The sequence below is a fragment of the Glycine soja genome, chromosome 4, assembly GCF_004193775.1.
Source record: "Glycine soja cultivar W05 chromosome 4, ASM419377v2, whole genome shotgun sequence".
Taxonomy (NCBI): domain Eukaryota; kingdom Viridiplantae; phylum Streptophyta; class Magnoliopsida; order Fabales; family Fabaceae; genus Glycine; species Glycine soja.
The window spans coordinates 36,080,844-36,152,932 of NC_041005.1; the positions used below are offsets into that span (position 1 = coordinate 36,080,844).

The 72,089-nt window shown below is 37.6% G+C and overlaps 2 long non-coding RNA genes and 2 pseudogenes across 3 annotated transcripts; 2 read left to right on the forward strand and 2 right to left on the reverse strand.

The window, feature by feature from the left end:
- Positions 1 to 27,989: 27,989 nt before the first annotated feature.
- Positions 27,990 to 28,714, forward strand: LOC114410770 (annotated as a pseudogene).
- Positions 28,715 to 30,791: 2,077 nt separating this feature from the next.
- LOC114409629 lies at positions 30,792 to 32,781 on the forward strand (annotated as a pseudogene).
- On the reverse strand, positions 32,176 to 38,710 carry LOC114409631. Of its 2 annotated transcripts, XR_003666152.1 has the most exons (3): positions 38,244 to 38,710; positions 32,845 to 33,117; positions 32,176 to 32,732 (listed from the first exon to the last, which is right to left on the reverse strand). It is a non-coding gene; the product is annotated as an uncharacterized LOC114409631 (long non-coding RNA). The 2 variants fall into 2 exon arrangements; XR_003666151.1 differs by having other exon boundaries at positions 32,176 to 33,117; positions 38,244 to 38,707.
- A 2,932-nt stretch (positions 38,711 to 41,642) lies between these two features.
- LOC114409632 lies at positions 41,643 to 43,115 on the reverse strand. The gene is made up of 2 exons (XR_003666153.1): positions 42,936 to 43,115; positions 41,643 to 42,267 (listed from the first exon to the last, which is right to left on the reverse strand). It is a non-coding gene; the product is annotated as an uncharacterized LOC114409632 (long non-coding RNA).
- Between the last annotated feature and the right edge of the window lie 28,974 nt (positions 43,116 to 72,089).

Consider the following 72,089-nt stretch of genomic DNA (forward strand, 5'->3'; position numbering starts at 1 on the left):
GTGCATGGCATGATCTTAAAAGAAGAGTTAGTTGCTTGCACGAGGTCCAAAAGGAGTTTGGCTCAACACTTGGAAGCCACGGAGCAAAGCATGCTAGCCATCATAGGGCAATACAAGGAAGAATTGAACCAGTCCATGGCCCATGAACAAAAGCTAGTGGAGGATTTTGTACAAGTGTATGCCGAAAAAGAAGCAAGAGGGAGGGTGATTGATGCGCTGCATCAAGAAGCGACTATGTGGATGGATAGATTCGCCTTGACCTTGAATGGGAGTCAAGGCCTCCCGCGTCTATTAGCCAAAGCAAAAGCCATGGCCGAAGTGTGTACTGCCCCCGAGGAGATTCATGGGCTAATCAATTACTGTCAGCACATGAAAGATTTGACGGCCCATATAATTAGGAATCGTTAGTTTCTTTTGTAACACCTTTGTATAATCTTGGCTAGATGAAAGCTTTGTTCTTTTTATAAAATGAGAAGTTCTGAACTCATTACGTTATCTAAAAATCTTGGGGTGGATCCAAGTGCTCCGATCATTCATTTGCATACTCATGTTTTGGTGGCATACTCACCGTCGTTTATTTCTTTAGGAATTTCATCATAACTAAGAAAACACCAAGGCACCCCTATAACACTCGATCCAGAAAAATGGATAATGAAGAGGGCGTGTAGGAACAGATGAAGGCCGATCTATCGGCCTTAAAAGATCAAATGGCTTCCATCTCGGAGGTCATGTTAAAACTCCAGAAAACCATAGAGGATAAAGCCACCGCAACCGCCTCCAGTACAGTTAGGGAAGCGGAGTCGGTGCTGCAGCCCGCCTTGAATCCGGGCCTAGACAGAAACACGGCCGTGTTCAGTCGAAGGTATAGTCCGCAAGCTTATCCTTATGGCCTACCTCCGGACTTCACCCCCCGTGCCACTCCGGAAGATTTAAGCCAAGCTCCTACTTTTGAAGGGCAACTCCCACCTTATGAAGACTATCCCGGACAAGACGATGGGGAAGGAGATACCCATCTTGGCCCCCTGCTCCACCTCAAAGATCCATCCCCGCATGAACTACCCCAGCCGAACATAGTCCGCCATATCCCGGCCTCACCCGCACCCGTAAAAGAATCTGTTCCCTTTGCGGAAGATAAGGGAAAGATTGAGGCGCTTGAAGAGAGGTTAAGAGCAGTTGAGGGCCTCGGTAATTACCCATTCTCGGATTTGGCAGATTTATGTCTTGTGCCCAACATCGTCATCCCTCCCAAATTCAAAGTACCAGACTTTGATAAGTACAAAGGGATGACATGTCCAAAAGGGCATCTCTGGATGTATAGACGGAAGATAGGGGCGTATTCTGCGGACGAAAAGTTGTTGGTCCATTTCTTTCAAGACAGCTTGGCCGGGGCAGCTATAGCATGGTATACCAATCTGGAAGCTTCCCAGATCCGCTCATGGAAGGACTTGGCAACTGCCTTCATTAGGCAGTACCAGTACAATACGGACATGGCTCCCGATCGGAACCAGCTTCAGGGTATAACTAAACGAGAGCATGAGTCCATTAAGGAGTATGCCCAGAGATGGAGAGATCTCGCGGCCCAAGTCGTGCCGCCCATGACAGAAAGGGAGATGATCACAATTATGGTAGATACGTTACCCACGTTCTACTATGAAAAGCTGATAGGCTACATGCCAGCTAACTTTGCGGACCTCATCTTCGCCGGAGAAAGGATTGAATCCGGGCTACGAAAAGGCAAGTTCGAATATGCTGCCAATATGGCCCCCAACAACAACAGAAGAGCCCTAGTAGTGGGCGCGAGGAAAAAGGAAGGAGACGCCCACGCTGTCACCACCGCCCCAACATGGATGAAAGCACCCCAAAATATCCAAAGCTCATACCAGCCCAATCCCCCAAATTTTTTGATCCGAGCCGGGAATTCCCTCCCGACCCAAGTAAAAGAACCACCCGCAGCAGAAAGAGCGCCGGCCCAACGCACAGCTCCAGCCGCACCCCGGTCAGTTAATAATACAGCCCCCGGCGCGACCTATAAATATGCACAGCACCCGAAAGACAACTTCCCTCCTATTCCCATGGCATACTCCGAGTTATGGCCTTCACTATTAGAGAATCACCTTGTGGTGGCCATACCAGGGAAGGTTCTTCAGCCACCCTACCCCAAGTGGTATGATCTGAGTGCCAAGTGTGTGTATCATAGTGGAGTTCCCGGACACAATATTGACTCCTGCATCCCGTTCAAGTATAAGGTGCAGCACCTGCTTAGTGCCGGCTGGCTAGCGTTTCAAGAGGAAGGCCCGAATGTTAAAACCAACCCACTAGCTAGTCATGGAGGGGCTAGCGTGAACGCCGTCAAAGAGGATGGGCCATCACGGACAAAGAGGTTAGGAGACGTGGCTACTTCTAGACGCTTCATCTATCAATCACTGCAAGCGGCGTGCATGGTCCCTCGAGGTGGGGATGAAAGGGATGAATGTTTGTTTCACCTCGGGGAGTCGCATGACATGGAAACCTGTCCCATGGTAGAAGAATTGCTTCAGCGGCTCATGGATTGCGGGCAGCTTGAAGTGTTCATAGGAGGGAAGGAAGAACCACAAATCTGCATGCAATCGGAAGAGAAGAGGGTTCCTCTAACCCCCAAGGCCCTAGTGATATGTTTTACTAGGAAAGGGACCGGCTCCACACCCATATACCCGCGGGCGGCACCCAAGCCTACGCCATTTGCATATCAAAGTAATAAGGCCGTTCCGTGGAAGTACACTCCTCCCACGTCCAGCGAAAGAGTTGTAACCGAAGTTGACTCCCTATCAGCTAAGGTAACCAACATCACCGGCCTCAGTGGCGTAACCCGCAGTGGTCGGGTGTTCGCTTCCTCTCACCCGGCGGAATTGCCCTCGTAAGGGAAGGCGCCCATGGTCCAAGAGCCCACAGACATAGCCACCCCCTCAAAAGAAGTAGATCCTCCCGTGGCAAGAGGAGCCGAAAGGAAAGAGGGACTTCAAGGAAAAGCAGTGACTTTGGAAGAGGCCCATGAGTTCCTCCGCCTCATCCAACAAAGCGAGTTTAAGGTAGTCGAGCAACTAAATAAAACTCCAGCAAGGATCTCCTTGCTTGAACTACTCATAAACTCTGAGCCTCATCGTGCGCTGTTGATGAAGGTCCTTAACAATGCCCATGTGGCACATGATATCTTAGTAGAGGGTTTCGAAGGCATCGTTAATCATATAACCACCAACAACTACATCGCGTTTGCGGAAGAAGAGATTCCCGTTGAGGGGAGAGGACACAACAAGGCTCTACATGTGTCGGTGAGATGTATGGACCATGTTGTCGCAAAGGTACTTATCGACAATGGATCCAGTCTAAATGTAATGCCGAAGACCACTTTGGAAAAGCTTCCTTTTAGTGCGTCACATTTAAAGCCGAGCTCGATGGTGGTGCGAGCCTTTGATGGTACTCGGCGGGAGGTGATGGGGGAAATCGACATTCCCATTCAGATAGGCCCCCACACTTGCAATGTGGTGTTTCAAGTAATGGATATAAACCCCGCCTATAGCTGCCTCTTGGGAAGACCGTGGATTCATGCCCTGGGAGTGGTCCCCTCAACGCTTCACCAAAAATTGAAGTTCGCAGTAGGTGGACTTTTAGTGATAGTGTCGGGTGAAGAGGATATGTTAGTAAGCTGCCCTTCCTCCGCACTGTACGTAGAAGCGGCGGAAGAATCGTTAGAAACGGCTTTCCAATCCTTTGAGGTTGTGAGCTGCGCCTCTGTGGAACCAAGTCCGTCGCTACCTTCTCTCTCCAATGCGGCCATAATGGTGGCGCGTGTTATGCTCAGGAACAGATTCGAGCCCGGAATGGGTCTAGGCAAAGACTGCCTCGGGAATGCCGACGTGGTCAATATCAAGGGAAATCCATACAAGTATGGATTAGGGTATGAGCCCGGGATGCCGGGGAGGAGGAACGTGCCGTCAAGATTTCGGGCGGATAGGGTATGGCCCGACCGTATTAGCCAGTGTTTCACTAGCGCTGGAATGGTGTCCGAGGAGGAAGTGGCCGCAATAGAAGAGGAGTTCCCTCAAGACCCGCCAAGTTTTGTGCAACCATGCCACCCCGATTCCCAAGTGGGGAACCAGCGCGTGATAAGCCAGTCAGAAGTCTATACCGCTGATTCAATGTAATTAGAGCCTAAAGATTTCCTTTCTCTTTTGTTTTGTGAAACCTACCTTACTAAATAAACAAAGAGATCTTGTTTCATCTGTTCTTGCAGTACCACCCTTTCTCATATCATTTTGCATGTTTTTGTTTCTTTTGTCTTGTTTGGTATAGATATGAGGGTCGAGTCTTTGAGGATCCTAACAACGAGGGTTCGACAATCGATTTCGATCGAGACATAAGCCAAACGATAAATGAGGAAGAGGAAGAGGACGTCCTGTCACCAGAGTTGGAGAGGTTGGTCGCTCAGGAAGAACGTGAAATGAAGCCCCACCAAGAAGAAACCGAATTGGTAAACTTGGGGACCACGGAGGAAAAGAAGGAAGTAAAGGTAGGAACCGGCATGACCGCACTTATCCGCCAAGGCTTGATAACCCTTCTTGAAGAGTATCAAGATGTCTTTGCGTGGTCGTATCAAGACATGCCCGGTCTGGATTCCGACATTGTGCAGCATAAGTTGCCTTTGAATCCTGGGTCTTCTCCGGTTAAGCAAAAGTTACGAAGAATGAGACCCGAGATGTCCTTAAAAATTAAAGAAGAAGTAAGGAAGCAGTTTGATGCAGGTTTCTTAGCTGTGGCACAGTACCCGGAGTGGGTGGCCAACATTGTCCCAGTCCCGAAAAAGGACGGCAAGGTTCGAATGTGTGTAGACTACCGGGACTTGAACCGGGCCAGTCCAAAGGACAATTTTCCCCTCCCACACATTGACATATTGGTAGATAATACAGCCAAGTTCGCCCTTTTCTCGTTTATGGATGGTTTCTCGGGGTATAATCAAATAAAGATGGCGCCCGAAGATGTAGAGAAAACCACTTTCGTCACCCTATGGGGGACATTCTGCTATAAAGTGATGGCCTTCGGTTTGAAAAATGCTGGGGTAACCTATCAGCGTGCCATGGTGGCGTTGTTCCATGACATGATGCATAAGGAAATCGAGGTCTACGTAGATGACATGATTGCTAAGTCTCGGACTGAGGACGAACACCTTGTCAATCTGCGTAAGCTGTTTGGAAGGTTGCGAAAATACCAATTAAAACTGAACCCAACCAAGTGCACCTTTGGGGTAAAGTCGGGCAAGCTGCTAGGATTTATCGTAAGTTAGAAAGGGATAGAGATAGATCCCGAGAAAGTAAAGGCCATCCTTGAAATGCCGGAACCACGCACAGAGAAGCAGGTTTGGGGGTTTTTAGGCAGGTTGAATTATATTGCGAGATTTATCTCGCAACTCACCCCTACCTATGAGCCCATTTTTAAGCTGTTACGTAAGAACCAAGCGGTCCTATGGAACAGTGACTGCTAAGAGGCTTTCGAGAAGATCAAACAGAGTCTCGCGAATCCCCCGATACTCATGCCACCTGTAACGGGAAGACCCCTTTTCCTGTACATGACCGTGTTGGATGAGTCTATGGGGTGCGTGTTGGGTCAGCATGATGATTCTGGAAAAAAAGAGCAAGCCATCTACTATCTAAGCAAGAAATTTACCGCATGTGAGATGAATTACTCAATGTTGGAAAGGACGTGTTGTGCTCTGGTATGGGCATCACATCGGCTTAGGCAGTATATGCTCAGCCATACCACGTGGCTTATTTCAAAAATGGATCCCGTAAAATACATCTTTGAAAAACCGGCCCTCACGAGACGAATCGCCAGGTGGCAGGTACTATTGTCTGAATTTGATATCGTTTACGTCACCCAAAAGGCGGTAAAGGGAAGTGCCTTAGGAGATTATTTGGCCCAACAACCCCTCCAGGATTATCGGCCGATGCACCCCGAGTTCCCAGATGAAGATATCATGGCCCTGTTTGAAGAGAAGCGGACGCATGAAGACCTAGACAAATGGATTGTTTGCTTCGATGGGGCATCAAATGCTTTGGGCCACGGAGTAGGGGCAGTCCTCGTATCCCCGGATGATCAGTGCATTCCTTTCACGGCTAGGCTAGGTTTTGATTGTACCAACAATATGGCCGAGTACGAAGCGTGCGCCCTCGGGGTTCAGGCGGCCATTGATTTTGATGTAAAACTACTCAAGGTGTATGGAGACTCAGCTTTGGTGATACGCCAGTTAAAAGGAGAATAGGAAACTAGGGATTCGAAGTTGATACCCTATCAAAATCATATCTTGAGGTTAGCCAAGTACTTTGACGACATTTCCTTCCACCACATACCTCGGGAAGAGAATCAGATGGCTGACGCACTAGCCACCCTAGCATCCATGTTTCAACTTGCCCCACACGGAGATCTGCCATACATCGAATTCAAATCTCAAGGCAGGCCGGCATATTGTTATGCAATAGAGGAAGAGCGGGATGGGAAACCGTGGTATTTCGACATCAAGCGGTATGTCGAGAATAAGGAATACCCACCAGGGATTTCTGACAATGACAAGAGGACGTTGAGGAGATTGGCTACTGGTTTCTTTGTAAGTGGTACCATCCTGTACAAACGAAACCACGACATGACCCTCCTACGATGTGTAGATGCCAAAGAGGTGAATTTCATGATTGAGGAGATCCACGAAGGTTCCTTTGGGACACATGCCAATGGGCATGCTATGGCCAGAAAAATCCTCAGGGCCGGCTATTATTGGCTCACCATGGAAAGCGATTGCTGCGCTCATGTCAGGAAATGTCATAAATGTCAGGCATACACGGACAACGTCAATGTTCCGCCACATCCTCTGAATGTTATGTCCGCTCCTTGGCCTTTTTCTATGTGGGGAATAGATGTCATTGGGGCCATCGAACCCAAAGCGTCGAATGGGCACCGCTTCATTCTTGTGGCGATAGATTACTTCACCAAATGGGTCGAAGCAGCGTCTTATACTAATGTCACAAGGAATGTGGTAGTTAGATTCATAAAGAAGGAGTTGATTTGTCGATACGGACTCCCCAGGAAGATCATTACTGACAATGGCACCAATCTAAACAATAAGATGATGCAGGAGATGTGCGAAGACTTCAAGATCCAGCATCATAACTCTACCCCTTATCGGCCAAAGATGAATGGGGCTGTAAAGGCTGCGAATAAGAATATCAAGAAGATTGTTCAAAAGATGACGGTGTCATACAAGGATTGGCATGAGATGTTGCCTTTCGCCCTACACGGATACAGAACCTCGGTACGAACTTCTACTGGGGCAACACCGTATTCTTTGGTTTATGGGATGGAGGCAGTACTCCCATTTGAGGTAGAAGTTCCTTCTCAGAGGATAATGGTGGAGTCGGGCCTAGAAGAGTCAGAATGGGCTCAAGTACGCTACGACCAACTTAACCTTATTAAAGGTAAGCGTTTGGCCGCCATGAGCCATGGGCGTTTGTATCAACGAAGGATAAAGAACGCATTCGACAAGAAGGTACACCCGCGCAAGTTCAACGAGGGGGACCTCGTGTTGAAGAAGATGTCCCACGCTGTTAAAGATAATCGAGGCAAGTGGGCCCCAAATTATGAAGGACCTTTTGTTGTGAAAAGAGCTTTTTCTGGGGGTGCTCTGATACTCACCCACATGGATGGCGAGGAATTGCCTTCGCCCGTGAACTCCGATGTAGTTAAACGATATTACGCTTAAAGTCTGGGGCAATCGAGAGGACCGTTGCACGTTTTTATTTCTAAGTTTTCTCGTTCCTTTTGGTTTCCTCTAGGGATTCTCGTTCACTGTATTTGTCTCGTTTCTTTGAAAAGAAAAGATGGGCGGGATTTTAGTCCTCCCTTTGGTGTTTCAAACTTTGTGTTTTAGATTTGTTATAACTTGAGCCCTCTTCGCTCGGTGTATGGGGTGCCCCAAACGCTTATTTTAAAATTGGACCTAACTAGCCTTCACTAAAATAAAATCATTGCATTAGAAACATTCATACATTCATACATGCACATACATATCTTGTGATAGCAAAGAGTAGAATCGTCTCAGGCCACGGTCAGAAGTCAAGACAAATCAATGGCAGAAATCAATCAAGGTAAGACGATGACCGGTCACAATTGGCCGCGTATTTTTCTTTCCTACTTGCAGGTACATAGGGACGGATGCAAGTGGGGCTAGGGTCACGACCGACTGATCGTTGCCCCTTCCCGGCGCTAAACAAGCGGAGAACGTCGCTGCAAGGCAGCCCAGTATCCTTTGTGTTCGCAGTTTTCTTTTACTATTTGTTTGTTTTTAAATAAGTAATCAACGCCTAATTCTAACTTAAGTAAGTTCAAGTTAGGCGAGACGCTAACCCATGAAAAAAGGAGGGGACATGGTTAATGTTCCCCTCAAAAAAAAAAAAAGGGCAGGTTAGCTCGCCTGGGCGAGCAACCCCTGCACCCAAATTATAAAAAACGAGGGAGGGAAACGTTTTGGGCATCCAAAAACTTCCCCCCTCATTCAAGAAAAGAGAGAACACGAAGGCTTGCGGGTTCTTGCTCCCCTAAGCCTTTTGATCGCGTTTTGCTTTCATTTTTGGTGTTTCAATTCACTCCAACAAGAAATGGCCCCGAGGAAACTTGCCTCAAAGAGATCCAGGAAGGATAAGGCGGTCGAAGGAACTAGTTCTGCTCCCGAGTATGACAGTCACCGCTTTAGGAGCGCTGTACACCAGTAGCGCTTTGAGGCCATCAAGGGATGGTCATTTCTCCGGGAGCGACGCGTCCAGCTCAGGGACGACGAGTATACGGATTTCCAGGAAGAGATAGGTCGCCGGCGGTGGGCATCACTGGTTACCCCCATGGCCAAGTTCGATCCAGAAATAGTCCTCGAATTTTATGCCAATGCTTGGCCAACAGAGGAGGGCGTGCGGGATATGAGGTCCTGGGTGAGGGGTCAGTGGATCCCGTTCGATGCAGATGCTATCGGCCAGCTCCTGGGATATCCTTTAGTGTTGGATGAGGGCCAGGAGTGCGAGTATGGCCAGAGGAGGAACCGGTCTGATGGGTTCGATGAGGAGGCCATCGCCCAGTTGCTATGTATACCGGGGCAAGATTTTGCCCGGACTGCTGCCGAGAGACGGGTGCGGATCATGCGCACCAACATGACCACCCTGACTCAGATATGGATGACTTTGCTGCTCAGCAACGTCCTGCCCACCGATCATAATTCCGACCTCCCCCTGCCGAAGTGTCAACTGGTGTACGCCATCCTGACGCGGATGAGCATCCATGTGACTCAGTTAATTGCTGATGCCATCTATATTTTTGCAGGTATGGTGCCTACCAGGCACCCTCTGGACCCAGATAAGTCCAACAGGGCCCTGGGATTTCCCGCCTTGATCACAGGACTCTGCCAGTCGTTCGGCGTCCCTGTCACACCTAGCAAGGTGATTCGGCCGCCCATCACCCGAGCTTTTATCGAGAAGTACTGCACGCAGAGACAGGTCCAAGGTGACGCACCACAGGCCGCGGACGCGCCGCCACCTCATCAGGCTGGTCCAGCCGGATTGTTTGATACAGAGCAGTATTTGCGGCATTTGGTTCGCCAGCAGGCGGCCAACCATCGGGCACATGTACAGACTCATGATTGTCTGTATCAAATGAGTCTCAGCCTGTAGAGTCAGGGCTTTACTTCTTTTCCATGCCCTACTCTGGACCAGTTCAGGGCAGAGGTCGCATGGCCTGGAGATTGGCCTGAGGCCCAGGCAGGAGAGGCACCAGCAGGGGCACCAGCAGAGGCTCCCGATGAGGCAGAGGAGGCCCGCGAGGACGAAGAGATGACCAATTTACTTGATTTCTTAGGAGGGAGCGGAGCCGCATGATTGGGAGATTCTTTGATCCATATTTCTTTTTGTTTCCATATTTTCTTGGTATATATCATCTTACTTTTGTTTGACTAAGGGACTAACGTTTGTTTCATGTTTTGACTTTTGTTTTGTACATACATATCGTTTGAGTTTGTTACGTCGGTACTTGTTTCATTGTTGTCGATAGTGTTTGTTGAAATTCCGGAACCGTGTAGAGTTTTTCATTTAGGAACGTCGTTCTAAAAAAATAAAATGAACCAAAAATCCTAATAAAAAGAAAGAAGCGCTGTGAATAAAAGTCATGTTCGTAAAGGAAAGAAAAAGGTTTTTATTTATGCATGTATGTAAAAGGAGAATGTGTATAGAAGGATTCTTGTGTGTAAATGATGCGTGGAAAGGAATTCTTGTGTGTATGAGCAACGAGTGTATATGAAGAAACTTTTTGTGCGAACTATAAGTGTGTGTTGGGAAAAATGAAAAAATCTTTGAATGTAAGTAGGGTTTGTATATAGACCGTGTGACATAAAATTCTAGTGCGTGTACAGAAACAGTTTGTCGTGTATAAAAATGTAGATGTACAAAGAAAGACTTTCCTCATAAAGGACCATAGGTGTATAGTTTTAATGAACATATAAAACAAAAAGAAAAAGAAAGAAAGACCGCGAAGGTCGACATGTCATAGTTGAGAAGTATAAATCATTCGTAAAGAGCAAACGCATCTTCTGGAAACAAGGGACCGATGCTAAGAGTTTATTTTCCGGAATGAACCGAGATAAGGATTGATGAATGCATTGAACTGATGAAAGAACATAATTTGGAAACGTTGGGTTTGTCTGTGTAAATTCCCGACCGTAGTGTCACGACGCCATAAAAGGGATGCTTGAGTGCCCACCTGGCTGTAGCCATGACTAATTTTGCACGTTATTTTCAAATCATCATGGTCACGCGTGCCTTATGGAATAATGTGGAAGTTCGGCCCGAGACCGACACCTTGTCACCCAGATTTGTTTCGCCCCAGATATCAAGATTGGGTTCCCACGATAAAAGACCCCATTGAAACACAACCTCGGACTTTTTTTGAACCTTGGCCTGTAAAAGAGGGATCCTCATTCTTTCCCCCGAAGCAAAGGACAGTGAAATCTCCTCAAGGAAGAGCGAATGGAATGTTAAAACTCGATTTCCCAAAGAAAGGGATGGGGAAGGAAAAGTGAAGAGAAAGAGAAGGAAGAAATGGAAAGAAAGAAAGAAAAAAAGGAAAAATGAAAATAAAGAAAAGAACAAAAGAAAGGAAAGGAAGGATTCCCGATCAAAGATCGAAAGGAAGCGAAAAGGGAAAAGAAGCAACTCTCGATCAACAAAAGAAAGAGGATAGAAAGTCTCCAAAGCCAGATTGCCACTCAGAATCATTCTTGACTGGCAATATCCCACCCCACATGAACAAAGAGGAAAAGACCGAAACACCCAGCTCCCTCTCCAAAAACGCCGACCTCGAGAAAATCCTATTGGTCCGTGATTGTATGTTTGATCTATGATTCGATAGGAAGTTGCGTGCAAAATAGAGTCATGGTGCAGTTAATGGTTTGGGAATAGGTTAAGACACTTGCCTTGTGAGTTTTATACACCATGAGTGATTTATTTTCAGCTTAGCCCGATGTTTCCCCTGCGTGTTCATTTGGAGGCTAGAAGTTGACGTCCTACTCTTCATTCTTGGTTACAAGGAAGATTACCCTTGGCACAAGTATCTTGTTTCTCTAAGATGTGGTGCTCTCGCGAATGATTTATTTTTCTTTGCAAAAAGCATGTTATCCTTTTACGTGGAAAAACCCAGTGGACCGTTCGGTCCCGCCAACATCCTTTTCCGGAGCCACATGAATGAATTGCGTTGTCATTCATGTGTCCTCCATTTTCGAGTCTGGAGCTGTGTTCCATGATCGCCTAAGAGAGGACCCTCAAGGCAATCCTCCATTCTCATCCTTTTCCAGAGCCACATGAATGAATTGTGTTGTCATTCATGTGTCCTCCATTTTCGAGTCTGGAGCTGTGTTCCATGATTGCCTAAGAGAGGACCCTCAAGGCAATCCTCCATTCTCGTCCTTTTCCGGAGCCACATGAATGTTATTGCTTAGGGCTGTTCATGTGTCCTCCACTTTTGAGTTTGGAGCTGTGTTTCATGATTGCCTAAGAGAGGACCCTCAAGGCAATCCTCCATTCTCATCCTTTTCCGAAGCCACATGAATGAATTGCGTTGTCATTCATGTGTCCTCCATTTTCGAGTCTGGAGCTGTGTTCCATGATTGCCTAAGAGAGGACCCTCAAGGCAATCCTCCATTCTCGTCCTTTTCCGGAGCCACATGAATGTTATTGCTTAGGGCTGTTCATGTGTCCTCCACTTTTGAGTTTGGAGCTGTGTTTCATGATTGCCTAAGAGAGGACCCTCAAGGCAATCCTCCATTCTCTTCCTTTTTCGGAGCCACATCAATGAATTGCGTTGTCATTCATGTGTCCTCCATTTTCGAGTTTGGAGCTGTGTTTCATGATTGCCTAAGAGAGGACCCTTAAGGCAATCCTCCATTCTCATCCTTTTCCGGAGCCACATGAATGAATTGCGTTGTCATTCATGTGTCCTCCATTTTCGAGTCTGGAGTTGTGTTCCATGATTGCCTAAGAGAGGACCCTCAAGGCAATCCTCCATTCTCGTCCTTTTCCGGAGCCACATGAATGTTATTGCTTAGGGCTGTTCATGTGTCCTCCACTTTTGAGTTTAGAGTTGTGTTTCATGATTGCCTAAGAGAGGACCCTCAAGGCAATCCTCCATTGTCATCCTTTTTCAGAGCCACATGAATGAATTGCTTTGTCATTCGTGTGTCCTCCATTTTCGAGTCTGGAGCTGTGTTCCATGATCGCCTAAGAGAGGACCCTCAAGGCAATCCTCCATTCTCATCCTTTTCCGGAGCCACATGAATGAATTGCGTTGTCATTCATGTGTCCTCCATTTTCGAGTCTGGAGCTGTGTTCCATGATCGCCTAAGAGAGGACCCTCAAGGCAATCCTCCATTCTCATCCTTTTCCGGAGCCACATGAATGAATTGCGTTGTCATTCATGTGTCCTCCATTTTCGAGTCTGGAGCTGTGTTCCATGATTGCCTAAGAGAGGACCCTCAAGGCAATCCTCCATTCTCGTCCTTTTCCGGAGCCACATGAATGTTATTGCTTAGGGCTGTTCATGTGTCCTCCACTTTCGAGTCTGGAGCTGTGTTCCATGATTGCCTAAGAGAGGACCCTCAAGGCAATCCTCCATTCTTGTCCTTTTCCGGAGCCACATGAATGTTATTGCTTAGGGCTGTTCATGTGTCCTCCATTTTTGAGCTTGGAGCTGTGTTTCATGATTGCCTAAGAGAGGACCCTCAAGGAAATCCTCCATTCTCATCCTTTTCCGAAGCCACATGAATGAATTGTGTTGTCATTCATGTGTCCTCCATTTTCGAGTCTGGAGCTGTGTTCCATGATTGCCTAAGAGAGGACCCTCAAGGCAATCCTCCATTCTCGTCCTTTTTCGGAGCCACATGAATGTTCTTGCTTAGGGCTGTTCGTGTGTCCTCCACTTTCGAGTTTGGAGCTGAGTTTCATGATTGCCTAAGAGCGGACCCTCAAGGCAATCCTCCATACTCCGCCTTTGTTCGGAGCACCATGAATGTCATTGCCTAGCGCTGTTCATGTGTCTCCATTATCATGTGCGAAGCTTCTGGGGACTGGGAGACACGTTATTTTGTTGTTTTCCAGATTGGTTCCATCGCCAAGTATGTGTATATGTGTATATCTGTATTACATTCGTTGTTCTGGTTGTTGTTCGTATTTTGTTTTGTGCAGAAGAAAAAAAAGAAGAAGTAGAGATGAGAGTCATCATCGCGAAAAGGGCAGGACGGACGAAATCAGTGTCCTATCTTTTCTTTCCTCTTATCTCCGATGAGAGGTAAGTAAAGAGGGGCAACTGTCATACCCTAATTTCGTCCGGGGATTATTACTTGATGACATGCAACCTTTGGTTAGCCGCTTTGAGATACTTGGCGTCCTTTGTCGCACAATGAATGAAGTCCTGAGACGTCTCAGAAATCGAAAGGAAGCAGGCTTACGTGATTCGTGAAATTCCGTAATATGGCGGAAATCGAAAAGAGGTGTTTTTGCGCAATCCGTAAGTTTCCGTAACTTCTTCGAAAGCTAAAAAAGAGTAAATACATAAGTCGTAAGGGTTCGTAACCTTGCGGAAGAAAAAATAAGTATCGTTACAAAATTCGTAAAGTTTGGTAACGTTACCGAAAAAGAATTACAAAAAAATAGAAAAGGGGAGTGCATTTAGTAAAAAGGGGGTGCAAATAGCAATCTGGCCCAATTGGGCCTTCCAGAAGGTTCCTCCAGAAGGTTGTTGCTTCTGGAGGAAGCAACCTTGCTCGCCTGGGCAAGCTGAGCTCGCCTGGGCGAGCTGGGCGGCAAGCTTCTCCCCTATTTTGCTATAAATAGGGGAAGAAGTGAAGAAGAAAAGGGTTCAGCCCCTTAGGCACTTCTCTCTCTTTCGAATTTGCTGAGGAAAATTAGTTCCGTGAAGAAAATCCAAGCCGAGGCGCTTCCGTAACGTTTCCGTGGGTAATCACGCGAAGATTCTCGACCGTTCTTCAAGATTCATCGTTCGTTCTTCGTTTTCTTCAGTCTTCAACGGGTAAGTACCTCAAACCGAGCTTTTCAATTCATTCTATGTACCCGTGGTGGTCCACATTTTGTTTCGTGTATTTTATTCTCGTTTCCATTTACTTTTTATACCCCCTTTTGACGTGCTTAAGCCATTTATTTAAGTCATTTCTCGCTTAATCTAAAAATAAAATAAATTTCCACCGATCGTTTGAATTGTATCATCCGTTAATTTTGGTTAAAAGGAATTCCGACCGTTCGGTCGTGCCGTAACCACGTTGGAAGTCAAAAAAGAGGTAAAATAATAATATAATAATCAAAAAAATGTCTTTTAGTAAAATAAAGCGAAAGATCAAATCGGACGTTTTCTCTTTGGGATTTCTCATTCTTAATTGAATTGACTAAATAACTAAAGTGAAACTAAGGCTAAAATCAACTCGCCTAGTCAAGCTCGTCCACAAAAATAGGTTTTTTTGAAAGTTTATCATTTCAGTTTCTTACTAAGTAAAATGGATCATTTTTAAAGGTCCAACGCCTTTAAATGATCGCTCTTCAAGTAAAAAGAATCACTTGATTCACGCATAAGTAAGAACTACGTAGGTCTGATTTCCTCTCCAAAGGAGGATACGTAGGAGCAAAAGCCCGCTTTTGTCGACCTCAAAAAATAAAAAGAAATAAAAGGTAACATGACACAATTCCACAATTCTAAAAAATAGGTTGTTGTCCTTTGAGACAAACGTGAGAGGTGCTAATACCTTCCTCAAACGTAAATACAACTCCCGAACTTAGAATTTTCATTTTTGACCGGTTTCCTTCGGTTTTTCCGATGCTTTTCACAAATAAACGTTGGTGGCGACTCCGCGCACCTTTCCTCCTTTGGAAAGCGCACCCGTGAGCCTCGCCCTCGCTCACCCGTGAAGGGCACGTTGCGACACAGCCAATAAGAATATCAAGAAGATTATCCAGAAGATGACCGTGTCATGCAAGGATTGGCACGAGATGCTCCCCTTCGCGCTACACGGTTACTGAACCTCAGTGTGCACATCAACCGGGGCAACGCCGTTCTCATAGGTATACGAAATGGAGGTTGTGCAACCGTTTGAGGTGGAAGTCCTGTCATTAAGAATCTTGGCAGAGTCCGGATTAAAGGAGTCGGAGTGGGCCCAAGCACGTTTCGATCAGTTTAATCTCATAGAAGGCAAGTGTCTGGCCGCCATGAGCCACGGGCGTTTATATCAGAAACGAGTGAAGAACGCTTTTGACAAGAAGGTACGCTCGCGCAAGTTCAGCTAAGGGGACCTGGTACTGAAGAAAGTCTCCCAAGCCCTGAAAGACAATATGAAGTGGGCCCCGAACTACAAAGGGCCTTTCGTCGTAAAAAGGGCTTTCTCCGGAGGGGCCCTTGTGCTCGCCAACATGGATGACGAGGAACCACCTTCACCCGTGAACTCTGACGTTGTCAAGCGATACTACGCTTAATATAGAAGCAAGCTTCATGATTGAATCAAGATTGAGTCATGAATCAAGATTGATTCATGATGATGAATCAAGATTGATTCAAGGTGTTTTGATGATAACAAAGATGATGACAAAAAGCCCAAGAGAATGATTTCAAGATTGAGTCAAGAACAATTCAAGAATCAAGAGAAATTTGATTTCAAGATTCAAGAATCAAGTTTCAAGAATCAAGAATAATCAAGATCAAGATTCAAGACTCAAGATTCAAGAATCAAGAAATGACTCAATCAAGACAAGTACTAAAAAGTTTTTCAAAACATTGAGTAGCACATGAAGTTTTCACAAAAGCTTTTACCAAAGAGTTTTTACTCTCTGGTAATCGATTACCAGTTTACTGTAATCGATTACCAGTAGCAAAATTTGTTTTCAAAAGCTTTCAAACTGAATTTACAACGTTCCAATTAATTTCAAAATGGTGTAATCGATTACAAGATTTTGGTAATCGATTACCAGTGCATCTGAATGTTGGAATTCAAATTCAATTGTGAAGAGTCACATCCTTTCAAAAAAATGCTTTGTGTAATCGATTACAATGATTTGGTAATCGATTACCAGTGATAAGTTTTGAATAAAAATCAAAAGATGTAACTCTTTCAATGGTTTTCAAGTTTTTCTAAAGGTTATAACTCTTCTAATGGTTTTCTTGACCAGACATGAAGAGTCTATAAAAGCAAGACCTTAACTTGCATTTTGAGAACAATTATTACAATCCTTTACAACCTTTGAATCTCTTTAAATATCTTCTTGAATTTCTTCTTCTTCTTCCTTTGTCAAAAGCTTTCTAAAGTTTTCTAGTTTTCCAAACCATGAAAACAAAAGTGTGCTATTCATCTTTTTCATTCCCTTCTCCCTTTTCCAAAAAGAATTCGCCAAGGACTAACCGCCTTAATTCTTTTTTTGTCTCTCTTCTCCCTTTTCCAAAAGAACGAAGGACTAACCACCTGAATTCTTTTGTGTCTCCCTTCTCCCTTGTCAAACAATTCAAAATGACACAATCTGAGAATTCTTTTGATTCTTCCCTTTCCCATAAACAAAAGATTTCAATGGACTAACCGCCTGAGAATTCTTTTGTTTCCCCCTTCGTAAAGTTTCGAAGGACTAACCGCCTGAGAACTTTGTCTTAACACATTGGAGGGTACATCCATTGTGGTACAAGTAGAGGGTACATCTACTTGGGTTGTTGTGACTGAGAACAAGAGAGGGTACATCTCTAGTGGATCAGTTCTAGTGGAAGGTACATCCACTAGGTTATTCAAAGAGAACAAGGGAGGGTACATCCCTTGTGGATCTTTGCTTGTAAAGGATTTTGCAAGGTTGAAAAGAAATCTCAAGGACCGCAGGTCGCTTGGGGACTGGATGTAGGCGCGGGTTGTTGCCGAACCAGTATTAAACTCTTGTTTTTGTCTTCTTTTTCCCTACACTCTTTAATTTCCGTTGTGCACTTTAATTATCGATTTTACTTTTGGTTAAGTTTTTATTTCTATTCTCTACTTTCTTAACATTATAGTAAAAGCCTAATTGAATCTAGTAACATTAAGAAGGATAGTTTTTTAATTAGTAAAGGTTCATTAATAATTAATTCAACCCCACCCCTTCTGAATTATTCCGAGGCCACTTGATCCAACATCAGGACGCGGGCGCACCGTCGCCACCTCAGCAGGCCGATTCGGCTGGGCCACTGGGTGTGGACCGGTATCTACAGCATTTGGTTCACCAGCAGGCGGCCAACCACCGTGGACAGGTGCAGATACATGAGTGTCTCTACCAGTTCAGCCTCTGTCAGCAGGGGGCAGGGTTCCGCCCCTTTTGTATGCCCTACCCCGAAGTAGTTTGGGGCTGAGGTCGCATAGGCTGGAGACTGGCCCGATGCCCAGGCAGGGGAGGAGCCTGCAGGATCCTTCAGTGAGGCGGATGAATCCTGTATGGATGAGGATATGACTGACCTACTCGGTTTCTTGGGAGGGAGCAGAGCCACATGACCAAGGTCGCCACACTCTCTTGTGATTTACCTCACTGCTTTCAGTTATTGTTTTTGTTGTCATCTAACATTACTGCTTTCAGTCATTGTTTTTGTTTCCGATATGATCTGGCATTACGACTCTCAGTTATTTTGTCACTGTTTTTTTATTGCGACTTACCATTGCATTCTTCTCCGTTTGCTTTGTGATTTGACATAGGTAGGTCGTGTGTGCCCTCATCCGCACGACCTTTTCGAAAAAGAAAATAAATAAATTATAATAACTTAATAGATGAAAAATAAATAAAAATAAAATTGGTTAGCTAAAAAGCCAACATGCTTTTGAAAAGAAAATAACTTCCATCTTTTCTTTGAACAAAAATTCACCAATCAAAACGAAGGGTTTTTTGTTGGAAAATGTGTATACACCTGAAGGGTGAATGCTGTGAAAATTTTCCCGAACGCCCCAAATGGACTCGGGCGAATGCGTGAATTGATAAAAGAACATGTTTTGGGAGCACTGGGTTGACTAAAATAGAAAAAATAAATCCTAAGCCCTAGTGTCACATGACCATAAAAACTTAATGCTTGAGTGTCCACATGGGTGCATGCATGACCAGTTTTGCGTAAAATTTCCTAATCATCAGTGTTGCATGTGTATCATGGAAATAATGTGGGGCATCTCCTTTTTCCCTGAATCGTTGGCCAAACCAACATCCTGACATATATCATGTCCAGCCGTTCTACAAGCCTTGAGCCAAAATCCCAACTTACCATAAACCCTACCCTTGGAAGAAAACAAAAAAAGAGAAGAAAGTTCTCGATCAAAGATCGGAAGAAAGCAAAAGAAGAAAATTCTCAATCAAATATTGGGGGAAAGCAAAAAAAGAAAGAAAATTCCCGATCAAAGATCAGAAGAAAACAAAAGAAATATACAGAAAGGTCCTTGGATCCGACAATATTTGAACAATACAGAATTGTCACCCCCGAATAAGGAAAGAAAGGAAACCACGACCCGAAGTGGTCCTCTCCCTTTGATTGGCAACCAAAATCCTGTGCACTAGCGACTTTCTCGCCCCGCCCTAAACAAAAACAGAAAAGGAAAAGGCCCAAACACTCAGAGCCAAATTCCTCACCAAAACACCATTCCCGAAAAAGTCCTATTGATCCATGATCACGCACGTAATCTTTGATTTGATAGGAAATGATCCGCAAAATTAAGTCATGACATATCTATGGTTCGGAATTAGGATAAAACACTTATCTGTGTGAGATTGATACACTTTGAGTGATTTTCTTCTATTCTGTTGGGCCTAGTGTTTCCTCTAAATGGTCATTTAGGAATGAACGCTAACATCTGAAATCTCATTTATGGTTATGAGAAAATTTCATCAGCATACTCTCCTTCCCCAATAGACACATTGTTTTTCATCAAAAATCATATGTTGCTCTGATCAGTTGGAGATTTTGTTTCTTTACTAAAGCATGTTCGCATTTTAGTGAAAGAACATCGAGACTATTTAGTCTCACAAAAGAAAGAACTACATAGGTCTGAGTTCCTCATCACAAATGAAGGATATGTAAGAGCAAAAGCCTCGCTTTTGTCGACCACCCCACCTTTTGCTATCATGACCCAAGAGTCTGGTAGCATGTGGAGACACCTTCCGATTATCCGCACCTCGTCATTCGGAGACCCCAAGTTCAATTGACAAGCAGAGCCCAATGTGGTCATCTGCACCCTTTCTGGAGATGTCAGCACCTCCCGGTAGAGACTATTTTAGTCTCGCACATCACAAAAGAAAGAACTACGTAGATCTGAGTTCCTCATCACAAATGGAGGATATGTAGGAGCAACAGCCTCACTTTTGTCGACCACCCCACCTTTTGCTATCGTGGCCTGTGAGTCGGATGACATTCGGAGATACATAAGTGATTATCCGCACAAATGATTTCTGTTAATCCTAACCCGTGAAGTTAGGTGGCAGATGGAGATACCCAAGTGGTTATCTGTATAAACACTTTTTCGCTATCCGTCAGACTCAGAGTCCGGTAGCATGTAGAGACTAACGTCGTCTTCTGCACCCTTTGTCAATCAGGGGCAAACGAACCCGTTGACACGCAGAGACTTACGTCGTCTTCTGCGCCTTCTATCATCCTGACCCGTGAAGTCAGGTGGCGTGCGGAGATACCCAAGCGGTTATCCGTATAAATGGTTTCTGTCATCCTGACCCGTGAAGTCAGGTGACGTACGGAGATACCCAAGCGGTTATTCATACAAATGGTTTCTGTCATCCTGACCCATGAAGTCAGGTGACGTACGGATATACCCAAGCAGTTATCCATACAAACGGTTTCTGTCATCCTGACCTGTGAAGTCAGGTGACGTGCGAAGATACCCAAGCGGTTATCCGTACAAACAGTTTTTGTCATCCTGACCCGTGAAGTCAGGTGACATGCGGGGGTACCGTATGGTTATCCGCACCTTTCGTCAACCATGGGCAAATGAGCCCGTTGACGCGCAGAGACTAACGTCGTCTTATGCACCTTTTTGTCATCCTGACCCATGAAGTCAGGTGACATGCGGGGGTACCATATGGTTATCCGCACCTTTCATCAACCAGGGGAAAACGAGCCCGTTGACGCACAGAGACTAACGTTGTCATCTGCACCTTTTGTCATCCAGAGACAGCGAGTCAGGTGGCAGGCGAAGATACCTTATGGTCATCCGCACTTTTCATCAACTGAGGCGAACGAGTTCGACGGTATCAGGATGATGTTGGTCGTCAGATTCTGATTATTCTCAAAATATTTGCAGGTTTTTACTCTCATTGTGCGGAGACATTCAAGCCCGACGACGCACAAGATTCTTCTCTGCTGGGCGGGGGGCGATCAAGTTCGATGGCGTGGGGAAATGTCGTGGTTGTCCCACTTTATCGCTTTCAACACACTGAAGTTTTGTCGATGCTTCTAATGCCTTTTCTTTCTTTCTGAATGACAGGTTCCAATGGTTGGGATATTGACCGATCAAATGATGTTCCGCTCGAACGAAATTAGTGTCTTATCTTTACTTCGCTTTTATCTCCAATAAAAGATAAGTAAAAAGGAGCAACTCTCATACCCTAATTTCGTCCGGGGACCATTGTTTGGTGGCATGCAACCTTCGCTTGACCGCCTCAAGGTACTTAACACCCATCGTTAGGTAATCCGTAAAGTTACGCAACATTTCGGAAGTCAAAAAGAAGCATTGTTGCACAATCCGTAAAGTTCCACAATATTCCGAAAGGAAAATGGGTGTCGTTACGTAATCTGTAAAAAGTTATGTAACGTTTCGGAAAGGAATCAGCAAAAAAACACAAAAGGGGATGTATTTAGTAAAAAGGGGGTGCAAATAGCAACTAAGCCCACTTGGCCTTCCAGGGGGTTCCAACAGAAGGCGGTGCCTTCTGGTGGAAGCAACCCTGCTCGCCTGGGCGAGCTGGGCGGCAACCACCTCCCTCTTTTCTCCTATAAATAGGGGAAAGAGGGCAGTGTAAATTGTTCAGCCCTTTTGGTATTTGAGGATTCTCTCAAAATCAGTGAGGAAAATTATTTCCGTGAAAAAAATCCAAGCCGAGGTGCTTCCGTAACACTTCCGTGACGTTTCCGTGAGCGATTTCGTGAAGATTCTTCACCGTTCTTCTTCGTTCTTCGTTCGTTCTTCGTCGTTCTTCGGTCTTCAACCGATAAGTTCCTGAAATCGAATCTTTCAATTCATTATATGAACCCTTAGTGGTCCCCACTTGTTTCGCGTACTTTTATTTTCATTTCGTTTGTTTTCTGTACCCCTTTTTTAACGTGCTTTAACCGTTTATTTAAGTCGTTTTCTCACCTAATAAATAATAAAATGAATTTCAACCGATCATTTGAGTTGTAATATCGTTTAATTACTGCTAAAATAAAATCCAACCGATCGTTCACGCTGTAATCTCGGTCAAACCAAAAAAAGGCAAAATAATAATAAAATAATCAAAATATCTTTGAATAAAATAATCAAAAAAAATCAATCAGACGTTTTTCTTTGAAAGTTTCGTTGAATGAATTGACTAAATAACCAAAGTGAAATTAAAGCTAAAATCAACTCAGAAATCAAGCTTTGTCCGCAAAAATCACTAAAAAACCGTTTTAAGGTCCAACGCCTTAAACGGTCCTCTTTGCTTTTATCGGTTAACATGGACCGTTCAAAAGCATAAAATCAACCCATAACTTTACCGCTTTTGCAAGAACTACGTAGGTCTAATTTTCTCATCGCAATTGAGGATACGTAGGAGCAAAAGCCCCGCTTTTGTCGACCACCCCAAGAGATCGTTAATGATCCAATGCCTTAACGTTCCTTTCCTTTCAAAAACCAAGAGATCGTTAATGGTCCAACGCCTTAACGTTTCTCTCCTTTCAAAAGAATCAAAAGATCGTTTAATGGTCCAATGCCTTAAACGACTTTTGTGCGGTTAAAATCTATCTCGCGGGAAACACCCTTGTCGACCACAAAAAGATAAAAAATACAAAAAAAAACATAAAAAGCATAAAAACACAAAAAGACATAAAAGAAGGGAAAATAAAACATTTTGAAGTCATATTTGCACACTTGATTAAAGGTTGTCGTCCCTTGTGATGGACGCGTGGGGTGCTAATACCTTCCTCGCGCGTAAAAACAACTCCCGAACCTTTCACACTTAAAGTTCGTAGACCACACTTTCCGGTTTTTCTGACGTTTTCCTCAAATAAATGTTGGTGGTGACTCCACTCATTTTCCTCCCTTGGAAGACTCACCCGTGAGCCCCGCGTCGCCCTCCCGCCGAAGGGTAGGTTGCGACATTAGGGTTTCATTATTTTTTGGGTTTTGTATTTAGGGTTCCATAGTGTAGGGAGGGTATCCCATAAGGTTAGGGTACCCTAGTAATGTAGGATTTTTCAACCCTTGCATTTTAGGGCACCTAGACTAGTTTTTGTGTTAGGGGTAGTTTTGTAATTTCACATGCATTAAGTGCACTATTTTATGTGTGTGATGGGAGGGAAATTTAATTGAATTGGGAGAAGCCCAATCCAATTAAATTTCGGACCAGCCTAAGGGGAAGGTGAGCATTTGCTTGCTACACCTCATTGCCACATCATATAATCACACTTTTTGCATGCCCTTCATGCTTTACATGCCTCATGACACCTAAGCACACTTAGTGGAGAATCTTGGATTTGATCTTGGAGTAGTGGGTTGAACCATAGCTGAAATTCACTAATCTTCAATGACTCCATAGCTGAAATTCTTTTTACACAAAGTCACGGGATGCAAACAGTAGTGTGCAAAATAGTGGGGTCAATGTTGATGGTCATTCAGGTCACTTTTTTAGTTTTTCTGATAAAAATCTGATTCAAGTGTCCATGCCTTACTATGGAGTCATTGAAGATATTTGGGAGCTTGATTACTATGAATTTAAAGTGCATGTTTTCAAGTGTTTATGGGTTAATGGAAATACTAGAGTACATAAAGACAAAATGGGATTTACTTTGGTAGACCTTCAAAAGGTTGCTTACAACGATGATCCATTCATCATGGCAGTGCAAGCTAGACAGGTGTTTTATGTCCAAGATCCATGACTCAAGATGGTCAGTGGTTCTACAAGGGAGAACAACTTGTATCGATGACCTGATTGATGGTTCAACACTTGATGTCAACGAGATGTCGGCTTTCTGTGAACAAATGCCTTTCATAAATGGGGAAGATCAGGAGGATGATGTACATTCAAATCGTAATGATCATGATGAAGGTTTATGGGAGAATATTCGTATGTAACTGCATATTAACAAGGTAATGTATATAACATATTTCATAATTGTAACACATTTTTGTATTTTGATATTTTCAAGTTAATGCTTATATGTTGTTTATATAAAAGATTATGTCCTAACTCAATTTTTTGGACTTACGCAGACTCATGGCAACACCCAAAAGGTCCCCTCCACATCCTTCAGAGGCTATGTCTAGGAAGACTAGACAATCGTCCAGGCTGAGAAGGTTGATTGTCCGAAGTTTGGATCAGCCACAGCCAATGATTAACGTCAATCCTACCACTGGGAGAGGATCAGGCCCCCATAAAGAAAAGTTCCATAGTTATTTAGGGGTTCTAGCGCGAGAAAAAATTCCTATTCTCCACTCCAATTGGAATGATGTACCAGAATCTTTAAAGAACCTAGTATAGGATGACATTTTGGTAAGTGCGTATTTAAGTTGACGTTTGTATTCAATTTTATTTAAATAATTTCAAAATATTATTATTCATTAACTGTTACATAACAATTTCGATTTGGAGGGAAATTTTGACATCCTTGAAGGTGACAATGCTAAAAAGAAGGTGATGTCAACGGTCGCTACTAGATGGAGGAAATTTAAGTCCTCCTTAACGACAGAATATGTTTATGTTGACAATGACGATCAACAGAAAGATGATCCTTTTGTTAAGTATGTTATTGATGCAGCAACATGGGCAGAATTTGCTAAAAGCCACCAAACCCCTAACTGGCAGGTATATTTAAGTACTTTTCAAGTAAAAAATTGAAATTCTTATCATTTATTTATTTACTAATTTTGTCAAAAAATTTCTTGGTTATTTGTAAGGGAATGCAAAAAAGGGCCTAGGAAATTCAAAAATACAATGACTGCCCCCACTTACTGTCTCGTAGGGGTTATGAACTGCTAGAAAAAAAACTAATGGACTAGAAAAAGAAGACACGAGAACACCAAGCATAGTTTAGTGAAAATTTATCACTAAGTGTTGACCCACCATCCCCCGTTTGAAGACATGTGAAGTGGAAGATGGCCCACACAAAGCGATATGGGCAGATGACCTCTACAACAGCCCAAGAAATATCAGACAACATTGTGAGTAATTACCTCTATGTTTCACAGTCCGACTTAGTATATTGTATAATAAGAACCTGCATTATGTTTAATGTCATGCTGTGTTTTTAACATGACTCTTTAGAAGAACAAACGACACAGGGAAGCTTTGTTCCACATGGTCATCATGACATTGAACATGGCTATTGGTCGGCCAAAGCATCCAGGTCGTGTACGTGTGGCGGGGAAAGGTGTAACAATCAGCCAGTATTTTGGACAAGCATCTCGTGACTCAAACAGCTCTTCTACATCAATCAGTCAACAACAATTGGCTCAAATCATCGGTAGAGGAAGAAAACAAAAAATTATAGGAAGTGTGGAGGAGGAAGGTAGAAGAGGAAAACAAATGTAGTTTGGAAATAACTAAACAAGAGTTGAAGCAAGCAATAAAATTAGAGTTATCCCAAATTTCATCACAACACTCACCTCCACTTGAGGCACCTGATATACAAGTGTTAGCTGCACGTGTGAGCACCAAGGGGAGCTATGCTAAAGCAGACACAATTCCATCAGGTAAAGAGCCTTCTGATGTTCACGCGGATACTATGGGCTTATACGTAGTTGGTGACCAGTGTACTGAACTAGTGGCATTGGGAAAAGTGTATGATAGTGCATCCACCATACACAATGTCCCTTATGCAGATGATGTGGTTAGGGTGAGTGTCGGTGACGCTCAAGTCCCTTTTCCGACATCAGAGATTCAATTTGTGAAGCAGGCCATTGGCACATTCGTAGGGTGGCCGACACATCTTGTGAAACCTGTATCTAATGAGGTATATTATTTTCCCTCTAAGTATTAATTGCACTCACATTTTTAAATAAAATTATCGTAATTGATATTTTCATTAAACATGTAGGATTCACCAAAGCGTCTATCGAAAAGGGTTACATCTGTTGGAATGGACAATGCAGTGGCTGTAGTTGATCCATTAGGAAAATTGGTTAAGAACATGTTTGATGTTTACCAAAAGCCAATTGATTTGCCATTTGATGGGGCGAAATTTGGGATACCTAATCTCAAAGATGGCTTTTTCATCACACACGCAGATGTAACCGAGATAATTTTAAGTAACAAATGTTTGAACATATCCATACTATAGTTGTGGATGATGTAAGTTAATTTGGTTTAGTAGCTATTCAAATTATATATTAACTGATAATTAATGTTGGTTACAATATACCATTAACAAAATTGCCCTCAAATGTTTGAAATAGGTTTATGAATAATTGGAGCACAAGCTTAGGTTATGGATCACTATATGGTTTCCTTGAACCTTAGTCTATACACAACGCAAAGGACAAACGTCAAAAATGTCAACAATACATTCAAAAATGGGTCAAGGAATCACAATGGCAAGTGTACCTAGGAGCTTATTTGAATTAGTAAGTGAATTTGATGTTGAAAAATGTTCAAAAATTTGCATTATAATTGTGTAACTAATGTTTTTCGTCTTCAGGGCACATTAGCAACTTGTTGTTCTATGTCCACAGGACAATATTGTTGTTTGGTTATGTTCTTTGCGTAAAAAGCCTGATGTTAACATCAAGGCTGCAGTTAACAGGTTACTTTCTAAATTTAATTAAATTCGAATAATGTATACCAATTGTAGTGGTAAAACACAATGATTTTTATATTATATACATTAATGGTATTTTGAAACTAGTGCAATAAAGACAATTACCAGTAGTTTGGAAGGAAAGGCAGATCAAGCTGTACCTCGGTGGATTGAACCAAAGGTATGTCATTATTTCTTCAAAAGTGCTCTCGTGTTACTGCCATGTAATACTTTCATAGTTGTAGCTTTAGTAAATATATTTCATATTGCATTTATAGTCATGTTCAAACCGGAGGCTATGAGTGTGGATATTATGTCATGCATTGGATGTGGTGCATAGTGAGCGACAGTCTGAAGAATGAATGGAATAGGGTATGTTTGCTATAACAGGTTTTAATTGTTACTTTTGTATCAAAGTCTAATTCAATGTTTTATGTACGTCAGTATTTTCATATTTTCAATTTTGCAGTGATTTTGTGATGGAACACCATTAAACAAAGAGGTCATGACAACACTTCGCAACAAATGGGTAGCATATTTTCTCCTATTTAAAAATAAGGAATTTAGAAAAATGTAGATGGCATAGGAACATTTTTGTTTGACACAACACATTTACATTGTTTACATTATAAACAATTATGGTCAGTTGACGTTTAATTCAGTTGTGTGGATATATATTTTTATCAATATTTGGTTACCCTCCATTTTTGTCCGATGACCCAATAAGCTCATGCAGAAATGTACCTTCCTTAATTGGGTGAAACGCTTTTGATAAAAATAATAGTAATTTGTTGGATTTCTTTGTACAAATCATTTAACATTTGCAGATGAGGCGAATGAAATAAAGGTAACTTGGTCATTTATTTAATTTAGAAGTTGTCAAGATTGTTATGCAGTGAAATCATCTTTGAAAGCTGAAGATGGAATTCTGTATCCCCTTGACACATGCAAATCTCATTTCCATAATGAGACTACTGTTGTGGTCTGCAGATTTGTATGTGAATCCCAATTTGATGTTTTCTTGGCCTTCATTCCAATGTTTCACATCTACGGACTTCTGTTCTTTGGATTAGGATTGTTGTGTGTTTGTGTTACAACAATTTCGATGCAGAAATATGACTTACCAGCAGTGCCACCAATGATCCTTGCACTAGTAAAACATGCAAGGAAAGCTAGGTGTGACTTGTCCAGCCTAAGAAGGGTGGGGTTAGGTGCTGCACCTTTGAGCAAGGAAGTGGCACAAGAGTTTAGAAGGATGTTTCCATGGATTGAACTGAGGCAAGGTTATGGCCTAACAGAAAGTAGTGGTGGAGCAACATTTTTTGCCTCAGATAAAGATACTAATGCTCATACAGATTCATGTGGGAAGCTAATTCCAACTATTTGTGCAAAAGTTGTAGATATTGAAACGGGGAAGCCTTTGCCTCCTCAAAAAGAGGGTGAATTATGGTTCAAAAGTCCTACCATTATGAAAGGATATCTAGGAAATTTGGAGGCAACAAGTGCAACAATTGATTCAGAAGGTTGGTTGAGGACTGGTGATCTTGGTTACATAGATGAGAATGGATTTGTTTATATAGTCGAACGTATAAAGGAGCTAATCAAGTACAATGGTTATCAGGTACTCAAAGTCATAGCAGTTCAGTTTTCAATTGGAATATCAGTAAACTGCTCTAGTTATATATATCAAGGTATCAAATTACTTGTGTCAGGTGACTCCTGCAGAACTGGAATCTGTGGTGCTAAGTCACCTCCTTATAGTTGATGCAGCAGTTACCGTGTGTTACCCTATCACATTTTCACTTTCATTTTTCATTATTTCTATGACTTTCTCATGGCGTAACAAAGATATGTTTGCAGGGTTGAAGATGAAGAAACTGGACAGATACCAATGGCATATGTGGTGAGAGCAACTGGTTCTGAACTCTCAGAAAACCAAGTCATTCAATTTGTTGCAGGCTAGGTAGCTCTCTTTCCTAAGCTCATTTTAACTATTTTTTATTTAACTTGAAGTAAAATGGAGAATTTTCAGGTGGCTCCATATAACAAAGTGAGAAAGGTGAGTTTCATTGACACTATTCCAAAGTCAGCTGCTGGCAAGATATTGCAGAAGGATCTTGTTTCTCAAAGCAAATATCAACTTGTCTCCAAGTTATGACTAACATGTATAAATGGTGGTATTAGTATTCCAAGTTATGACTCAATGTCCTAATTTTTGGGTAGCAAATGTTACTGAGGTTCTTTGTGAGCTACAACTTACTATAAAGAAAGTGAAGGTATCTACTACACCTCATGGCAAAGTCATAGATCTATTTTTGATCACAGAGACCTGGTTTATATTTTATATTTGCTTTCCTGTAATTGTTAGTTAATTTCTGTTGAACCTTGTTCATCTATTCATTAAGACTTCTACATCTTGTAAAAAAAGTTCGTCAACATCATCCATTCAGAATTTCATGCTCCTGTTCACAATTTCAAAATCGTCTCCCTTATCCCCCAATTGACTACTTCATTTATGAGTCCTTCTTTGTCTTCCACCCATTTTGACTCGTTGACCATTGAGTGGCTTTTCTCTGTTTTGTCTGTGTTCTCTGTTATAGTATCTTATGGCTTCTTTCTATTATAATTTTATTTTGTTGGCTGTTAGAACTATATTATTTTGTTCTATTATAATATATTTTTCTAATGTTAATTGTTATTATTTTAGAAGTAATATGCTATTTATAGTTTTCTTATATTATTTTTATAATAGCTAAACTTTACCCAAGTTAAGTTTGTGAGTCAAATTTACATAAACTTGACTTTGACAACCTTGGTCTTTACGATTAAATCTGTCTACTCATTTATAAAATAAAGGTGAGACGAATGTCCAGTCAATAATATTGAATTTTTGAGTGATGGGTTGACATCTAGACGTGAGAATTTATTACATGATAGAAATCAAATAAATTCTTCAATAATAACTCAATTAATTTCTTCATGTATATGTCTCCAGATAGGCTGTCAGTAACGTAAAAGTAATCCCTGTGGCCCAGCCATGGCTGCACCGTTTTTCTCAACGCCCTTTCAGCCTTATGTTTATCAGGTACTTGCATCAATTCTCACCCTTAACAGCAATTTTTTTTTCTTCCTTTTTTGAGCTTGTCTTGGCTCGAATCAATTGCTTTCTGTTAATCTTGATTTTAGAATATGTTAAATGCATTGATGGCTTCTCAGCTAGGATTGTATTTTGTGAAATTGAAGTACTCCAGAAGATCAATTTGTGTTTCTTTTAAATATTGCTAAGTTTTTGCAATTGAAGAAAAAGAGCTTTCTAGAGTTTTCAAAAATCTAATAAAATATGATTATGGTGATTAAAAATCCCCACAATGTTAAAATTAACTATTTTATATCAAATTATTGAATGATCATTTTGGATAATATTACAAACTAAAAGGATCAAAATGAGAATTTTAAAATATAAAGGATAAAAATAAAAATTATTAAAAACATAAGACACCAAAAGGATATTTTAGCATAAATTATTAAAATGATCTCTCAGTTTATTACAATTAATGTTTTAGTTCCAAAAAAAGTTATTGTCATATTTATCTTAGTGTAATTATTTTATTTATTATTACATTCAGGAAAAGAATGAAAATATAGTGTGAATACTCTTAATATGAAAAATTCTCTATGTTTTGTTATTAACAAAATTAGAAAAAGATATCTAATAGCCGGATCAAACTGGACCAGGCAAGCTGGGCTAGAGCTTGATTATGTGCTTCATCAAATCAAGCTAAAAAGGCTCACATTTAATTTGAGAGCTCAAGATCGACAAGTTGCTTCTTAACTAGATTACAAGTGTAAAATAATAATAATAATATAAATTATGTAAATATAATATTTTATTAATTATTTAGTTTAATGGTCTAAATTATTAGAGAGGGATTAAAAACACAACAAAAAAATTGAAAAAAATTCTATTGAAAAAAAAATGAGAAACTAAAATTAGTCACCTTATTATTTATGATTTTTTTATTTGAACATTATATGGGTTCTATGTGAATTTAATGAGATAAATTTCACATCTTGAATCAATTAAAAAAAAGCTCAAAATCATATTCCAAAATTGAAAATGATCACTATTTTGAAATGACAACATTAATTCAATTTTGAGAATTAAAGGAGAATCAATCTTAAAAAAATGACTAAAACAAATTTTAATAACAAGATGAAGGACCAAAATATACACATTAGCGTTTGTTTTCCTATTTTATTTTTGTATTGTAGAGAACGAGACTACAAATGAAAGACATTCGAATGGTACAAGTTATTTGATTTCCATAAATCTATCCAAACTTGCAACAGACTATGAACATTTTTGCCAGAAAATTCGACTTTCCTGCGTCTTCTTGCCCTGAAGCTGGGCCCCGGAGACTTTCCTTTCTTTGGCTCTTTCACGTTCTAATAATGACAAGGAGGGTTGAGGACATTGCAAAAGAAGGAACCAAAACAACTTCAGTTTCATCTATACATAATATCACTTTCTGCTTCAACTATACATTAATATTACTAAGTTAGTTCAACATTGTTGGTAATCATGTTGAGCACTAACACAATAGCTATCCTTGTGATCTTAATTTCCCTCTTCTACTCACCATCCAAGGATGCCTCCACCAGAATACTCCACAGGCTCTTTTTCCCTTCATCATTGACAGGCCCTCAGTCCCTTGCATTTGACTCCATCGGTGGAGGGCCTTACACTGGTGTTTCTGATGGAAGAATTCTAAAATATGAAGAAACGTATTCTGGTTTCGTCAAATTTGCTTACACATTGCAAAACAGGTATGTATCTGTCTGCTATCATCAACACGGGTGATGAGTCTGTCTTTTGTTTCTTTTTATGTAACCAAAACCATTGTTGGTGCAGGAACAAGACAATCTGTGATGGCATTTCTGACTTCTCAACACTTCAAGAAACATGTGGGAGGCCTTTAGGATTGAGTTTCTACTATCAGACAGGTGAACTGTTCATAGCTGATGCTTATTTGGGGCCTGTGAAAGTACCTTACTATGGAGGTACTGCAACCCAACTTGTTGCTGATGCACAGGGAAATCCTTTTTGGATTTCTTTCCAGGGTAGATCTAGACCCTGAAACCGGAAGCGTTTATTTTACAGAAGCTAGCTCTAGCTTCAAGCTCAGGTAATCCATTCTCACGGTTTCACTTTTTCATGTGGTTGCATAGCTAGCTTGTGATGTAAGCATTGCAAATGTGGACAAAGTCAGTTTGTTTGTACTTTGTAGCTCAACTATCATGGCTTAATCTTCAAGATGGGTTCTAAACTTCTGGTGATGTCGATCATTTGTTTGATCCTTTACCAAAGAAAAACATGAGTAATGCTAACCCTATTATATCTAGTGTAGGCTAAGTCTGTTTGGGTAAACATTTGCAAAAAAATTTTAATGAAATTCATTTTGAAATTAAGAGATTTATGTATAGATGTTTTCTTCTAAAAGCAACTTATTAGTAAAATTTGGTATATAATTTTGGATTATAAAGCTAGTTCAAGTTGCTTCATGTCAAAGTCAATTTTAAACTCAAAATCAATTCTTTAACGTGAGACAAAACATTTGATTTTGTATCTAAAATCATATTAGTCGATACTTCAACATGATTTTGAATAATCCAATGTGAATCCAAATATGCACTAATTATAATTGTGGCATTTGAATTTTGCAGGGATCTCCATGAACTGCTAAAAAACACAGATTATTCTGGAAACCTATACAAATATGATCCAACCACCGACCAAACCTCATTGTTGCTCAGCAATCTTGCTGTGGCAGTAAGTGACAATGGTTCATTTGTCCTTGTTAGTGAGTTGAATTCCCACAGAATTCGCAGATTCTGGCTTGCCGGACCTAAAGCAAATATTTCAGTATTGTTGCAAATTCCAGGAAGACCAGAGAACATCAAGAGGAATTCCAAAAATGAGTTTTGGGTGGCAATGAACTATCCTTTTGGGTCACCTCTACCCCCAAAACCTCCTGTTTTGCCTCTAGGACTCAGAGTCAACGAGGATGGTTAAAAGTTTTAGAGGCTGTGCCTCTTGTCGATGAGTTTGGTACTGAATCCGTCAGTGAAATTCAAGAGTTCAATGGGACACTCTATGCTTCGTCCCTGCATGTTTCCTATGCCAACATTTTCAAAGTCTAGTTTTTAACTCACTGCTGCATTTGTACGGTTTTAAAGAATATAAGAGACATTTTAAAATAAATAAAAATTTTATTGATCCTTACATACCATAACATCAGCAAACCTCATTGTCTTCTAATCTTTTGCAGCATTTTTTGAGGTATTGTTGAAGATTGAATCCATAACATTAAAGGTGAAACCACGGGAATGGGAGGCACATCAAATATCTCCATTAGCATTTCAGTGCATTCCTGCCCTCACCTCTTTCTGCTTTCTTCTCTCTAAAATAAATAAAGATCAATTCCTAACTTGAATATAAACTCGACGATCTGTTTGCTGCTACACTCCATGACCATAAGTATCCTGGATTTGAATTCTCACCTGTTTTAGAATGACAGGATATTGTTTTAAGGTCCAGTAAATAAATTTAAAAAACAAATTGCCTTTCTCTTTTTAACAAAAGCAATTATATTACTCAACAAGGGTAGATCCATATCCATTATATCACTTTCATCACACGAAGACATGAGAAGCAAAAGCTATTTGTGCTTCATAAAACAATAGTACTTAGGCTGCATCAGAAGATTTAGTTCCTCAAAATTAAGCATCCAATCCATTACAACTTTTGGCTATGTTACTGTTCAACTAATATTTCCTATTTTTTCTTAGATACCCTTTGTCAAACTTTGTGGGGTGATACCCTTTACCAAAGAGGGAGTCCTTTGATAAGGCATCTTGCCAAGCTTTGTGGGGTGATACTGACCTTGCTTGGGAATGGCAGTCTGCTGTGAATGTTGCTGTGAATGTTGCTGGGGGGTTGTTGTGTGTTTGGAATAACAATAATTTCCAGGTTGACCTTAGAGTCTCTGAAAAGGGCTTCATTATGCTGGGTGGGGTTTGGTTGCCTGATATGCAAAGGGTAGTTGTGGTCAATATTTATGCTCCCTATGATATCGTGGGTAAAAGGCGGCTGTGGCAGGACTTGAGTAGAAGGAAGATGCAATCCTAAGACCTGTGTTGGTGTCTTGTTGGGGATTTTAACTGTATCAGGCATCCCTCAGAAAGAATGGGGAGCAATTGTGGCAATTCAGAGTCCAACATTATATCTGAATTCAATGATTGGCTTGCTGTTATGGAGGTTGATGATATTCCTTGTGCGGGTAAGCTGTTCACCTGGGTTAGGCCTAATGGTTCTTGTAAAAGCAAACTGGATAGAGTTGTAGTCTCTGATGGTTGGCTCTCTAAGTGGCCAGACAGCTCTCAATATAACCTTGAAAGGAACTATTCTGATCATTGCCCTATCATCATGAAATCTAAGAGCATTGATTGGGGCCCTAAGCCTTTTAAGGTTTTTGATGGTTGACTAAATAACAAGGACTATCACAAGGTGGAGAAGGAATGCTGGACTGAGAATCAGCCTTTCAGGTGGGGGGGGGCTTTGCTTTAAAATGCAAGCTAAAGGCTCTCAAACAAAGGCTGAAAAGTTGGAGTAAAGACAATGTAGGTGACCTGTGTCTTAAGGTTAACCAGCTTCAGCAGAAGTTGAATGATCTGGAGAATTCCATGCCTCATCAACCTTCTGACCAGCAAGTCCTACAGCTGAAGAAAACTCAAGCTGATCTATGGGAAAAGGCTAATTTGCATGAATCTTTTGTCAGACAGAAATCTAGAAGTAAATGGATTAAGGAGGGGGATAGTAACAGCTCTTATTTCCATAAAATTATCAACTTCAGCAGGAGGAGAAACACCTTGAGGGGGCTGAAGATGGATGGTACTTGGGTAGAAAATCCTGACTTGATCAAGGCTGAAGTTCTGCAGCATTTTCAGAATAGATTCAATGAACCTCATCTGAATAGACCCAACTTGGATGGAGTTCATTTTAATGTTCTGTCTCCTACCCAGAGGAAGATGATGGTCCAGCCTTTTAATGAAGAAGAGATAAGGTGTGCTGTGTGGAACTGTGGAAGCGACAAAAGCCCGGGTTCAGATGGGTTTAACTTCAAATTTATTAAACACTTTTGGAAGGAGCTAAAACCTGATTTTCTAACGCTTATTGCAGAATTCTATGTGAATGCTACATTTCCTAAGGGCGGTAATTCTTCTTTCATTGCTCTCATCCCTAAGCTTAAGGACCCTCAGTCTATTAGTGACTTTAGACCTATTTCCCTCATAGGATGCGTCTACAAAGTCATTGATAAATTGCTAGCTAATAGGCTGAGAAAGGTCTTAACTCACCTCATTGATGAAAGGCAGTCAGCCTTTGTAAAAGATAGACAGCTGCAGCATGGTGTTTTGGTTGCTAATGAGGTAGAGGAGGAGGCAAGGAGGTCCAAGAGGTCATGTATGGTCTTTAAAGTAGACTTTGAAAAGGCCTATGATTCTGTGTCATGGCATTTCCATTTCTACATGATGAGAAGAATGGGTTTTCATGAACGATGGATTAGCTGGATCAAGGGATGCATCACCTCAGCTTCTGTGTCAATCCTTGTGAATGGAAGCCCAACCTCTGAGTTTAAGCCTCAAAGAGGCCTGAGACAAGGGAATCCCTTGACCCCGCTTTTATTTGACTTGGTTGCTGAAGGGCTGACAAGTTTGATGAGGGAAGCAACTAGCAAAAACTGCTTCCAAAGCTTTCTGGTGGGGAAGAATAAAGTGCCTGTGAACATTCTCCAATATGCAGATGACACTATTTTTTTTGGAGAAGCTTCTATGGACAATGTGAAAACTGTGAAGGCCATGCTTAGATGTTTCGAGATGGCTTATGGCCTGCGAATCAACTTTGCTAAAAGCCAATTTGGAGCTATAGGGAAATCTGAGGATTGGTGCCTCTCTGCTGCTGCCTTCTTAAACTGTGCTCTGCTCAACTTCCCATTCTGCTACTTAGGGATTCCAATTGGAGCTAATTCGAGAAGAACGGTGGTGTGGGAACCCATTATCAGAAAATTCGAGGCTAGGCTCAACAAATGGAAACAGAGAAGCATTTCTATGGCTGGCAGAATTACCCTAATTAATGCTGTCCTAACAGCACTGCCTATGTTTTATTTGTCTTTTTTCAGGGCCCCTACAGCAGTGATTAATAGGCTAACTGCAATTCAAAGGAAATTTCTCTGGGGTGGCAGCAGTGAAGGGAAGAAGATAGCATGGATAGCTTAGAGTAAAGTGTGTGCCTCTAGAGCTATGGGAGGCTTGGGAATTAAAGACATTAAAGCACTTAACAATGCTCTCCTAATTAAATGGAAATGGCTGATGTTTCACCAATCAGACCAGCTTTGGAGCAGGATCCTAATTTCAAAGTACAAGGGATGGAGAGGTTTGGACCAGAGGCCTTCAAAGAAATACTTCTCTCAATGGTGGTCTGACTTAAGGTATGTTAATCAGCACCCGGACATGGAGGATGTCTCCAAGCAGTTCTCTTGGAAGGTGGGTAGGGGAGACCAAACTCTTTTCTGGGAAGACCCTTGGGTTGACGGCGGGGTACCTCTTAAAGAGCAATTTCCAGAATTATACCAAATCTCTTCCCAAAGATTACACATTGTGGAAGACATGGGTTATTTTTCTGAAAATGGGTGGGAATGGACTTTCTCTTGGAGACGAAACTTGTTCAACAGTGAGATGGGGGTAGCTTCAACTTTTATAGATCATATTGCAGCTATCAGAATACGTGGCAATCTGAAGGACACCTGGCTGTGGGGAGCTGAACCTAATGGGATATTCTCTACCAAATCTGCCTATAACCTTATTAAAGCTGAGCAGTTCTCTGAAGCTCAAGGTTCGGGTTTTCATCAGCTTTGGGACCTTAAAGTCCCTCCTACAACTCTATCTTTTGCTTGGAGACTGCTTTGGGATAGACTCCCTACTAAGGATAATCTATCTAGGAGACAAATTCAGCTTGACAATGACCTGTGTCCACTCTGTCAAAATCAACCTGAAACTGCCTCCCATTTGTTCTTCACTTGCGACAAAGTGTTGCCTCTGTGGTGGGAATTCTTTACTTGGGTCAAGGAAGATAGAGTTCTCCACTATAGCCCGATGGATAACTTTCTTCAGCACTCATCTACAGCTGGAGGAAACGATATCAATAGAAGATGGAAGATATGGTGGTTGGCTGCTACAAAGTCAATTTGGAAATCCAGGAATGACTTGGTGTTTCACAATCATTCGTTTGACATCTCTAAGTTGGTGGACAATTCTATTTTCCTAACTTGGACTTGGCTCAAGGGGTGGGAAAAGGATTTCAGTGTTCTTTTTCACCAATGGTCCTCAACAATGTCTTTAGCCTTTGCTTAAGTTTTGCTTTGTAGGGTTGGGATTGAGATGTTTCTCATGTGGGGCTCATGTCTTTTGTATCTTATCAGGAGATCTTTCTCCTGTGTTAGTTGTAGTACCCCTGGTACTCTTATCTATTAATATATTATATTTATTTTTGGCGGTTCAAAAAAAAAAATTCAGCAGCATATTTTGACTTTAATCCTATTGTTTCATGTTGTACAAAATAGATAGAAGTTTCAGAGGCTGTATATAAGATTTGCATATTTTGACTTCAATCCTATCAAGGCCTGTTTTTGAGTAATTTTAGGCTTTTTAGAACAGGGACAAAATAGATGGAAGTTTCAGAGGCTGTATCTAAGATTTGCACAATTAACCATTCCGCTAATTACACATTACACACAATCCATTCTTTACAATTACTATTTTGAACCCATCAAGATAAAAAAAAAAATTGCTACAATTCATAGGAATATCAGATTGGGGTGAGACCACTTAGATTATAAAGCTGAGGCTTAACTCTCTAATGGTTTTAACATGCCAAGTCAGGTTCAAAATAGAGCGCTTATATAGCAATTATGAAAACAGGTTCAATTCTAGGCAAATTTCAATATATGACTTATCATATTGCGTTCTAACTTTCTCATTTCAAATGTATAACCTCTAATAATCCAAGATAAAACTGACCTCACTTAAAACAGGTTATAATTAGAGTATAAGACATGTAATTCATACAATTGCAAATCCTTAACTCAGATCCACGATCCATGAAAAATCCCAAGTAGCTTTCATCTCAAACATAACATTTAAGCATAATTTCACATCCTTGACATATCTAACTTCAATTTAATCACTTAAATAAAACCATTTAGATCATCAATAGATTCACAAGTCAGATCTGAATAAAGAGAATTAAAGCATATACAACATTGATCATTACGATACACATACAATCACACATATCAAGGTAATTAAGGTGTTCCTTAAGCAATTACACTAATTGCTTTTGAGTTGGTGTTCACCGATTCATGAAAGATTCACACTAATCTCTCAATGACGTTAGGTACACATATAAGCACAAAAACAATACTCAAGGCATTTGTCAAAGAAAATCCCAAAACACTAAACTACGAATCTCATATCGACTCGTCGGCATCGAACCCCAAAAGAAGTTAGGAGTAGAGAACCCCTAACTCTCTCCTAATGTCGATGTCTATGCTATCCCTCACTCCCCCCCTTACCTATGCGTAGTGCCCTTCATCTTCCAAGTGGTGTAACTTTTCCCTCGGTTGTCCGATTGATGCGTATGACCTCGATGTTACAATGTAGAGAAGGAATTCTGAAACGATGAAGTCTTACCGATTAAGCTCTAGTTTTGGCCTTAGAGGCTCAAATTGTTGACATGCAATGGGTGTGGGAGCAAGAATTTGTGCTCTAATGTACTTAGAGGGCTGGACCTTGGCTTTTTACCCATGTGTGGAGAAAGGTTTTATTTTTGGTGGGTGGAAAAACCTCGATTGTGACCTAGGGAGCTTGTGAGAGGTGAGGATGGCTTCATGAGGTTGCTAGCTTGCAGGCTTGAGAAGAAAATAAAGAGCAAGTGATAGCTTTTGTTGATAGCTAGTCTCGGTTGCAGGGAATGTGGCGGTGGCAGGTGGTGTTAGTGGAGGGATAAGTAGACATGGCAAGAAAACCCGTACCCGTGGGTACCCGCCCGAATCCGTCTCGACTTTGACGGGTAATACCCGAGTTGACCGGGTATGGGTTCGGGTTCGGGTTTTCCCCGATAACCAAAAATCGGGTATGGGATTACTATACCCGTCCCGACCCCGAACCCGAACCCGTCCCGCCACTTAAAATCTTTAGAATTTTTGCATAATTTAATTAAAAGACATATAATTTTTATTATTAGTTAATTTTATTTTAGAATTTTTACATAATTTAATATTATTTTCTTAACTATTTATGTAGACACACGCGTTATAATAAATTTATTGATATATTAGTTAAAAATAAATGTTTAACAATCAATTTATTTTTTTCTAAAATTAAATTTTTAATATATTTTTTACAATTTTTTTTAATGGTGTGTGGAACGAGGTTGAGGATACCCGATACCCGACGGGTACAGGGATGAGACAATAAACTCAAACCCGTCGGGTATCGGGTACGGGTATGAGAACTCATATGTTGAGGAGTCGAGGTAAGGGATTGGGAAGACAATACCCGTATCCGACCCGCCCCATTGTCATGTCTAGGGATAAGGTTGATTCAATCAAAGTTTTGGAGGAAGAAAATAGAAAAAAAAATGACAGACAAATACCATTTAATCTGTTGGTGATAAAAGGTGGTTTTATAAAAACAAAAATAAATTTAAGATCGGATTATATTTATTTGATACACTATTGTCAATATTAGTATCGTAGGCTATGGATCCCACTCTAATGGAATGGGACTATAACCATACTTCCATGGTCTAGGTTCAAGGACAATCAAGAGGGATGGCTTAGGCTATATGAAGATATACACATAGACTAACAAGTATAATCAACAAAATAGAAGGGATATACGTTCAATGAATAAAGCTATGAGAATAGCAATTTAAATTGTTATGAATAGCTAATAGAAATTGACTTGGGAATTAAATTAAGGAAAATGTAATTTATATTGTTATAACAATCTTGAAGATATTGAAATTTAATTTGAAATGAATATAAAGATATAGATATAATTCTTTGATATATTGAGATGGTACAGGTATCTCAATTTGATTATTTTAGGATAACTTATGAAATAGAAATTTTGTTCCTTGACCCCTTTAGTTGTAGATGAGCATCAAATTATTTCTTATCGTATATATCAATGATTATAAAATCACTCATTTTGAGCATGTGTTATCAAGATTTTGACTACTTTATGATCTTGTATATATATAAACTTATAAGTTAACTCCTAAAAAAGATATTATATTTTAAATTTTGAGGAAACATTAAATATAAGTAAAATAATGACATCTAAAATAATAATTATTTTAAAATTTAAAACATTGATGGAACACTAATGTTTTTAATGGAAAACGAAAGAAATAATCAAAATGAAATTTTTAAAAATATAAAAAATTAAAATGAAACTTTTGAAACTTAATGTTATCAAAATGAAATTTTCAAAAACATAAAATATCAAAATAAAATTTTTAAAACTTATCAAAAAAAATTAAAACATAATGGACAAAAAATTACCTTTAACCTTCTAGAAATCAAAGGATCCAAGAATCTTAGAAACCGGAAGGAAAGTGTCTGCTTATTGGGATAAAAGGGATCTACAAATGCAAATTGGTTGTTGTATAGATTCTTATGAAAAGATTGCAGCAAGTGATTCCAGCATCAATAGTTTCTTACTTTCTTCTATGTCCCTCCCTTTTCTACACCGAGCTAATCAAATCAATGATTTTTTTTTTACAACACCGAAATTCAAAATTTAGGAAGTGAGAAAAGAATAAACTTTCTCATATGAATAGAGAGGAACTCCTTTTACAAAAAGAAAAGGGGAAGAAGCTTGAGCATAAATGAAAATAAATAAATAAATATGATAGAAGAAAGCTAAGACAAGTTGATGAGGCAGTAGACAACAATGTTTAGAAAGAGATATGAGAAAGACATTGTGATAGGTATTAATTATCAATGGGATCTGCAAATAAGAGAAGGAAACAGAGATAAGGGTGAGAGCACAAATGAAATGAGAGCAAATGCTCTACCAAGCTAGAGAGAGGTTCTTTGAGCTCCAAGTTCTATTGCAAATCTATCATATCCCCACAACCCAAACCCCAATTCCAATATAATAGAATCACTCCTCAATTTCTCTCTCCTCTAACTAACTTCCACTACCCCTCCACAAAACAGACACAAAACATCAGGTCTTATCTGGTTTGGGCCTTCAAGAATACATCTTGAAGGGCCTATCCCACTTTGTGACTAATTTCCTATACATTGCAGTCATTATGACAACAGTCTACAAAGGATTAACTACAGTAAAAACCTCGTTATTTGAAGAATTAAAACTAGTGTTGTGACACCTCTATATTTAAATTCAGCTGGCTTTCTCGTTAATTTACTTAACTTACCTAGCTCGAAAGAGAAATGAACAAAAGAAAGATAGGAGATTTGAATGTTGTCATATAAACATATCAGACAACAAAATAGCTTTATGATAGGTTGTGTTCCTTTCCTAATAAAATATCACATCTATCATGTGAGGATAACTAAAAACTCATTCATAGTCCATTCCTCCAAAAATGATATGAATTATGTATTAATATGTTTAATATATCCTAGAAAGCAAACATGTATCATATTGTTTGCTTATAAACTACAAATAAGAGAAGGCCAACAAATAAGTCCCGACTTCGCCATAACTTAAACAAATTAGAGAAGGCCACTTAGGTACTTACAGGGTTTTTGTAAGCTAGCACCATCTCCAAGGCTCCAACATAAAATCCAGTAAGCATAGTCATTGCAATTTTGGATTATCTTTTGAAACGTGTATAAAATATCAACAACTTCCGAGACAATGGCCTTACAATAATTTCCAATGTTTAATCTACTACTACAAAAAAAAAAATAAGAATAAGAATTAATACACAATTTGCAGTAAAAGTCCTCCACCATATTCATTATTTCGTACTTGAGTTGAAACAAAATAAAGACAAGGATTACATCTATATGAAATATTAAACCACCAAATTATGACATGATTAATTGAAGATAGTTCATCATTTTGTTCTGTAAATCCTCTGCTTCCATCTGTTCTGCATCTTCAGTCATCCTGGTAATAACATATTCTGATATTCTGAGGCAGTTGTCACAATCTCTCTCAGAAATAATAACAACCTATTTGATTATCCATCCGTTGATACGCTTCAATATATTTTACCAATTTACATAATAATTTTGGCCAGAAAACAATTGTTTACTTTCCCCTACTTTCGTAGTAAATGTAAATGCAGGATGATGCCAATTTTCTTCGTATAGAACTCCAGAGTGTTTAGTAGACACCCACAAACATTTCTTAAAGATCGTGCACGAGAATCCCTTTGGCTTTTTTTTGCAATCTCACAGCCTTGTAGGGGGATTTTGTAGTTCATCACAGTTAAATAAATGCTTTTGTTGAATTCAAAAATCAAATAATTGCCCAAATAGCATTGTTGTGTGGCACAATCAACTAGTCTATATACGCATAAATTCAACATTGCAACAAAAGCAGCAATCCCTGCAATACAATACCAATAAACATGTATCTATAAAACAACTCAATGTCAAGTTATGGTCAAGTGCTAAAATGGCCATGAAAGTAGAACAGAAGAGTGCATCATAAAGTAATCGAAGGTTAACAAGACTAACTATGCATTTTCGTATAGTTAACAGGCAACGAATGAACGAAAACCAAGGTGAGGCTTGCACGCAAGCATTCTCCCTTGACCCATTCCGTTGGTTGCCACAACCACACGGAAACCATTGAACTTGCCAATTATCCATAAACACGGCAAAATAAGTGCAGTAATTGTATGCAGAAGCATATCTTTCAAGAGAGTGAACTCAATGATGAAATTAAATTTGTTTATAAAAATGAGATTTATTTATTGATTAAAACCCAACAAACAGTAAAAGAAAAAGGGTAACCTAACAACCCAATTTCAAGAATTTTTTTCATGTCCAAGAAGGCCACTACATATTAATTTGTTAGAAATCAAATTATTGGATACTAGAGCAACCGACTATACAGATCCATACATTATCATCACGAATCAAATCGTTCTGCATACAATGAATAAAGGATTAAGAAGCGACTTTTTTTCCCTTTAAACCTAATTATTATTATTAAAAATATACACATATATAGGTGAAATTTAAAGAACGAAATTTGGTGAGGCGAAGGACCTTCGTGCCCCGGCGGAAAAGAGCAGTGGTGAGATAGCCAGAAAAAGAGGTGTGAGTATCTACGCCTCCGAGGCTTGAGATCTCATAGTATCTCTCTCAGAGGCGAAGACACTCGCACCGATTTCACTGGCTTGAGAATGCCAGCACCGGGGGCGGGAGGACCAGAGAACCCTAATTGCGAAGTGAAGGTCGGGGTAATGAGAAGATTTATAGAACTTCAAGGTGTCATAATTTATTTTATTTAATTTAAATCAGATCTCGTGTAGGTAATTTAAAAGAATCTTTTGTAAGTTTTATATGAGGTTTGCTTTGATCTAATTGAGCCCCTAAAATTTAATTCATTTAAATTTTTATATGAAAGAATAATTATCAATTTATCATAATTGATTTATTTAATATATTCTATTACTATCTATTATCTGTTTGATATATATATAAGTCTTCCACCATCGCTACTCATATAACACATGTCAAACTTTCATTAAAAAAATTTCCTCCTTTATTCTTTTGTATCCTAATCATTCATTTTCCTTTTCCAAATAACAAATTTAATTGCTTATATGTTTTCATTAAAATAGAAGATTTATTACTTATGTTTTCTTAAAAAAAACTTAAATTAAAATATATTAAAATTACTTCAAATATAAAATAAGATGTTTATTAAGTGTCAAATAAAAAAAATATTTATAACATTTGTTAATATATTTTTCTGGATAAGGTTTTTAAGTCAATTTTATTTTGTGCTTAAAACTAAAAAAATTATATCCGTTGGTGGGAACACATGCATTATCACACATACATATTTGTATTTCTATTAGGTTGTCGTGTTTTATCATGCTAATTAATTTAATATGTTTGTACTCTTTCAATGAAAAAAGTATTCATATTAACTATACTATATACTTCCTGTTATGTTGTCGTCTCTATTTCTATTTCGCTATTATATTATTTTGTGTTAAAGTTAAAATATTTATCCATTTTATCTTTTTATCTAAACTTATTAATCTAAAATAATTGATTAGGTCATTATTTTAGATTGAAAAAATATATGAGAATTGAATAATTATAATCAGTTTGATTTGAATTTGAAATAAAACGAATCATAATATAATAATTTTGATGAGATAAGACATTAGCTCTATAGATAAAAACTTGCTAAAATTTATAGATAAAAACAAAAAAAAACTTTTTCGAGTTGTACATAGGTTGAGTTTAATCTTATACTTGAAAATTTATACAAATAGAAAAAAAAAAACACATAAAAGAATTTTTTGATTTCAAAACTTATAAAGAATGACTTATTTATAGTAAAATATTATTCTTTCTCCTTAAAACTCAATTAACATATCAATTCTATTCTATTTTGTTCTTGTGTACAAGTGATGAGATATGAGTTAATATCTCTAATTCGAATATTTGTGTTCAAAAAGTATTGTTAAAACCCAATTAACAATAATAGTTGCATTGACAAAACTTGTATAAAACATTCGGTATTATCATCGCATCTTATCATTAGAAATTGAAAATTAGAATAATTTGATTACTTATAGTCCAAATTTATTGGATGGAAAATATTTTTGGATAACTTAATTGTAAGTTAACTTAAAATGGAATAAATGAGATAAGAATTTAGAATTAGTAAATAGAAAAGAGAAGTGGTAGTGTGAGTGTTAGGATAGATAGGACCCATAATTCAAAAAAATATTTTTTTTATTTTTTTAAAATGGTCAGTTTTTAAAATATTTATTGTTAATTGGTATAATTTTAAAATTAAAAAATGGATAGTTTTCAAAAATATTTAACATGGACTACATATCGATAAAAAAAAATATTTGTTACATGCCTCTTTTAAAGGCATAAAATGAGGCAAAAACAATTGTGTGCACCAAAATTGAAAAATACTTGTGTATATTGTTATATAGATAGGTTGTGGATATAAATTGTAGTTTATAAATTATAGATTATACATGTTCTCTCATAGGAAAAAAATAGTTTATAACTTAAGAACAAATGAGTTAGGAATTGGTGATTATAAAAGAAAAGGAATAGTTTGTGTTAGAAAAGGTTGGATCCATAAATAAAAATTTGGTTGATTTTTTTTTAAAAAAAAGTTAGTGTTTACCAACATTTTAAATAATTAGTTTATAATTAATATTATAATCTACAAATTCAAAAAATGGATAGCTAGTTTAAAAAATATATTAGTTACTTGGCCAGATAATTAAGTATTTAGGAATAAAATATAGATTTAAAAAAGCTTGGTAAAAGTAGAAAAATGAGGCAAAGATGTATGTGGTGAAATGTGTACCTCTATGGGTTATAGATTTTGTTTTACTTTATTAAATTAAGATACACAATTAAATTTTATTGCATATGAAAGCAGAAAAACATTCACCTTAAATAAATCAAGAAATATAAGTGGTTCTGTCACTTTCTAAATTATTATATAAGTTATACTCGAATTAAGATAAGTAACAATTGATTTAACGTGAATACATAACAATATTTTGCATGCTTTAATAAAAATTATCAAATTAGTAACAATAAAAGACTGATCAGAACCGTACGCGAATCAAATAAACATTAAAATGCAGTATCTAGAAAGTGATTCTAGGTCGTCTCCCAGTGAACAATGATCAAACAAACATTCATAACATATAATAATAAAACAATAATGAAATGAAAGGGTTTATTCATTTTTTGTAATTTAAACAGCAAGCAAACTTGAATTAAAAAAATAACAGAACTAAAACATGTTGTTTCCCCTTGATTCAAAAGCAAGTCTTTTATCCTAGGTTACGAGAATTTATACCTAATCAGTTCAACCACTTAATCCAACCCGAAATTAATTTACTAAGTGAAAATTAATACAAGACTGTCATTATGTGATTAAGCAACACATATACCAATTAATCTCTCTCACATGTCCATTAAGCATGAACGTTAGTTAAGCACAGAGACAATTAATCAAGCATTAAGCATGCATGGATTAATATCAGCAACAAATACAAAATAATTGGTGAAGGGGAAAAACTGATCAGAATTTAATATTAATAACAAAACCTCAAAGAGAGCTATGCTTAATCCTCAAGAGAAAACAATACTAGAGATTCAGTCTTCCATTAACAGTAGAAACGAAAACAAAAACAGAAATACAAACGGAAACCGAAAATGAAATTGCAATTGGAAATGAAATGCAGAAACGAATAGGAATTAGAAGACAAAATTGAAAACAAAACTAGAATTAAAAGCAGAAAACGAAACTAGAATTTGAAGCAGAAAACGAAAATGGAGTTGCTACATGAACAGTACCACGCGCGTGAACAGTAACACCAAAAACTGAAAATGAAACCCTACAATCTACCCCTCGTGAACAGTAACCGAAACCCCTTAAAACTCTAGCAGTTGGGCTCACTAAAGGTCACTAGGCCCCAAAACTTACAAATCTGATTTTTGAGTCCAATAAGGTCTGGTGGCCCAATTACAAAAATACAGCCCAAAAACGAAATAAAATAAAACTAGACAACAAATAAAAATGTTTGTTCTCTTCAAGTCCAAGCCAGTTCAGCCCAATTTCGGATCCAAGCCCAATTGCTTATAATTCTCTTAAAATTAAATTAAAACACAGAATTAGTCAAGTAGGCCCAAATGATAAAACTGTATAATTAATTTGACAATTAAGACTAATCAGTAATTAAAATGGTGACAGAAAGGGGTAAGAAATAAGAGAAAATAATGACACATCAAAGACATTAATAATTATAAACATACATAATTTGGACATTTGTCTCTATCATGGCTCATAAAAAAATGTTCCAACTCCAAGGTTAATTTCTAATTGGGAAAAAAGAGTTAGAAAGATTGAATTTGATAAACTAATGGAATTAATAAAATAGTGTAGAAACACATACAAGTATATACATGAAACACAAAAATATAATAGATTAGATAAGTTCAAAAAAATCAATAGCACAATACAAAGAGATAGGAGGCAATAAATTAATAAAAAAAATATATAAAAGTTGTGCTTCACTGAATAAAAATCACTTCTCAAATACTAAAAAAGATCATCTGTTGTGTCTCCTCTTGAATCCTGAAACACAAAAAATTTGGATTTTGACATAACATACAATGAATTAGATAAGTTAAAAAAATTAAAATTAAAAATTGGATTTTATGAGTCATTGAAGTACCATACAATGAATTAGATATGTAAAAAAAATTATATTACTTAAACATGAAAATGTGATCAGTTTTTTTTAATTAAAGCAACATTAATATTAATTAAAAAATTCACATATAGCTTAGATAAATAGAAACTATTTGTTAATGTGATTAAGCATTGACAAATTGACATGAAATTAGGGTATTGCATTATTCCTTCTCATTCATTGATTAACCCATAGACGGAGGAGAAAGGAAACAAATTAAGAGATAGAAGCCTTGCTTCATTGGTTGCAAATTGTTATTCAAGACAACACAACATTTCCTTTCAAGTGCTGAAACACAAACAGAAAAATTGGATTTTTTGAGCCATTGATTATTGAAATAATTAAAATAATTTTGAAATTGGTCTTGACAAATGTTGAGGATGAAAAATAACTGAACTAAAAATCAAAGGGATAGAAGCCAAGAATTCAAAAAAAAGAAATTGGTTTAGCTTGAAAAATTAGAAACCAGAGGTTATTTTTTTCAACTAGGGAAACACAATCAGGTGCAACATGAAACACAAACACACAATAAATTAGACAGATTCAAAAAATTATAAAAAAAAATGAGTGTGGAAAGGTTTTTTTGGGTAGATAAAAAGCCTTGGTGGAAATGGCTGAGGTTATTTTTTTAAGTGTTGAAACACAAATAGGTTCAATATATAGTTCCAAATGTTGAAACACAAACAAAAAAAAATTAATTTTTGTAAACCATTGAAGCAACATACAATATATTAAATAAGTTTAAAAATTTCAAAATGAACTTGACAAATATTGACGATGATACATGCAGAAGAAGAGAAACTTAAAAAGAAGAGCGAGGGAGGGAAAACCAAAGTTGAATATAAAATAGGAAAGACAAAGAATTAAAGTTTCCCATCAACATTTATCATTCAATATCCAAAATTTTAAAAATATACATTGAACCAATAGAGAGGCATCATTTTTTATGCATTGTAATTGAAAAGTTCATCAATATTCTCCTCCCTCCCCCCAAATCCTTTTCCCCAATTTGTCTCCCATTTATCGGTTAATCTTCCCTGTAAAACCCAAGTAAAAATTGTTAAGTAGTAAATTCATATAATTAAATACTCAACAAAAAAAAAATAGATGAAGTGCTTTTAACAATGCTAGTCTCCAACTCCATAGAAAGATGTTTGAACATGTTTGTGTCTTCGACTCCAACTTCAATGTTACTTCAATGACTTGCAAAACCCAAGTAAAGATTTGAAAGTATATATTGAACCTGTTTATATCTTCAACTCCATAGATGAAATTATTTTTGGCTAGGCCTAATGAAATAGTTAAAACAATATTAGTTATAAGTGAATGAAATTAAAAATAGAAAGATGTGTAAGAGTGAGTTGGGATGAAAACCTACAAAATTCACTAATACATAGATTGAGTGAGAAGGACTCTAACGTGGGAGAAGAATGATATGCAAATCCAGAAAGTTGTAGCAACAGTTAAAATTTTTAAAATTGAAACGCTTATGCCAACCCTTGTCCAAATTTCTTTAAAATCCTTTTCATAACTAACTCTTTCCCTTCTATCAGTGAGCCCTAAATAATAAGCATTGACTAGTTAGAAACTCAAAGAATTTTTTTAAGAGAAATAGAAGTTCTAGATATCAATTTTCTTTATCATTTATAGACTGGTCCAAATCCACCATCTCCAAGCAAAACCGCTGATGAAAAGTTTCCAGTGGCATTAGCTAAGATTGACACATTTAAAGTTGACAAATCAATGTCTTCCTTCCTCAATATATTTTTGTAAGGCTTGTTGTAACTTTGTTTCTTGCATCCCCTGATTGGTTGGAAATAATAGTGTGTAGACATGGACGTACTCATAAGTAACTGTTGAAAAAATGTACACCAACATTAGGTTACTGGAGAGAATGTTTAATAACCGATAAATAACATTTGTTTTAGTCTTTTAAAATCCTTGCTTGAGAGAATGCTATAGAAAAAAATCTAGTGATTGTTTTGTAACTAATGAAATGAATTTGTTTTAAGAAATTAGAGTGTATAGCAAGTGGTGAAAATGAAAAGAGTATGCCATTATGCCATGTAACTGAAAAGGCTGAAATTGATATATTATTCCTCTTACACATTGATTCTTCTAATTCAAAAACCAGAGACCCCTCCCCACATCTTACGTTCTCATGATCCTTTGAAAGAAGAGAATTAGAATCTCTTGGCTAATGTTGTAGTACCCAATTTTTTTTTTCAAAATTTCCGCAACTTTTTCTTTGACACAAAGTGTGAAAGACACAAGAAACAAGAACAAGAACGTGACAAGAACAAGAACAAGAACGCAAATAATAGAACACAAGACACAAACAAGAACGAAACAAGATGTAAACAAAAACGCAAATAACAGAACAAGGACAAAACACGAACCTAGACAAATTGCAAAGAAAAATAATAGGATAGGATAGAACCTGTATCAAGAGCTGAAGCTCTGATACCAGATGATGGGAACCTTACGGGGCGGATCGTTTGATACAGGTTACGGAGATTTGGATGACGCCACTTCCGGTGAAGGAAGATAAGTCAGGGTAGATGCCACAAGGATTACCTTGATAAGTCTGATAATTGGTTCAACAAGGAACCTAGAGAGAAACTCTCACTCAATTTTATAAAAATGCCAAAAGTTTTTTTTATTGAAAATAAAAACCAATAGTTATAGTGTATCTGAACTAAAAGATAAAAATAGACATGGGCCTTCTAAACAGTTTGGGCCAAAATTATAATAAATAAAAATTATAACTAAAAACATATTTAACTTGGGCCTTTAAATTAGTTTGGGCCTTCAGCAACAATTAATAGTCTTGATAGTGTCTCTGCCTCTGGGCCTTCATCCTTCTCCACTTGGGCCTTCATCCTTCTCCACTTAGGCCTTCGTCCTTCTCCACTTGGGCCTTTAGCCTGTATTTGGCCAGTTTCAGGATTCTCATCACTTAAGGAAGTCAAGTCCAGTCTCTATTCAAGAGAGCTTCGACATAAAGCTTTTGGAAATGGTGATGAAATCTCTGCCTCTAGATTATCAGTAAACAATTCTACAAAAGGGTAGAAAAAGAAGAAAGGCAAAGTATTAAAGAAGGGAAGAATTGATTCAAATGATATTTCTAATTACTGCAAAGAACCTAGCCACTGGAAGAAAGATTGTCCCAAGAAAACCAAGAAAGACTCTACTGCAGTCGTTGTTCAAAGTGATTCCTCATCAGAAGGTGATTTGGTACTCTGGGTTGTTGATCAACAACAACATCATTTTGAACAATGGGTATTGAAACTTAGAATGTTCTGATGGGTAACACAACTCCTTACAAGACAATTGGGTTAAGTTCTATACAAATTAGAATGCATGATGAAATCTTTAGAACCATAACCAATGTTTGTCATGTTCTAGAGCTTAAGAAGAATATATTCTCAACGGGAGCCACAAATTCAAAAGGTTTTACTTGTTGTGTTGAATGTGGAGTGATGCAAATCAAAGGGAAAGGTGAGTCTGTTGTAATGTAGGGAACTAAGCAAGGAAATATGTATGTCCAACAAGGCTCCACTGTGACAGGCTTAGTTTCAATTGTTTCACAAGTTGGGAGTCCTACGTCCAATGATAATTCTTATGGCATATGCATCTGGGCCACATGAGTGAAAAGGGACTGGAACTTTGAGTAAGCAAGGGCTACTTGGAAATCATAAGGTGAAACCTCTTCAATTTCATGAGCATTGTGTCTATGGGAAGCAACACAAGACGAAATTCCCAAAGGTAGTGCACACTACAAAGGCCACATTGGACTGCGTCCATTATGATTGCTGGGGGCCTTCAAAAGTTCCACCCCTGGAAGGAGCAAGGTACTTCTCTTTATCATTGATGATTACTCAAGGATGACATGTGTATTCATGATGAAGCAAAAATCTTAAGCCTTCAAATGTTTTAAGCATTGGACGACACTCATGCAAAATCAAAAAGGAAAGAAAGTTAAGCATTTAAGGATTGACAATGGCTTGGAATTATGTTATGAAGAATTCAATGAATTCTATAAGAAAGCATTGCTAGACAACATATTGTTTGACGTACTCCTTAGCAAAATAGAGTAATTGAAATAATGAATAGGACCTTATTGGAAAGGGCCAAATGTATGCTATCAAACTCAGGGCTAAATATAAGTATTTGGGCTAAGGCAGTCATCACAACATGCTACTTGGTGAATCGCTCGTTGTCCATTGCCATAGATTTCAAGACCCCTTTTAAGGTATGGTCTAACAAACTAGTTAATTACTCAATGCTGAAAGTGTTTAAATGTCCAACATACTATCATGTAAACGAAGGAAAGCTAGAGCCCAGAGTGAGTCAGAACCTTATGAGGAAGCCTAAGACTACTGCTCTTAGGAAGTCTCAAAGGCAAATTAAAGCACCTAAAAGATATGGCTTTGATGATATCATCTCCTATGCACTCTAGGTAGCAGAAGAATTGACTCATTTGAACCAACCACCTATCATGAAGCAATTACTTGTTTTGAAGCTGATAAATAGACAATGGCTATGAATGAGGAAATGGAATCCCTTTAGAAAAATCATACTTGGGATTTGGTTGAGTTACCTGTAGGAAAAAGAGTTATTGGATGAAAATGGATCCTCAAGAAGAAATATGGGTTATCAAGCACTAAAGTCATCAAGTATATAGCATGGCTTGTAGCTAAAGGCTACAATCAAAATAAAAGTGTGGACTACAATGAGATTTTCTCTCTAGTCGTCAAACACACGCCCATTCATGTTTTACTAGCTCTTGTTGCAACTATTGACATGGAACTAGAGCAACTTGATATGAAAACAACTTTTCTACATAGAAAGTTGGAAGAAGAAATTCTAGGAAACAACTAGAAGGTTTTGAGGCACAAGGAAAGGAAAATGTTGTTTGTAGGTTGAAAAGGTCTCTCTTTGCACTAAAGCAATCTCCAAGACAATGGTACAAGATATTTGATCAGTTCATCATCTCTCATGGGTATAACAAAAGTCCATATGATTCATGTGGTTATCATAGTAAGGTGGAGGATGGTGCATACATTTATATGCTTCTCTATGTGGACGACATGCTCATAGCATCTCAAGACAAGTATGAAATTTAGAAATTGAAGTCACTACTAATAGTGAATTTGAGATGAAAGATATGGGAGCAGTTGAAAAGATTTTGGGCATGGAAATAAGGAGGGATCATGCTTAGAATAAGTTTTTCTTATGTCAGAAGGAATACATTCACAAAGTGTTGAATTGGTTTGGGATGGCAACAATGAAACCAATATGTACTCCTTTTTCATCATCCATTCATCTCTTTGAACTCAATACTACTCAATCAGAATTAAAAAAGAAATACATGTCTCATGTTCCTTATGCTAGTGCAGTTAGAAGTCTAATGTAAGCCATTGTATGCACAAGACCAATCTAGCACAAGCTACCAATGTAGTGAGTATGTATATAGGTAAACTCGGGAAGGAACATTGACAAGCAATTAAACAAATATTTATGTACCTTAAGGGTACAACTGATATTGGACTCATCTACCAAGGTGACACATCTTGTGCACTTGTTGGTTATTCAGATTATGTTGCAAATTTGGATGCAAGGCAATTTGTGACAGGTTATGCTTTCACAATTGGAAATTCCCTTGTTAGTTGGAAAGCTACACTTCATCTCATAGTTTCTTTGTCAATAACATAGGCATAATATATGGTTCAAGCAGAAGCAACAAAGGAAGGAATCTAGTTAAAGGGTCTTATGAGTAATCTTGGGTTTCCACAGGATAAAGCTGTCATTTTCTGCGATAGTCTGAGTACAATCTGCTAAGCCAAGGATCAAGTCCATCATGAAAGGACTAAGCACATTGACGTCTAATATTACTTCATTCATACTGAAAAGAGAATTGATGTCCAAAAAGTTGATATAAGAGAAAACCTAGTTGATATGTTCATGAAGCCTGCTCCTAGAACCAAATTTATGCATTGTCTGAATCTACTAAAGGTAGATTGCTAGAAATAACTTTGTATATATGTTTTAGAATTGTTCCTAAACCAAGGTGGGGGTTGTTGGATGAAAGAGGTGACTGGACAACACTGAGAAAGGTGACTAGACGACGTTGTCTGTATCATCCAGTCTAGTCCACTATGCTAGAATTTGTCTTCTATCCAGTGGAGCATCCAATTTTGTCTAACAATGTATTGTTAAGTTTGTTTAGTTAGTTGTTAGATGGTTTAGATAACAAGTTCTGTTTGTAACCATTTGATGTTATTTTTGTTTCAATCTGTTACACTCCAATATAAGGGAGTTAGTTAGGAGGGTTAAGTGTGATGAGGGTGCAAAACCCACACATTGTAATTTCATTGTTCTGATGTTCAATAACAACAATACTCTTTCTCTTCACATGTTACCTACTTTTTGTTTTCTTCTTCCCTAATTTGAATTTTGGTTTTTCAGTCTTAAACCAAACATAGTGTTTAGATCTTGTCTTGTATATCAACATATTGTTTTTGAAAAAATGTACCTCTACCAAAAAAAATATTTTGTACCACAAAAAAAAGTTTGTTTTTGAAAAAAAATTGGCACAGTTCTATTGCTTACTTGTGTAACAACAAACATGTGTTTAATTAATGACGATGATGACATTTCTTTATTTTTTCAACTAAAACCAAAAAAAAGTTTTCCATTAATGAAGAAAGAAAATAGAGAGAGAGAGAGAGAGGGAAGAGAGTGAAACACAATGAGGGTTGAAGGTATGGTGTGAGAAGGGGTGAATGGGAACAAAAGACTAAGAACATGAATGGGAGGTTGACACCATTCTTGTTTTGGCACTTCCCGGACACACCTAAAGAACCAAATCTCTAGCCTATTTTCAAGCGATTGGGTATATTATAGGAGATTGTGATTGTTGACAAAAGATACAAGGGAGGTTATATAGGTATTGGTTAGTTCGTATCTTAGATGTTCAAAATGAAAGACTTTTGGAAAGCCAGCTTGATAGGACTTACATTGGCAATATGAAGATGTTCCTAAATCTTTCCAAGTTCACTAAGGAAGATTCTAGAAGACAAAGAAGCATAAGTTGAGTAACAAAAGGTAATCCCCAACAATGGGTGCAAGCAGAAAATGAACAATATATGCAACAGTTGATTAATACACAACACAAAAGAACAATCAAAAGATGGTAGATAAAATCCAAGGAAACAACAAACAAGGGGAATGAGCATGGAAAGGACATGATATAGTAGTTGTGGAAAATGGAAGAGATTGGGTATTGAATAGCTTTGTTGGAAGGCTAAAAGATCTTCAGAAGTTTGATAAATTGTGTAATGCATATGCTCTTATAGGTTCTACCATGGTGAAGATGAAATATATAGGGGAAAATATGGTGCTCATTAGAGGGTTGTCTGAAGAAAAATTGGTGGAAATGACCAATCATAGAAGTGGAACACAAATATGTTGGCCTTTTTTCATACGATTTAGAAGTGGAATGCAAATATCTCCCTAGCTATAGGCTTTATTGGGTAAAAATATATGGGGTACCTTCAAATGTTTACGGGAGGGGGTGTTTTTAAAATTTAGTATATCCTTTTGGGACATTCGTGGGGCACGATGAAGACTCTACCAATATGAAACGACTATAATTTGGGAGGGTGCTAATGAAACTCACTTCACCACACATGATCTCTTATACCAATCAAGTGAGGATTAATGGCAAAATTTGTAAGGTGAGGTGCAGTGAAGAACATATACCACTATCACCAATTAGTGTAGATGCGAGATTTGGGAGAAGCATTCAAAAAAAGGGATCGCCTCCTCGATGGCAAGCGATGTAAGGCATGAAATCCATTCTTTTATCTCGAAATGTATGCAGGAAGTGGATGGTGGGTGGTGTGACACCCTCTACACCGACATACATATAAACAAATAAAATATATAAAAATATTGATCAACAAATTCACATGGGTAAAAGGTTCACATTCACTTTACTATTACCAAATAAGACTTATTAAAAACATATTCGACTCAAAACAAGGCTGTCAAAGTTTACAAAAAATGTTTTGTTAAATTAGTGAGGTAAAATAAAATAAAATAACATCATGCAATTAAAATAAAAACTCATCCCCAATGTCACATCCTATCAAAGTGTTGTGTCCCAACGTCCTCTGACACGAGGTTCTTTAAAGTCATCCACCTAGTCATCTGGTCCCACGAACACAAGGTTCGAGATCATCACAGGATCCAAACACAAATAGCACACAAGGAGTGAGTTATCACAAAAAAATAACAAAACAAATAAACAAGACGTAATCAAAACAAATTATGGAAATATTTATAACATAAGTCAACTTAATACAACCCACGTCACTTCACCACTTTATCTTTAAAATTCATTTTTCAATCACTAATCACATTACACATGAATCACACACTCGAGCCAAGACGCAATAACACTCATCAATTTCATAATAAACAATTAGCAAGCGTTATGCAACACTTATACTAAGACTCAAGCCTACATGCAATATGGTACCATGTCAGTGAAAAACCACCCTGGGGCGCTTAGGAGTACATAACAAGACACACCACACAATGGGTATGTCAAGTCACTCTCACTAAGTAAAATCATAAGGTGACCAACCAGGGTCTCTCCGTTTTGCGAGAATGCTCCAATCATATGGGATCAACATAGGCTTAAAGGAGCACTCAAATCGAGTGTCTTTACCCCCAAGGCCTAGACTCCAAAGAATCCGTTAGGGCCTCACCTTCTTGATTCAGGTCCAACCCCTAAAAATTTTTTTGCAAGCAAGCACTGCTCATGAATTATACAATACCCATGATCTCACACTTGTGTTTCAAACATGTTTAACACATTGTGCTACAATTTAACACTGGTTCCTAACTAGGAACCTACACTTTCTCTTTAACACTGCACATAAACACTTTTCTCAATATAAACATTGGTCGGGTTATTGTATAATTTACAGCTCATAACACAATTATTGTCACATCAAGTATTAAACACACACTTATTCACAACCAAATATCATGCCCACAATTTACCATCTCATAATGTCACAATCCACCATCACAGATTTACATGTATCTCATAAATTAACACATGTTCAACTTTATATTTATACTCGATTTCAACAATAATATTATAAGCAGACACTGTTCATGAATTATACAACACCCATGATCTCACACTCGTGTTTCAAACATGTTTAATGTTGGACATTTTAGTGTAATTGATCTCTTTATTATGTTAAAATAAGAGTGCACGCTTGTTTTAATGTAATAACGAGATGTTCGGTTTAGGCAAATTTTGGAAATTACATGGAAGTGACTTTCAGGAAAAGACAGTTTTTAAAAAAGATAAAACTTCCATCAACCGCCAAAAACCACCTGTTCATCAACCGCCAAAAACCACATGTTCTTTGATCATAAATAATCATTCTGGTTCAGAAAGCATAACGAGTGACAAAACATACAAGACCAAAACAAAACTCTTGAATTATAATCTTCCGATTTTATCCGATTGAACAATTTTGGTTGAATGGGGAAATTTGATTCAATCTGAAAGTGTTATACACGACTTCAGATTTATCCAGTATTATCTCGATTTTCAAATTAACCAACAAAAGATTGAATCAAATCTTTTGAGATGACGAACGATAGTTCGAAGATGACAAGCAAGTTTGCGAAGTTGGACAAGTTTGAAGGGCAGGATTTCAGAAGATGTCAGAAGAAGATGCACTTTCTCTTGACAACATTGAATGTGGTGTATGTGCTGAGTACACCGATGTCGGTGTATATGGAAGACGAAACTCTGGATCAAACAAGGAAGCGTTCGAAATGGGAGAACGACAATTACATTTGTCGTGGACACATTCTGAACGGTATGTCTGACTCTCTCTTTGATATTTATCAAAATGTTGAGTCTGCTAAGGAATTATGGGACTCTCTTGAATCCAAGTATATGGCAGAAGATGCCTCAAGTAACAAATTCTTAGTTAGTAATTTCTTTAATTACAAAATGATTGATTCGAGGCCTGTTATGGAACAATATAATGAACTGCTGCGGATTTTGGGTCAGTTTACTCAACATGATTTGAAAATGGATGAATCCATTGCAGTTTCATCTATAATTGATAAACTGCCTTCTTCTTGGAAAGACTTCAAGCATACCTTGAAACATAAGAAGGAAGAGTTGACTCTGGTTCAACTCGGTAGTCATTTCATGATTGAGGAGTCGCTGAGGGCTCAGGAAATTGACAAAGTCAATGATAAAAACGTAGCAGGTTCCTCTTCCGTTAATATGGTAGAGGAAAGTGGAATAGTTAAGCAAAATTACAATGCTAAAGGTAACAAACGAAAATTTCAAGGAAATAAGAACAAAGGTCCAAACAAATAGACAAAATTGTCATGTTGGAAGTGTGGGAAACCTGGTCATTTAAAGAGGGATAGTCGGGTGTTCAAAGGAAAGAACAAGGCTGGTCCAAGTGGGTCTAATGATCCTGAAAAGCAACAAGGTCAGATTGTAGTGAATAATTTTAATTCGAATACGAATTCAAATTATGTATCACTAATATCTGATGCATTCTATGTGCAGGATGATGACGTTGCTTGGTGGTTTGATTCGGGAGCAATAGGCCATGTGTGCAAACATCGTCGTTGGTTCAAGGAATTTAGACCAATCGATGATGGCTCTATTGTGAAGATGGGCAATGTTGCAACTAAACCAATCCTTGGATTAGGTTGTGTGAATTTAGTTTTTACTTCCGGAAAAAGTTTGTATTTGGATAATGTCTTATTTGTACCTGGTATTCGTAAGAACTTATTGTCTGGTATGGTTTTAAATAATTGTGGTTTCAAGCAAGTACATGAAAGTGACAAGTACATCTTGTCAAGACATGGTTCGTTTGTTGGATTTGGTTATCATTGTAATGGAATGTTTAAATTAAACATTGATGTTCCTTTTGTTCATGAATTTGTTTGTATGGCCTCGTGTAGTTCTATAACTAATATGACAAAATCAGAAATTTGGCATGCTAGATTAGGACATGTTCATTACAGAAGATTAAAAGATATGTCAAAAACAAGTATGATTCCTCCTTTTGATATGAACATTGAAAAATGCAAAACTTGCATGTTGACCAAGATCACTAGGAAACCTTTTAAGGATGTTAAAAGTGAGACTAAAGTCTTAGACCTTATTCATAGTGATTTGTGTGATTTGCATGCTACTCCATCATTAAGTCATAAAAAATATCTTGTTACTTTTATTTATGATGCATCAATGTATTGTTATGTATATTTATTAAATACAAAAGATGAAGCTCTTGATAAATTTAAAATTTATAAGAAAGAGGTAGAACTTCATCAAAATGGGCTAATCAAAACTCTTCGTACGGATAGGGGAGGTGAGTATTATGATCCAGTTTATTTTCAATCTACTGGAATAATACATCAAACTACAGCTCCCTATACACCACAACAGAATGGTGTAACCGAAAGGAAGAATAGAACCTTGAAAGAAATGGTGAATTCCATGTTATCCTATTCGGGTTTAAGTGAAGGATTTTAGGGTGAGGCTATGTTGACAGCCTGTTACTTGTTGAACCGAATTCCTAACAAAAGGAATAAGGTTACCCCATATGAACTTTGGCACAAAAAGACACCAAATTTGAGTTATCTCAAAATTTGGGGATGTAGGGCTGTAGTCAGGCTTACAGAACCTAAAAGGAAAACCATAGGTGAAAGAGGTATAGATTGCATATTTATTGGATATGCTGAACATTCTAAAGCATATAGATTCTATGTGCTAGAATCTAATGATTCTGTTGCTGTGAACTCGGTTATAGAGTCACGGGATGCTATCTTTGATGAACAAAGGTTTACATCTATACCTAGGCCAAAGGACATGAATTCCATGTCAAAAGTCTCAGTTAATATTGAGGATATACCTTTAACTAGTACTGAAACTATAAAGAGTACGAGAGTAAGAAAGGCTAAGTCATTTGGTGATGACTTTCAACTCTATTTGGTTGAAGGGTCAAGGAATGATATTGAATTTCAATATCAATATTGCCTTAATGTTGAGGAAGACCCAAAGACTTTTAGTGAAGCAATGGCTTCAAGGGATGTTGTATTCTGGAAAGAAGCAATCCAAAGTGAGATGGATTCCATCATGCAAAATAATACCTGGAAATTGGTTGACTTACCTCCTGGATGTAAGCCATTAGGATGTAAGATGATCTTTAGGAGAAAGATGAAAGTGGATGGTACTGTTGACAAGTACAAAGCCAGATTGGTTATCCAAGGCTTTAGGCAAAAGGAGGGTATTGATTTTTTCGATACATATGCTCCTGTTGCTAGGATATCCACTATTAGACTGTTGTTAGCACTTGTTGCTATCCATAATCTGGTGATTCACCAAATGGATGTGAAAACTGCATTCTTAAATGGTGAATTGGATGAAGAGATATACATGAAACAACCTGAAGGGTTTGTTATGCCTGGAAATGAAAATAAGGTGTGTAAACTGATGAAATCTCTTTATGGCTTGAAACAAGCGCCTAAACAATGGCATCAAAAATTTGATGAGGTTGTGTTGTCTAGTGGTTTTGTTCTAAACCAAGCAGATAAATGTCTATACAGCAAGTTTGATACTCATGGCAAAGGAGTTATCATTTGTCTGTATGTAGACGACATGTTGATCTTTGGTACCGACCAAGATCAAGTTGATGAAACTAAGACATTTTTGTCTTCTAAGTTTGATATGAAAGATATGGGGGAGGCAGATGTGATCTTAGGAATAAAGATCAAACGTGGAAACAATGGCATTTCCATCTCTCAATCACATTATATTGAGAAGATATTGGAGAAATTTAATTTTAAAGATTGTTCTCCGGTAAGTACTCCCATTGATCCTAACCTGAAGCTATTACCTAATAAAGGTGTAGCAGTGTCTCAACTTGAATACTCAAGGGCGATAGGATCACTCATGTATGCAATGATTAGTACTAGGCCTGATATAGCTTATGTTGTTGCTAAACTTAGTAGGTTTACAAGTAATCCCAGTTCTCATCATTGGCAAGCTATGAATAGAGTATTCAAGTACTTAAAGGGAACCATTGACTATGGTTTGACATATACTGGATTTCCTTCGGTTATTGAAGGTTACTCTGATGCAAGTTGGATAACTAATATGGAACATTATTCATCCACAAGTGGTTGGGTATTCCTCCTTGGAGGAGGTGCTATCTCTTGGGCATCCAAGAAACAGACCTGCATTACAAATTCAACAATGGAATTTGAATTTGTAGCTTTAGCAGCAGCTGGTAAAGAAGCTGAGTGGCTAAGAAATCTGATCTATGAGATTCCATTGTGGCCTAAAACTATAACTCCCATGTCTATCAGGTGCGATAGTCAGGCAACTTTGGCTAAGGCATATAGTCAAGTGTATAATGGGAAGTCTAGACACTTGGGTGTTAGACACAACATGGTTCGGGAGTTAATCATGCATGGTGTGATATTAGTGGAGTTTGTGAGAACTCAGCATAATTTGGCCGATTATTTAACCAAAGGGTTAAGTAGAGATCTCGTGAAAAGGTCGGCTGTGGGATTAGGATTAAAGTCCATCTGAAATCTCTTATGTTAAGATACCCAATTCCCATCTAATATGACATTAGGTGCTGAATTCAATGTGGAAAGCTTAACATGTAGAGATTGGAACACATCATCGAAAGCATCCCAAAAGGTATGTGTTCAGTTCTGTAAGTTAAGGAGGTTGAAGTATAACTTCTCAATGGTTCTTTTGAAAAATTGCATTTGCAGGTGCAAGAAAGAAAAGGACTACCTATATAAGCATGAAGTTTAGCCGCTTCAAGAAGCTGGGACTTGGCTTTGATATGCTTATGAAGGATAGGGACACAGGCTAGTAAACTAGTGTCCAGCAAGAGTAATGTTATAAACTATTGTGCAGATTATCTTCATGTATTCATTATGAATAGAAAGGGTTCAATCCTTAGTGACACCCTGATATTCGAATATTTGAAACGTGTAATTTGTTAAGATGAAATTCAATCGTCACGATATTTCATCTATGCAGTAGTTTGTGGTATGTTATGACTTTGGTGATTTGATCGGTAATTACACTAAAATGGGGGAGGTTTGTTGGACATTTTAGTGTAATTGATCTCTTTATTATGTTAAAATAAGAGTGCACGCTTGTTTTAATGTAATAATGAGATGTTCGGTTTAGGCAAATTTTGGAAATTACATGGAAGTGACTTTCAGGAAAAGGCAGTTTTTAAAAAAGATAAAACTTCCATCAACCGCCAAAAACCACCTGTTCATCAACCGCCAAAAACCACATGTTCTTTGATCATAAATAATCATTCTGGTTCAGAAAGCATAACGGGCGACAAAACATACAAGACCAAAACAAAACTATTATAATCTTCTGATTTTATCTGATTGAACAATTTTGGTTGAACCCTGAAATTTGATTCAATCTGAAAGTGTTATACACGACTTCAGATTTATCCAGTATTATCTCGATTTTCAACTTTAACCAACATTTAACACATTACGTTACAATTTAACACTGGTTCCTAACTAGGAAACCTACATTTTCCCTTTAACATTGCACATCAACATTTTTCTCAAGATAAACATTGGTTTGGTTATTGTATGATTCACAGCTCACAACACAGGTAATGTCACATCAAGTGTTAACCACACACTTATTCACAACTAAAACTCATGTTCTCAACATCTCATGTTTACGTGTATCTCTCAATTTAACACATTCAATTTTGCACTTATACTCAATCTCCATAACAATATTATAATCTCAAAGTAATATATTATTCTATAATTCATCATATATTCAATTTATCCCTTATATACAATTTCAATCATAATTTCATAATCCCAATATAACTATTTATTACGCTAATCTTATTCAAAACACAAACATAATTTCTCAATCCACAGGGAGTAAAACCCCTCAAACAATTTCACATAATCATACAAGAAGAATTTCAATACAATAGACATCCCAAAATAAATCTCAATTTGATCCTTTAAGAACCCCTACACATGTTCATTCTAACCCCAATTGCAATAAACTCATCTCTTACCTCTAAGTAGGCTCACATGTATATTCTAAAAGCGATAGCGGCATCTCAAAAAGTTTCCTAAGATTCCTCAAGCTTTTCCTCTCATTGTTCTGATAGGATTTCCAAGCGTTAGAGAGAGGAGAAGGGATTGAAGCCTCCATTTCACTGTCTACGTGTGATGAGTATTTCTCCCTCCGAAGATATTATTTTGCAAATCTCAACGGTGAAAATGTGAAAAAATGAATTTCAAACCACATGTCCAAATTTCACGAGAATCCAACGGTTAACGAGTTCAGGATTGTAGTTTTACTGAGACAGTTTTGGGTTTCTACGGGAAAAGAAAAAGCTACTATCCAAAAGGAATTTCTCTCAGCTTGACATGTTTTGGTAATTGTCAACGGTGAGAATTTTTGGAAATGAGTTCCAAACCTGGTGCTCAAATTTCATGACGATCCAACGGTGAATGAGTCCGAGATCGTCGTTTTGGTAAGATAGGTTTGGTGGTATGCGGAAAAAAAAGATTTTGGGAGGAGGAGAAGGGAAAACGAAATTGAGAGGAAGAGGAGGCATAGGAAGTATCGTCAGTCTGAAAACTGACCTAAGATGCCTCTATTTATAGTTAGGATACTCAAACCTATTATTTACTCTATTTTTATTTGTTTATTATTTTATAAACAAATACTCTATTTTATTTCCTATCAAATAAATAAATAAAATATCATTTTTATTTTCCTTCAAAATGATTATTTTAATAAAGTTATTTCTCCTTATTTATTTATAAAAATTTCAATATTTTTCTAAAACTCTTTATTTATAAATATAAGGTGTTTTAATTTATATACGAAAAAATGGGATGTTGCAAGGGAAGCTTGAGCAATATGGTGAAGGGGACTGTGAGGCAGTCAAAGATGCTTCTGTCAACAATTTTTCCAGTGACTTTTTACATTGCCATAAAGAAGCACATCAAGTTGTAGTGTAAAAAAAAGTTGAGGTCGTACTGCAATAAGGTGGTGTAGGCGAGACACTTATATATAAATCCATAAATTTGGACAAAGACCAGGAAGTAGTTGATACCACGCAACTACCAAATTCATGTAACGAGTTTGGTAAAGTTAGGATGAAGCCGTTGGGAGTAAGAGCTATAACATTGACAAGGGATTGGAAGATGAGGTGAGAGGGGGAGAGTGTCTCGTGAGGGGAACTGGATGGAAGAACAAGGATTTTGAAACAGGGGTAGATCTCTTGAAAGTGGATGAAGACATGTGTAAAGTCCACAATGCAAGAATAAAGAAGGGGGTAGGCAAAAAATCTTTTTTGAGAAACACTGAGTTGGTGGTTACTTTTGGGTTATGGGGTGGGCCTAATAAAAAAAGTGGGTTGAAAGAGTGTAATTAAGAACTCTTGGGTCACAATTTATAAGTCAATGAAGGAACAAAGGACTTTGGTTTAGATGGATTGCTTTCAAAGGAAGCCTTTCAAGATGGGTCTGTTGTGGAGATAATAAGAAGAAAAGACAATGATGAAGAGCTATTTGGGGGGAAGAAAATGAGACCTTTAAATAAACAAAGGCAACAAGCTACAATATTAGATGAAAATCGATTTGCTCCTCTAATTTTATCCTCCCAAAGCAATGTGTAGGCTCGTCAATGGATGCTGAAATAGAAAAGGTGTTGGAATGCCAAGGACCAAGTGATGGAATTTTAATTCAAGATGCTCAGACCTAGGCAGACACAAGACAACAAGAATTGAGAAGAGATCCAAGTTTTTGTTTTTTGGTAATTTTTCTAGCCTAAATCCTCAAGAGATGAAAAAGGATAGCTTAGACCTAGGTAAGCAAAAGACAACAAGAATTGATAAGAGATCTTTGATATTTTTGGTAATTTTTTGGGCCTAAATTCTCAGGAGATGAAGAGTGCCAACAATGTTTGGGTACATACTATGTAGGATACAACAAAGGAAGTGTGGAATCTGGGAACAAAAAAGGTAATGTCTTTTTCGAGACAAAAGGAGATTATGGAGTAGAAAATTATAGTTTTGGAGGACAAGAATGAAAAGGAGTGAAAAAAAACACTAGAAAAGGAAAAGAACTGATTTAATTATGAGGATCCTATCTTTGAACGTGAAGGGGTCGGGCAGCCAGATCAAACACAGAGTTATTAGAAATTTGGTTGCTCAATAGAGGATTCAATTACTTTGTATTCAAGAAACTAAGAAACAAATTATAGGTAAAGAATGTTTTGCTTTATGGGGTCACTGTGATATTAATTGGGTTGAAATTCTAGCAACAAATAATGGTGGTGGTTTGCTATGTATTAATTTTGTTGCTAATGTAAAAGCTTTGGGGGATGGATACATATATCTTGAAGGATTGTGGAAAGAAATTGGAAGCAATGTGGTAGTGATAAATGTTTATTCTCCATGTGACAACTTCAAAAAGAGGAGACTCAAGGAAGATTTACTTGTGAGGAAAAGATGAAGCAATGTCACTAAGTGGTGTGTTATTGGTGATTTTAATTGTGTTAGGAAGAAAGGTGAGAAGGTTGGGGATGGAAGTGGATTGGATCCAATCATGAAAGATTTCAATCAATTTATTGACAATATGGAATTAGTGGACATTCCTTTAGCTGGGAGAAGTTTCACTTGGTATAGGCATAATGGAAGTGTGAAGAGTAGGCTTGATAGAGCTTTGTTGTCTTTAGAGTGGTTTTCTACATGGGTCGGGGGCACCTTATCTGTCTCAGATAGGAAAACCTTGGATGATTGTCCCGTTATTTTGAAAAATGTTGTAAGGGATTGGAGTCCAAAACCTGTCCAGATTGTAGAAGCAACCTTCATGATGATGAATCAAGATGATTCAAGTAGTTTTGATAATGACAAAGATGATGACAAAAAGCCCAAAGAATGATTTCAAGATTGAGTCAACAAGTTCAAGATCAAGTTTAATTTCAAGTCTCATGAGAAGAAATCAAGAAGATTCAAGAATCAAGAGAAGTTTGATTTCAAGATTCAAGAGAAGAAATCAAGAAGACTTCACAAGGGAAGTGTTGAAAAGATTTTTCAAAAAACAAACATAGCACAGTTTTGTTTTTCAAAAGAGTTTTTCTCAAAATTTTCTAAGTTACCAGAGTTTTTATTCTCTGGTAATCGATTACCAGTTTCCTGTAATCGATTACCAGTGGCAAAGTTTGATTTCAAGAGCTTTTAACTGAATTTGCAACGTTTCAATTGATTTCAAAATGGTGTAATCGATTACAAGATATTGGTAATCGATTACCAGTGTATCTGAACATTGAAATTCAAAATCAATTGTGAAGAGTCATATCCTTTTATAAAAAGCTTTGTGTAATCGATTACATGGTTTTGGTAATCGATTACCAGTGACAAGTTTTGAATAAAAATCAAAAGATGTAACTCTTCCAATGGTTTTCAAGTTTTTCTCAAGGTCATAACTCTTCCAATGGTTTTCTTGACCAGACATGAAGAGTCTATAAAAACAAGACCTTGACTTGCATTTAAAGAACAATTACTTACAATTTTTTTCATATATTCTTTTACAACCTTTGAATCTCTTTGAACATCTTCTTTAACTTCTTCTTCTTCTTCCTTTGCCAAAAGCTTTCTGAGTTTTTTGGTTTCCAAACCTTGTTCTTTCACAGAAAACAAAAGTGTGATATATCTTTTCATTCTCTTCTCCCTTTGCCAAAAAGAATTCAACAAGGACTAACCGCCTGAATTCTTTTTGTGTCTCTCTTCTCCCTTTTCCAAAAGAACGAAGGACTAACCGCCTGAATTCTTTTGTGTCTCTTTTCTCCCTTTGCCAAAAAGAATTCAACAAGGACTAACCGCCTTAATTCTTTTTGTGTCTCTCTTCTCCCTTTTTCCAAAAGAACAAAGGACTAACCGCCTGAATTCTTTTGTGTCTCCCTTCTCCCTTTTCAAAGAATTCAAAACGACTCAGTTTGAGAATTCTTTTGATTCTTCCCTTTCCCTTAAACAAAAGATTTCAAAGGACTAACCACCTGAGATATCTTTTGTTTCCCCTCCACAAAGTTTCAAAGGACTAACCGCCTGAGAACTTTATCTTAACACATTGGAGGGTACATCCTTTGTGGTACAAGTAGAGGGTACATCTACTTGGGTTATTGTGACTGAGAAAAAGAGAGGGTACATCTCTTGTGGGTCAGTTCAAGTGGAGGGTACATCCACTTGGTTGTTCAAAGAGAACAAGGGAGGGTACATCCCTTGTGGATCTTTACTTGTAAAGGTTTTTACAAGGTTGAAAAGAAATTTCAAGGACCACAGGTTGCTTGGGGACTGGATGTAGGCACGGGTTGTTGCCGAATCAGTATAAAACTCTTGTGTTTGTCTTCTTCTTCCCTACACTCTTTCATTTCTGTTGTGCACTTTAATTATCACTTTTACTTTTGATTAAGTTTCTATTTATGTTCTTTACTTTCTTAACATTATAGTAAAAGCCTAATTGAATTTAGTAACATTAAGAAGGATAGATTTTTAATTAGTAAAGGTTCATTAATAATTAATTCAACCCCCCTTTCTTAATTATTCTGAGGCCACTTGATCCAACACAGATTATGGATTAGTGGCATCAAGTGGCGGATTTCTAGAAGTGTGTGACAAAGGCTTGGGAAGGTTTGCATATTCAAGGGTGGAAGGGCTTTATTCTCAAAGAAAAAAAAAATTAAAGGGCTAAAGAGATGCTTAATGTTATGGAGTAAGGAGCAATGTGGTGATATTAAAAGCCAATGTCAACTTATTGGAAGAAGAATGGATGATTTAGATATCAAGGAGGAGGTGGAGGGTTTGGAGGAACAAGAATTAATCCTAAGAAGAGAATTGAAAGATGAGTTTTGGAGGGTGACTTCTTATCATAGTGTGCTAGTGGCTAATGAGGTGGTAGATGATGCCAAGAGACGAAAGAAAAAAAATGCTTAATCTTTAAAGTTGACTATCAAAAAGCTTATGACTTTTAATTGGAAATTTCTTCTATACATGCTCGAGAGGTTGGGTTTTGATGACAAGTGGATTTGGTGGATTAGGGGGTGCTTAGTATCTAGTAGAGTGTTTGTGCTAGTAAATTGTAGTCCTACTGAGGAATTCTCTATCCTCAAAGAGCTTCGGTAGGGTAACCCACTTGCACCTTTTCTTTTCACGATGGTGGCAAAAGGGTTGAGTGATCTTATGAGAGAAGTGAAGAGAAATCATTTGTATGACAAATATTTGGTGGGGAAAGATAATGTGGAGGTTAATCTTCTCCAATATGAAAATTCTACCATTTTCTTTGGGAAGGCATGTAACACATAGGGCAAATGACACCAGAAAGAAAAAGATCTAGTGGTCTTATAGGTATGAGACTGTACAATTGATGATGACTTAAAGCAATTAATTTGTACTACCTATACCAACAAGATGCATCTACTTTTCGGTAGCCTATTACTTAAGAATTCCATAGTTAAGCGTGTTTGGCTTGGAGTAGTTATGGGATGGGTGACCTTTTGGAAAGTTTCCTAAAAAGCGTGAGTGAGAACAAAACTTGCTGAAAAGTCTCATGTTGGTTTGTGGCGATAGTCATTGATACTGAAAGCAGCTGAAGCAGATTGTCGAGGTTTCAAAATGGGCTACCTACGGAGGGTTTTGACCAATAAGGAAGTTGAGTGAAGTGTCACCATGTGAAGTATCATCATGTGTGAGTCATTGAGAAGTTGACAATCAGGGATGTTACAAGGCATCATTAAAGAATGTGATGACTATCAAAAGTATGTTGAGATGTTTCAAGCTTGCATTCGGATTGAAAGTTAACTTTCATAAAAGCTACTTTGGGCTCATTGGTGAAGATAAGTTGAAGTGTATGTGGAATTGTTGAAATGTAGGATCATACCTTTGTCACTTGTGTACCTAGGGATTCCATTTGGTACAAATCATAAGAGGGAAGAGACTTGGAGACATATCATCAAGAAATTTAATAAGAAGTAGACAGTGTAGAAACATAAGCACTTATCATTTCTTGGGAGGATATCCCTCAATATCTTGGTCCTCTCTTCTCTATCAGTCTTTTTCTTTTGTTTTTTTTAAAGCTTCTCATATTGTCACACATAAGTTGATCTCCATCCAAAGGAATTTCCTTTAGGGTGGTGAGGAGGATAGGAGGAAAATTGTTTGAGTGAGTTGGAACCAAATATGTTGTCCTTAAAATCATGGGGGGTTGGGGGGTGAAGGACATTAGGCTTTTTAATGATGCATTACTTGGGAAATGGAGGAGGAGTTTGCTTGAAGGGAGAAGGAATTTATGGTGTGATTTGTTGGATTCTAAATATCGAGGGTGGCGAGGATTGGCATAAAGTGGCTTTGATAGTAAGACATCTCTTTGGTGGAGAGACTTGAAGAAGGTATGTGGTGGGGAAAATGATTTGAAAGGGTTTGATAATTTCATCTCTAGGTTGGTCACTAATGGGCGTAATATTAGATTTTAGGAGGGGATTTGGATGGGGGAAGAGTCTCTTAAAAATAGATACAATAGACTTTTTGCTATTTCAGACCATCAGGGAGAGATGTTAGATAAGGTGGGGAAGTGCGTTGAGGGACCTTGGAAATGAGATTTTTTTATGAAGGAGACAATTTTTTGTTTGGGAAGAAGAGCTAGCAAATAGTTTTCAAAGGGAGTTAGTGGATATAGTTCCTAATGGGTCTCGTGGAGATGGTTGGAGTTGGGATTTGGGTTCTTCCGAGGTGTACACAATGCAACTCTGCAAATGAGATATTACACAACTCATTTATCAACAGTGCTAAAAAACAAAGTATGTCCAGATACTTGAAAGGTCAAGGCTACACCAAAAGTCCAACACTTTGTATGGAGACTATGTTTAAATCGCCTGCCTACGCCCTACGACATATATTTGAGAAAAACAAATGTTATTCTTCACGATTTTTCAGGTTTGTGTCAGTTTTGTAATGCAAAGTGGAAGATGCAAGTCATATTTTTTTTTCATGCCCCATGATTACAAGTATTTGGGACCAATGCCTTTCTTGGGTTGGCTTAATATTTGTTTTGCCTTGCCAATATCGTATTGACAGTAGGGCCAATTAGGTTTGTGCCTTAGGCCCACAAATTGAAAAGTTACTAATAGTGTAGATTTTTTTATGCTATAATAGTATTGTAGATATTTGAGGGACACACAATTACAACCACAATCATGGGTAAATTGCCAATAAATAGGAAATATTCAATAGCAATGAGATACAATCATTAATTTTTCAAATTCCAACATTCACATAATCATTGGCCATAGAACTTTTCAAGTTATCTTTTTTTAATGATATGTTGAAAATATTGATTTTAACGGTAAAGTTTTATTAACAATATTAATTTGTGATTAATAATAAGAATTTAATTGAAAGAAAAATCATTTTGATGATTAGCTATTTCCAATATTATATCTTAACAGTTATTTTTTTTATCTCTATATATACATTATAAAAATTAATATTTTCACATGGTTCTCTTCACTATTTCATTCTTAATCTTTTTTCTCTTATTTTCCTCATCTTTTTATTATTTTCCTAATACTTGAAGTGAATTGTCATAGTGGATAACTGGTATCAAAGTATTGTAGTAGAAAACATCAACGTGTAATTTTCTCAATTCTCAGGTTCTATCGTTTCACCATTTTCTATTTTTTACTTTATAACATTTCTATTTATACAGTCTATTCTTGTCTTTTCATTTTATTTTATTCTTACACTTTTAGTATTGTGATAATATAAAACATCAAATAAGAAATGAATCTGGTTTTGAAAATTAAAAAAAAAGATTGAAAATTTAATTCAGTCTCAATGCTCTTAATAAATTTGTTAATATTAATAAAAAGGATATATAAATAAGTATTATTGATGAAAAAATTATAGAACAATTACCCATAGATAACATTGAAAATACTGATAGTCTTAATTCCAATCAAGAACAAAATACAAGTAAATACTTTATTAGAATAAAATAATGAACATAGTAATACCCGAGTGAAGTTCTTGAAAATATTTATGATCCAAGAAAATGAAAAACTATTAATAATAATTTAGAGATTTAATGATAGAAAAGGGTCCAATTAGACATAACCATATACAATTTCCAAAAGATAAAAATAATATACATTTTAATTCATATTTTTATCAAAGGATATTACCAAATGGGAAAAAAAATATGATAGGAAATGACTAGTTTATTCTAAAGATTTAGATAAAGTGTATTGTTTTTGTTGTAAGTTATTTTGTTCTAGTGGTATTAGTCAATTAGTAAATGAAGGGACTAGAGATTAGAAAAATCTTAGTTCAAAACTCAAAAGTCATTAGACAAGTCATGAACATATTACTAATATGGCCAAATGGATTGAACTAGAAAAAAGATTGAAAAGAAAAAGAAGACAATAGATAAAAATTTACAAGAACAAATTAACAAAGAAAAAAAACATTGAGAAAAAGTTTTACTTAGAATTATAGCTATAGTTAAATATCTTTCTAAATATAATCTTCTTTTTCATGGGACAAATGAGAAGATTAATATAAAAATTAATAATTGATATTTCATTAATATTTTTTATAGAAATTTTGCCTTAACACGTCCCTAGCCTGTGCCTTGCGATCCTCAAGTTCATTCCTCGCAACAATATCTTGTTAAAGGATCATCAAAGAAGAATGAAGCTTGGAAGATGGTATGGTGCTCTGTGGTGTGGAATATATGGTCAAGTAGAAATAAAATTATTTTTAAGGAGAACCTTTTGATAAAAGGAAGTTGATTGATGATATTCTCTTATGGACTTGGTCTTGGCTCAAGGGATCTATTTCTGGATTTTCTTTTTCCTTTGTGTAGTGGAGGTCGAATCCTATGGCATGCTTCTTATCTATTTAATGTGATATATCGGGTGATGCTTGGGTTGGATTTCTTTAGGCAAGGTGTGTTGGGAATAAATTTGTATGCCCACGATCCAAGTCATCATGTAATCAATTCTAATTTTAATAATAAAGTATTATTTTATTTTCATTGTCATATTTCACTATTTGATTAAATGGTCCATTTGATGATGTCGTTGATTAAAATTAAAAAATTGTTATTATAATAGAGATTATGATAATGACAAACAAGTTTGTTCTAATTTTAATCTAAACCATTGTTGATCATAGGATTATTGTAAATAGGATATCAATAATCCGAATATATTAATATATATATGTGATAGTATTTATTGGATAAATATTAATAGATCTCATTTATTAATTTGCATATATAGATGAGTCACATGTTGATGTGATCATTGAACTGATCAATTGAAATTTTCTAATGGTTAAAATTTACCATAAACTGTCAATAGAAAATTCTCAAGAAGAGGTATAATAGCTTTGTTTGACCTGAGATTGTCATAGTAATTAACAAGTTATTTGTGACATCTTGGAAATTTCTACCCAGAATTTTGTAAGTGTTACATTTAAATAATTATATATATATATATATATATATATATATATATATATATATATATGTATGTATGTATGTATGTATGTATTATTCAGTGTATATATATATTCTTGGTAGAAGTATGTATATTGGGGGAAAGATACGCAGGTTAGACTAATTAACGAAGAGTAATCCATAACTGGACAGTTATAGATTAATCCTCAATTAATTAGTCTAAAAATTATCGTTTTGCGTGCAACTAAAAATTTAACAAAACCAACCTCTGAACCACGCTCAGGGTCTCATTCTGAGCGTTTTGATATATATATTGCCTACT